This window comes from Thalassophryne amazonica, chromosome 6 (assembly GCF_902500255.1).
Source record: "Thalassophryne amazonica chromosome 6, fThaAma1.1, whole genome shotgun sequence".
NCBI classification, from domain to species: Eukaryota; Metazoa; Chordata; class Actinopteri; order Batrachoidiformes; family Batrachoididae; genus Thalassophryne; species Thalassophryne amazonica.
In genome coordinates, this window is record NC_047108.1 from 63373113 (window position 1) to 63445201 (window position 72089).

Genomic DNA, 72089 nt, shown 5'->3' on the forward strand with positions numbered 1-72089 from the left:
GGCACCTGTTGGAACTCGTTATCTGTATTAAAAACACCTACCCACAGCGTCAAACAGTCAGACTCCAAACTCAACCATGGCCAAGACCAAAGAGCTGTCGAAGGACACCAGGAAGAAAATTGTAGATGTGCATCAGGCTGGGAAGAGTGAATCTACAATAGTCAAGCAGGTTGGTGTGAATAAATCAACTGTGGGAGCATTTGTAAGAAAATGGAAGACATACAAGACCATTGACAATCTCCCATGATCTGGGGCTCCATGCAAGATGTCATCCCATGGGGTCAAAATGATCATGAAAACAGTTAACAACAATCCCAGAACTACACAGAGGAACCTGATGAATGACCTGCAGAGAGCTGGGACCAAAGTAACAAAGGCTACACACTATGCATAGAGGGACACAAATCCTGCAGTGCCAGGCGTGTCCCCCTGCTTAAGCCAGTACGTGTCCAGGCCCGTCTGAAGTTTGCCAGAGAGCATATGGATGATCCAGAAGAGGATTGGGGAGAATATCATGTGGTCAGATGAAACCAAAATAGAACATTTTGGTAAAAACTCAACTCATCGTGTTTGGAGGAAGACGAATGCTGAGTTGCATCCCAAGAACACCATACCTACTGTGAAGCACGGGGGTGGAAACATCATGCTTTGGGGCTGTTTTTCTGCAAAGAGAACAGGACAACTGATCTGTGTTAAAGGAAAAATGAACGTGGCCATGTATCATGAGATTTTAAGCCAAAACCTCCTTCCATCAGTGAGAGCATTGAAGATGCAACATGGCTGGGTCTTCCAGCATGACAATGATCCCAAGCACACCACTCAGGCAACGAAGGAGTGGCTCCGTAAAAAACATTTCAAGGTCCTGGAGTGGCCAAGCCAGTCTCCAGACATCAACCCATAGAAAATTTGTTGAGGGACTTGAAAGTCCATGTTGCCCAGCGACAGTCCCAAAACATTACTGCTCTAGAGGAGATCTGCATGGAGGAATGGGCCAAAATACCAGCTACAGTGTGTGCAAACCTGGTGAAAACGTACAGGAAACATTTGACCTCTGTCATTGCCAACAAAGATTATGTTACAAAGTACTGAGTTGAATTTTTGTTATTGACCAAATACTTATTTTCCACCATAATTTACAAATAAATTCTTTAAAAATCCTACAATGTGATTTCCTGGATTTTTTTTTCTTCTCATTTTGTCTCTCACAGTTGAAGTCTACCTATGTTGAAAATTACAGACCTCTCTCATCTTTCTAAGTTGGAGAACTTGCACATTCAGGGACTGACTAAATACTTTTTTGCCCCACTGTACTTGTGTGAGTCTGCCTTTTCACACATGAAAATCATTAAGTCAAAATACAGATCCGCCGTGACTGACCACCTTGCAACCTGCTTATGGCTGGCACTCAGCTCCTATTGTCCAGACTATGAGAGACTAGCTTCCTCCTCTCAGTGCCACAAGTCCCACTAAGGTAGGGAAAAGCTTTTCCAACTTAATTAGGTGTCATGATTCAAAGGAGCTGACAAAGCCTCACAAACTGGTGATGGAATAAGAAGACTTTATCGATAAATCAAGCAGTATATACAACAAATTGGCAGTCGGTGTGGTAGAGGTACAGGCAGGGGTTCAGGAAAGGCATCGTCAAATAACAGGCAGGGTTCAAGAGCACTGCAAACAGAGTTACACGGGCAGAGACAAAAAATGAGGTCCAGAAAAACAGGCAACATCGAGCACGTGAGGAACCAAGAAACTGTGACGAGAAAGCTGGGACGGAGATAACAATATAAACGAACTAGCAAAGAGGACCAAACGCACAGGGCTTAAATACACAGTGTGTAATTAGGCTGTGATATGAAACAGGTGTGGTGAGCAGGCAGGAGGAGGGCGTGGACAAACAAAGATGAGAAACAACTGGTGAAAAGAGAGCACAGTGGTGAGGGGATGACACACAAAACAGGGTGTGGACAACAGAGATGAGGAAGTACTGGTGATGGACAAGAGAATGCAGTGATAAAGGGTGTGACAGTGAAAAACATTAGGCAGGGTGTGAATACATGAGAACCAAGATGAGGAGGGACAGACGAGTGAATGCAATGACACCAGGGACATGACCAAAAACCATAAACTAACGATACTAAAACAATTAAACAGAGAAGAACTAAACAAACCAAAGGCAGCATGGAATCTCAACAAGCAAAGAATCATACTAGACAACAAATGGTGAAGACTGAAAAGAAAGCAACAAGAAAATCAAAGGTATAAACTAGAATGGAACTGATATGTGGCGAGAGTATAAAACACAAATAAAACAACCAAAGACTAATGTAGTACACATGACAAATAAAACCAGATACTTAAGATACTTTGATACTTAATCAAAAATCAAAGATAGTGGATTAAAACTAACCTAAAGAAGAATGGTACTCAACATGCGGCTACAGAAACTAAAACCATACAAAAGGAAACAGATGATCAAAAAACAGACAAAAAGAAATCACTGAAGAAAGACTGACAGAAACTCATAATCCAGACCCGAGCAAGGACAAACCTGACATTAGGCATTGTATTATTTGGGTTGTTTGTTGTTGTGTTGTTACAAGCCAGTCCTAAGCCTACTTGTGCTTAGCCTTGGCACCACGAACATTTACTACAATAATGAATTACTATTATTGCCTCCCTGCATCTTCGGGTGGCAGGGGGCAAAACTCTGACTGTTGTTTGTGTGTATGCACCGAACAGCATTTTGGAGTATTTGGCCTTCTTAGAGTCCCTGAATGGAGTCCTATATGGGGCTCCGGTGGGGGACTCCATTGTTCTGCTGGGGGACTTACTTTAACGCACACGTGGGCAATGACAGAGACACCTGAAGAGGTGTGATTGGGAGGAACGGCCTCCCTGATCTAAACCCGAATGGTCGTTTGTTATTGGACTTCTGTGCGAGTCACAGACTGTCCATAACGAACACCATGTTCGAACATAAGGATGCTCATAAGTGTACATGGTAGGCCGAAGATCGATGATCGATTTTGTGATTGTATCATCTGATTTGAGGCTGCATGTTCTGGACACTCGGGTGAAGAGAGGGGCAGAGCTGTCAACTGATCACCATCTGGTGATGAGTTGGATCAGAGGGTGAGGGACGACTTTGGACAGACCTGGTAAGCCCAAACGGATAGTGCAGGTGAACTGGGAACATCTGGAGGTGCCCACTGTCCGACAGATCTTCAACTCACACCTCCAATAGAGCTTCTCTAGCATCTCTGTGGAGGTTGGGGGCATTGAACCAGAATGGGCAATGTTCAAACCTTCCATTGCTGAAGCTGCAGTGGGGAGCCATGGCCTGAAGGTCTTAGGTGTCTCAAGGGGCGGCAACTCTCGAACACCATGGTGGACACCGGTGGTCAGGGAAGCCGTCCGACTGAAGAAGGAGTCCTTCGGGACATGTTATCTCAGAGGACTCCAGAGGCAGTTGCAAGGTACCGACAGGCTCAAAGGCCAGCAGCCTCTGCTGTGGGGGAGGCAAAGAAGCGGGTGTGGGAGGAGTTCGGAGCAACCATGGAGCAACCAAGGTGCTTCTGGTGGACCGCGAGGCACCTCAGGAGGGGAAAACGGGAAGCCATCCAAGCTGTCTACAGTAAGGATGGCGCTCTGTTAACCTCAACTGAGGATGTAATCCGGCACTGGAAGGAACACTTTGAGGAACTACTGCATCAGACTGGAGCACCCACTATAGTAGGGGCAGAGCTGGAAGCTGATGGAGGATTTTCATCAATTTCCATGGTGGAATTCACTGAGGTAGTCAAACAACTCCGCAGTGGCAAGCTCCAGGGGTTGATGAGAACCGTCCAGAAATGCTGAAGGCTCTGGGTGTGGAGAGATTGTCTTGGATGAGACGTCTCTTCAACATTGCCTTGAGGTCTGGGACAGTGCGTAAGGAGTGCAAAAATTTATAAAGGGGGACCAGAGAGTGTGTGCCAACTACAGGGCATCACACTACTCAGCCTCCCTGGTAAAGTCTACTCCAGGGTGCTGGAAAGGAGGTTTCAGCCGGTAGTCAAATGTCGGATTAAAGAGGAGCAATGCGGGTTCCATCCTGGTCGTGGAACAGCCGACCAGCTCTGGTTCCTGGAGGGTGCGTGGGAGTATGCCCACCCAGTCTACATGTGTTTTGTGGACTTGGAGAAAGCGTATGATAGGGTACCCCGGGAGATACTGTGGGAGGTCCTGCGGGAGTATGGAGTGAGGGGGTCCCTTCTCAGGGCCATCCAATCTCTGTACTCGTAAAGCGAGAGCTGTGTTCAGGTGCTCAGCAATAAGTCGGACTCGTTTCCGGTGGAGGTTGGCCTCCGCAAGGGCTACACCTTGTCCCCAATCCTGTTTGTGATATTCAAGGACAGGATATCGAGGTGTCGTCAGGGGGAGGAGGGTTTCTGGTTTGGTGGGCTCAGGGTCTCATCACTGCTTTTTGCAGATGATGTGGTCCTGTTGGATTCATCGGCCAGTGACCTCCGACACTCACTGGATCGGTTCGCAGCTGAGTGTGAAGCAGCTGGGATGAGGATCAGCACCTCTAAATCTGAGGCCATGGTTCTCAGCAGAAAACCAATGGATTGCCTACTCCAGGGAGGGAATACGGTCTTACCCCAAGTGAAGGACTTCAAGTACCTTGGGGTCTTGTTCACGAGTGAGGGAACGATGGAGCATGAGATTGGCTGGAGAATCGGCACAGCAGGGGCGGTATTGCATTCGCTCTACTGTACTGTTGTGACAAAAAAGGAGCTGACCCAAAAGGCAAAGCTCTCGATCTACTGGTCAATCTTCGTTCTTTTTCTCACCTATGGTCATGGGTGTTGGGTCATGACCGAAAGAACTAGATCACAGGTACAAGCAGCCGAAATGGGCTTCCTCAGGAGGGTGGCTGGTGTCTCCCTTAGAGATAGGGTGAGAAATTCGGTCACCCGTGGGGAGCTCGGAGTAGAGTTGCTGCTCCTTCGCATTGAAAGGAGCCAGCTGAGGTGGTACGGGCATCTGGTAAGGATGCCTCCTGGGCGCCTCCCAAGGGAGGTGTTTCAGGCAAGTCCATCTGGGAGGAGACACACACAAACAAACTTGGCAAAGCTGTGGGTACTGATGGTGTGAGTGGGGACACGAAAAGGGCTTCTAAATATTGTCTTTTGATATTGGTATTATAAATTCTTTACCAACTTCAAATTTAAATCTTTTGTGTAGAAATTTTTTAACAGGTCAATTTGAAGATCCTATTCTCAAATGTGTTTCTTTCACTTCATGCTCAACATTGCATGTTATTTGAAAGGAAAAGGACTTTCTCTTTAGAGAAAGAGAGACCTCTGTCCAATCATATCATGGACTGAAAGTGCCAAAATTTTAATGTTTGTAAAACATCAAACAGTATTAGTCTGTTATCACTTTCTTGTATAAAAATTCAGTTCCACCAACTTTAAGAAGGCCAGATAAACTGTGGATGCTGAAAAATGCAAACTATTTTTAACCAGTTAAAATTAAGGAGAAGGAATTGGTTTGCAGATTTTGTCATACTTTTTCTGGGAAAAGCATGATTGTAATTCATCATGTTGAAATATTCAAATGTCCACCTGGTGTCAATAAATCACATGCAAAGATTATCACATTGTTGTGTCAATCAGATTTGAATATGGACATTCTATTTATGGTTATAACACTGCTGTTCCCCATTAAAGAGTTGTGAGGTGAAAAATTGTGGGCAATCACCCCCCCCCCAAAAAAATGCAATATTTGTTTGTGGAAACCTGAAAATATCTACAGGGATTTTTGACACCTCAAAATTACATTTAACAAAAAGTCAGTCCCTTGAACTTTATTAAGTATTTTGTTGGGGATATGGTACCAGATTGAGAAATATTGAGGAATACGGTAATTGTGCTGTGGCTTGTAACTTTATAAACGAATTTAAAACAAATGTTTCACAGCATTCACTAGAATGGCACTTAAATTCTCAACAAATACGGCAGGTTTGTATGAGTCAAAATATATTAAACTGTGATGTGCAAACAAAAAAATGTTGATATGATTTAAAATAAATAAAAATATACAGGTCAATTTGGCGAAGGTATGCACTCAATGGCTGCCCATATTATTCAAGGACAGAGTCAGTCACATTTAATGGGCCGTGGACCTGCTTTAGTAATACTGAGCTAAACTAACTGTGAAGTGTAGTTTTATTCAAACTTTGAATAAAAGAAATAAATACAGAAAACTACGCTGTGAACCCGGAAAAGGAAGTCGGTGTGTAGAGGTCACGGTGAGCTCGCTGTGGCCGCCGGTGGACTGTGCGTGTCCCCAGTGTCCGCTCCGGTCGCCCGGTTAGGAATGCGCCTCACCGAGCCGTGTTTGTAATCTGGTGAAACGCCAGCAGGGATCGTGGTGTAAGAAGAGACATGGTTTGGCGTGGGTACAATTTGTATCTTAGCGTGCAGCGTTGATTCATTGAGCTAAATGACGTTATCCAGCCTCGTTGATTCATAGCACGCTAGCTGTGTGCCGTTACTGCTAGCCGGCTAAGTAGCTAATACGCTAGTTTGAGTGTGCTGCTGTGGCCGATCTGGTCCTTACCGGCAGAGGAGCGGACTGTCTGCTGAACCTAGCCGCTGATTCGGGGAGAGGAGGTGGAGGTGGTGGCAGGCGGGGGGCCGGGAGAAAGCGACGGGGTGGAAGTGAGTCAGGAGCGGCTGATGAGTTCAAACCAGAGAGGAGAGCCGCCGCTGCTGCAGGAGGAGGCCGATCCGGGACCGAAGACCGGTGGGAAGGACGAGGCTACGACGGGGAGCGAGGGAGGCTCAGGCGGCATGGTGAGTGCGGCCTTCTGGAGTTTACCGGCTAGCTGTCGGAGTTATGTTAGCCGCGTGCAGCGCTGTATTTACTAGCGAAAAAAGTTAAAATGCTCCTAAACTAAACGTATTTTAGTCTCTCACTTCTATCTTATCGTTGACTTAATGGTTATCTACTTAATCACTTCCAGATGGAGTTTTTTTTTTCTTGCTACGTGAGATTGGTTACCAGGTGAAAACAAGTTACTTCAACACATTGTTTACTCAACTAACTAAACAAACGCCAAACCAAGTGTTTTATTGTCGCTACGAACCAACCCATTCGGGCGGCTATTTTTGCCCACATGTGTCGTTAGCTGCTAGCTAACGCTAGCTTAGCCGTCCTCTGTAACAAGCAAGCTCATTAACTAGTTTGCTGAGTAATCATTAGCCCACCAGTTGTCTACGTTATGACACAACTGTGGATGTTTTGCAGTACTGGTGAGACCGTGGTGGCAATAACTGCGTTGTTATCTTGTATTTAAGAGGTCGATGCCTCGTGTTTTTGGTGAAAGATGGACGTTCGTTTTAAATGTTCACTGCTAGCTAACAGAGCTAGCGCTGTGACATGCTTTGAAAAATCCCTGGCCTGTGCTGCGCAGCGCAGTCACCTGACATTACCAGGCTCGGGCCTGTAACACAGAAAGCGTGCTTTCGGAGTGAGTAATGTCAAGTTTGCAGCGCGTATTAAATGATCGGGTTCATTGGAGGATACCGAGGTCTGAGTGCAGAGCAAATACGTTTTAGTGTGATTGCTAGAAAGAAACGTGTAAATGCATATTTAGGCTGGCAGCTGTTCTTGTCAGGCCAAGTACGTCTGCAGAGTGGGTGGACCACAAGCAGGTGGATTTTTGGATGGCAAGGATTTTTCCGGTGGAGTTTCACAGGAAGAACATGTGAAACTCCACCGGATACTGATGCTTCAAAAGTAGTTTTGTTTGAATAAAAGCACAACCCACAGTTAGTTCATATCAGGATCTTTTTATTGCTGCAGTATATGTGCTATTCTTGGCCCTGTTGCAGTCAGAATCCTTAAAGCAGGTCCACAGCCCATTCAATGTGACTGACAGACACTGTCCTTGAATAATATGGGCAGCCATAGAGCGCATAACTTTGCCAAACAGCAGGGGAAGACACCCGATGTTTGCCTGAATCTTAATGAAGATTGGGGGTAAGGTTGAATTTAATAAACTCTGAAATTTTCACATATTTTCTTCATTTTTACCATTCCTTCAGTAATTTCGTTTTTTGGGTACTTGCATATGGTATAATACCCATGTGTTGCGTATCAAAATCTTCAGGACAACGTCAGCTTCTTGAATGTGACATAGATTTGTCTGTAACAGTGTCAAGATGTAATTTTGCTATAAATTTGAAAATAATGCATTTTTTAGAAATTTGTTAGAAGTGGGTTTTCCAAAGTGTATGATCACAACAGCAGTGTAATATATAAACATGGAAATTACTGTGTGATAAATGTCCATAAAGAAAATATGTAACTTCACATGTTGAGTGAACATGCTGTCAATCACTGTGTATTATCAGTTATATTATATTGAGAGATTTAGATCAAATTACACTAAATGAGGACTGCATTCATCATATCAAGCTTTATGCATTCATTCATTTAATCGGGCTACTTTGAATTTCTTTGTGATGTCACCAGTAGCCAAAAGACACATTCTTTTCAGTCACTGTTGTTTCCTTTTATACCATAAATAATTAATGCAGAGGGATTTATCATCATTTTGAAATAGACTAATGTACAGTCAGTTTTGTCAAACATAGAAGCAAAGTTGAAAAAAAACAAACATTTTATTCCATGCAGTGTATGACTGGACCAAGTGTTCACATTATCCCTGATTGGGCTGTTTGTATGTATATGTAGGGGTGGTGGTTAGTGGGCTTGGTTTCAATGCGGAGGGCTGACCCCCACTCCTGCCACATTTCTCCATGTAATGTGGAGTTGTATCAGGAAGGGCATCCAGCATAAAACTTGTGCCAAAATCAACATGTAGATCAACCTTGAATCTGCTGTGGCAACCCTGAGTCAAAGTTAGTAAGTCAAAGGGTCTCTCTCTCTCTCTCTCTCTCTCTCTCTCTCTCTCTCTCTCTCTCTCTCTCTCTCTCTCTCTCTCTCTCTCTCTCTCTCTCTCTCTCTCTCTCTATGCGCATGCACACACATACACGTGTGCTGTCAAGCGATTAAAAGAAGTCATCAAATTAATTACAAGATTTTCGATTAATCAAAATCTGCAGTCAGATATTGATTAATCAAATAGGATTAATAAATGGAATAGTTTTGACAGTGTTGAATGCTTGGTCTCCAAAGTAAAGGTCAAACATGGTCTACGGCTATTGGATTCTATGACATGTGACATACGAGGTCTATTAGAAAAGTATCCGACCTTATTATTTTTTTCAAAAACCATATGGATTTGAATCACGTGCGATTACATCAGACATGCTTGAACCCTCGTTGGCATGCGAGAGTTTTTTCACGCCTGTCGGTTACGTCATTTTTTTTTTTTTTTCCATTGTTTAGGAATGGCTCAGAGCCTGTTGCTTTGTCTGATCAAAATTTTTTCAAAACTGTAAGGCACAACTGAGTGGACACCATTCGATAAATTCAGCTGGTTTTCGGTAAAAATTTTAACGGCTGATGAGAGATTTTGGTCCGGTAGTGTCGCTTTAAGGACCGCCCACGGCGCCTGACGGCGATCTGTGCTTCGAGGCAGCAGCGTCTCGCCGTTTCAAGTTGAAAACTTCCACATTTCAGGCTCTGTTGACCCAGTAAGTCGTCAGAGAACTTTCAGAAGAAGTCGGCATGAGGAGTTTATTCGGACATTCCATTGTTAACGGACATTTTGTAATGAAAGAACGTGCGGGCAGAGTCGCATGTCGGGCCAGACCCGACCGCGGGGGGTCGCGACAGGAAAAACACCTCCGTTGGAAACCTTAACGGGCAAGTTGGAACATGCCCAAGCTGTTAAACAATTTCTGTTACTCACTTGTTGAAAGCCATCAAAAGCCGCCTGAATTTTACAAATGGTTTTCAACACGGAGGTGTTTTTCCTGTCGCGGCGCGCACGTTTTTCATTAAAAAATGTCCTTAAACAGTGGAATGTCTGCATAAAGTCCTCATTCCGGCCTCTTCTGAATCTTTTCTGTTCTCTCACAATGTCCTGGGTGAATTAAGCCTTAAATTAGGATGTTTTCAGGTCGAAACAGGCCGACGACGGCGCCTGGAAGCGCTGCGCGACATCCCGCTCCGTGGGAAGTCCTTATAGCGACAGAAACACCCCATAATCTCTCATCAGCCGTTAAACTTTTCATCGAAAACCAGCTAAATTTCTCGGATAGTGTCCACTCAGATATTCCTCACAGGTCCAGAAAAAAGTTTGATGAAACAACGCGCACCGTCTCGAGCAGCGTGTGAAACAAAGGAATTCAGCCGAGAGGACTGGACCACATCTCACTCAAGGCCTGCCCACAGGGAAATTACGTCACCGACACGCGTGAAAAAACTCACGCATGCGCACGAGGGTTCAAGCATGATTGGTGTAATTGCACATCATTCAAATCCATATAGTTAAAAAAAATAAATAAGTGTCGGTTTCTTATCTAATAGACCTTGTATGTTACTCCGTAACGTGATAACTAAGGATGATACATGGTCCAAACTATTCCTTTTTAAAACCGTGTTAACGCAACTAGTAATTTGCATCACTTTTTACCAAAATTGGAGCAACTTTAACTTTTGACCCCTGTACAAACCGACAGTGACCTTTGTCACCATTCTTGCTGTTTTTATCCCATAACTCCATACAATTCAGTTACAGACCGTCCAAACTATACCTTTTAGGAATCTTTATGATCAATCAATCAATTCAATCAATTTTATTTATATAGCGCCAAATCACAACAAACAGTTGCCCCAAGGCGCTTTATATTGTAAGGCAAGGCCATACAATAATTACGTAAAAACCCCAATGGTCAAAACGACCCCCTGTGAGCAAGCACTTGGCGACAGTGGGAAGGAAAAACTCCCTTTTAACAGGAAGAAACCTCCAGCAGAACCAGGCTCAGGGAGGGGCAGTCTTCGGTTGGGACTGGTTGGGGCTGAGGGAGAGAACCAGGAAACAGACATGCTGTGGAGGGGAGCAGAGATCAATCACTAATGATTAAATGCAGAGTGGTACATACAGAGCAAAAAGAGAAAGAAACACTCAGTGCATTATGGGAACCCCCCAGCAGTCTAAGTCTATAGCAGCATAACTAAGGGATGGTTCAGGGTCACCTGATCCAGCCCTAACTATAAGCTTTAGCAAAAAGGAAAGTTTTAAGCCTAATCTTAAAAGTAGAGAGGGTGTCTGTCTCCCTGATCCGAATTGGGAGCTGGTCAGGCAAATAATGTGGCATAGGTTTCAATATGATTGGAGCTTCTTTTAATTTTGACTCCTGTGTAATTCTTCAATTGACCTCTGCACCAACTGAAAATTCAAGTGGCCAATCAGTTTTTTCAAAAGAGGATTGTCTGAGGAGTATTTCTGACTAATTTGATGTTTTTATCACCATTTGCAGGATTCCGCTCTAAATATTCTCTTATCTGCTGCACTTTCCACCTTGGTAGATTAAAACTTCTCCTTGTGAAAGTGTAAAATTACAAGCTATTTTAACCGTCTGGAGTCGCCTGACTGAATTCGGTCATGTGGAAGTCACATGACCGAATTAAGCAGTTGTCCCATTAAATTCACCAGACTCCAGTTCAGTGTATTTAAAAACTGCTCTTCAAGTTCTTTACGAGTTTTTAAATTATGTTAATAGGCCTACTATAACCTAAATTATGATTATCAATTACCACTTTTGAATTTTATGGCCATATTTGATCTGCATATTTGCAGAAAGCCGCAGTAAACTGTCACATTTCCTCATTCAGCTTACTGTTGTTAGAAGGAAAGGTGATGTAAGACAGTGGTAAACATACCACTGTCCCAGCTTTTTTTGAAACGTGTTGCAGGCATCCATTTCAAAATTACCAAATATTTAGACAAAAACAATAAAATAAAATAAAAAATAAATAAAATGCACCTGAGCTCAATTTTGACCTTCATGGCAAAGGTTGTGAATACTTGTGTACATGTGATTTATTAGTTTTTTGTTTGTTTTTTTAAATGTATTTGCAAAAATCTTAAAAAAAAAAAAAAAAAAAAAAAACTTTCAAGTTGTCATTATGAGATAGTGTGTAGACTTTTGAGGGGAAAAATTAATTTCTAGATGACAACAAAAGCTGCTGAAATGTGTGGCAAAGTCTGGACTGTTTATTCACTTGAGACATCAATTTTTTTTTTTTAAATAAGATGGACTGACAGGCAAAAAATCAACTTACTTGTCTCATCTTTTATTTAGGAATGTCTAAATTTTTGACTAGAGGTGCACCGATTGATCGGGCACCGATCATTATCGGCCAATCACGCCTTTATCGGTTTGATCGGTGATCGGCAAAATGCGCCAATCAAAAGGACCGATCACAACAGTGCAGGCAGTAGCGCAGGGAGCGCTTGGTCCTGTCATGACACGCCCAGCCAAGAGCATGTGTAGTTTCAAAATGGCTTTGCCGGTCTAGACTTTTTTTGCGGTGTCAAAAATAGACACGAAATTTGCTATTTGCAACACTTGCGACTAGGGATGGGTATCAATAACCGGTTCCTTTCGGGTATCGTTAAGAAATGATTCGATCCACCGACATCAATAAGCTTTGTGCTTAACGATTCTGTTATAGGTCCTTCAGAGTGGCCGTTGTTTGTCAGGAAAATGATCATTTCTCTACATTGATTACAGACCCTGCAGCGGGTCCGTGATCAACTTTTCTGCAGCACGGATTTGCTCTGAACCTTGAACCAATCGAAGCAGCGGTTCGCAGATTGAAGCAATGCTTCGATCTGTTGCTTTGTTTATACTTTCTTTCTTTCGCTTAATTTTCCCCAGCTAAAACCCTAAAGAGCATACGTCTGTGAGTATTATTTACCTTTTCTGTGTTAAACTGACCTGTTATGGTCTTCTGAAACAGTTGATAGATGTATTTTCTAACTTAAAAATGGAGAGATGCTAACACGTTAGCATGTCTATGGCATTTTCAATGTTAAAAGTTAGCATTACGCATTTGCAGCTGTCATCACGTTCGGGTGCATTTGTTTTCAAATTGTAATATTTCTTAAATTTATTTTTGTTTATATATTAATAATCTAATGCTTATATACAATTTTAGAGAAAGAGACAAAGAACCTGAATAGAAACACAACAGAAAATATAAAAGCAACTAACCTAATTAAGCAATTAATTAAAGGCCTTGCCCAAGGGCAAGGCCTTTAATCCCCTATGGCTCCCGATGTGTAGTGAGCGCTTTGTATGGCAGCACCCTGACATCGGGGTGAATGTGAGGCATAATTGTAAAGCACTTTGAGCATCTGATACAGATGGAAAAGCGCTATATAAATGCAGTCCATTTACATTTAATTAACAATGAACATACATAAATAAATACAACCCCTGGCAATAATTATGGAATCATCGGCCTCGGAGGATGTTCATTCAGTTGTTTAATTTTGTAGAAAAAAAGCAGATCACAGACATGACACAAAACTAAAGTCATTTCAAATGGCAACTTTCTGGCTTTAAGAAACACTATAAGAAATCAGGAAAAATAATTGTGGCTGTCAGTAACGGTTACTTTATTAGACCAAGCAGAGGGAAAAAAAAATATGGACTCACTCAATTCTGAGGAATAAATTATGGAATCACCCTGTAAATTTTCATCCCCAAAACTAACACCTGCATCAAATCAGATCTGCTTGTTAGTCTGCATCTAAAAAGGAGTGATCACACCTTGGAGAGCTGTTGCACCAAGTGGACTGACATGAATCATGGCTCCAACACGAGAGATGTCAGTTGAAACAAAGGAGAGGATTATCAAACTCTTAAGAGGGTAAATCATCACGCAATGTTGCAAAAAATGTTGGTTGTTCACAGTCAGCTGTGTCTAAACTCTGGACCAAATACAAACAACATGGGAAGTTTGTTAAAGGCAAACATACTGGTAGACCAAGGAAGACATCAAAGCATCAAGACAGAAAACTTAAAGCAATATGTCTCAAAAATCGAAAATGCACAACAAAACAAATGAGAAACGAATGGGAGGAAACTGGAGTCAACGACTGTGACTGAACTGTAAGAAACTGTCTAAAGGAAATGGGATTTACATACAGAAAAGCTAAACGAAAGCCATTAACACCTAAACAGAAAAAAACAAGGTTACAATGGGCTAAGGAAAAGCAATCGTGGACTGTGGGTGAGTGGATGAAAGTCATATTCAGTGATGAATCTCAAATCTGCATTGGGCAAGGTGATGATGCTGGAACTTTTGTTTGGTGCCGTTCCAATGAGATTTATAAAGATGACTGCCTGAAGAGAACATGTAAATTTCCACAGTCATTGATGATATGGGGCTGCATGTCAGGTAAAGGCACTGGGGAGATGGCTGTCATTACATCATCAATAAATGCACAAGTTTACGTTGATATTTTGGACACTTTTCTTATCCCATCAGTTGAAAGGATGTTTGGGGATGATGAAATCATTTTCCAAGATGATAATGCATCTTGCCATAGAGCAAAAACTGTGAAAACATTCCTTGCAAAAAGACACATAGGGTCAATGTCATGGCCTGAAAATAGTCCGGATCTTAATCCAATTGAAAATCTTTGGAAGTTGAAGAAAATGGTCCATGACAAGGCTCCAACCTGCAAAGCTGATCTGGCAACAGCAATCAGAGAAAGTTGGAGCCAGATTGATGAAGAGTACTGTTTGTCACTCATTAAGTCCATGCCTCAGAGACTGCAAGCTGTTATAAAAGCCAGAGGTGGTGCAACAAAATACTAGTGATGTGTTGGAGCGTTCTTTTGTTTTTCATGATTCCATAATTTTTTCCTCAGAATTGAGTGATTCCATATTTTTTTTTCCCTCTGCTTGGTCTAAAAAAGTAACCGTTACTGACTGCCACAATTTTTTTTTCCTGATTTCTTATAGTGTTTCTTAAAGCCAGAAAGTTGCCATTTGAAATGACTTTAGTTTTGTGTCATGTCTGTGATCTGCTTTTTTTCCTACAAAATTAAACAACTGAATGAACATCCTCCGAGGCCGGTGATTCCATAATTTTTGCCAGGGGTTGTACATACATACAGAAATAAATGTTTCCTGTGAACACCTAGTGACTCTTACACCTTCATTTCATCCCTGTCTTATTTAAGTTTAATGACAGTTTGTTTCGGTCAAACCATATTTTTAATTAGTTAATTTCTTCAGTGATTTCCTCCAGAACTATCTGCCAAACTAGAAAACTGCTGCATCCTAGTAAGAGCAGAATAGTACTGGGATGAATTTAAATAAGGAAAGTTGTTTGGTTTTTTCTCACTAAATGGATGCTGCACTCACTCCAGTTTATCGTCTGGAATAGTCCCAGATTGCATTTCAGAGCTTCTAGAATTCAAACATTTTCGTGCAGGTGGTGTTGGGGGGTAACTTTGGGTTTCAGCTTTTTTTTGTTTTTCACCACTTTCATCCCTGAATATGTCAATCGTGAGTCACGTTTTTTGCGGATTAAAGTTACTAACTGGGACTCCTGTCTTGTTGCGAGAAAGAAACGAGAATCGTCCTCCATTATGTTCACACAGCTCCAAACGCTGCGCAGCTCCCTGCTGAGTCAAGTTAGAATGATAGAGTCCAGTCTGAATTAATAACTTCAAAGTGAAACACAGTTTTGTTTTTGTTTTTGCTTTCCTCTGTGACGTAAACTCATTTTGACTTCTGATATGAGCTGGACGGAGAAGGAGAGCAGTCGCTATCATCTAATGTAGTCCATGTCCATCCAGCTCATGTCAGAAGTCAAAATGAGTCAAATGGCTCTGAGAGATCTAAATAGACTGCTGTGTAATGAATGGAACCACACTGCCATCTAGTGGATATCCAGTGTGCGTGAGTGTTTATTTGTGAATCAGTAGACATTTGTTTGTGGATCTGTGGATTTCGCGAAATGATTGTCTCAAAATTCCGTCACAGAGGAAAGCGATGAATGCATGTAATTGGTGAGCCACAAATGCTGAAATTTCCAGTTTTACAAATGTAATTTTTATTTTATTTTATTTACAAATTAAGTTTTATATTTGCAAATAACATTATTTGCAAAGACCAATTTACAAGTTACAAATATGACATTTGCATTTGTGGATATCTGAACACATTTGCAAATCAATGATTATTTGTAGATCACCCTGTGTGCATTTACAAATATTAGAGACAATTTTTACCCCATAGAATGAGGGCTGTATTTTACATTCTCAATGTTCTGTAGGCTGTAACCTGAGCAACATGAAACATGGAAAAAAAAAAAAAAAGCTTGCTGGTAGAACAAATTCAGTGTAATAAAACAAAAGTTGGCGGTTTATTCTAGTGTCTTCATTTGAATGCATGTTTTTTGTTTCATTATTAAGTTTTAATGCAAAAATAGTCCTATACATTAGACCTGTATTCTTATTTTGGGCATGATCCAAATATGTACTTGATCGGTATCGGCCTTGATTGGTATCGGCCGATCAAAATTTCAGTGATCAGCCTAAAAAATCCTGATCGGTGCACCTCTATTTTTGACCCTTCTCTTCCATCTTTGCATTATAGTAATGCATTTCCAGTTACACAACAAAGTATCTGAACCAAATATCCAATACTAACCTGCGTGCATCCCTACTTTTTCAGAATTTATGAAGTCTCTTATTTTTTTTTTTTTTTTTTTTAAGGTTGTTATTGGAAACACTTAGGTTGAAATTAGAGTAAATCTAAGTAGTTTATTAAACTTGATAAACGTATTTATTTGGCACACAACTCGTCAATAACAAAAACTGATACACAAGACAATTCCACAGTGACATGTGTGACCAAAAAGGGTGTGAGCAGAAGCAAAGCTTATAAATGCCCACCCCATATATACATAAATACATACATACATATGTACACATTACCTACCCCCAGAGCAAGCACACAGGCAACAGTGGTAAGGAAAAACTCCCTCTGATGTATTGAGGAAGAAACCTCAAGCAGAACAGACTCTAAGGGGTGACTCTCTCCTTTGGCCATGCTACAAACACATTTAACAACACAAACTCAAATCCCATTATCATAAACATATCAAGTGAACACCGTGTCTTCGTCTACATACGTATTTACATACATATACAGTATACATGTATATACACACCAAAATACATGTACACATACATACATGATTACACACACACACACACACATATATATATATATATAAATTTTTTATATTGATTTTTAAACTGATTGATATTTGGACATTGTTTGAATTCATCCGTCAGGTTATTCCATAATCTAGGGCCACACATGGAGACACAGAAACCTTTCCTGGTCGTCCGAGTGCCACCAATTTTAAAATGATACAAACCCCGTAAATTATATTTTCCTTCTCTCTCAGTAAAATATTCTTGAATTCTAAATGGCACTTGTTTATTTTTCACTTTGTGTATTAACTTACATTATTATGCATGATATTTGTGTACTTTGGTGCACTGTCGTATGTCAGAAGTCAAAATGGGTTCAGCTGTAGTGGGGGGGTGGGAGCTTGGAGCAACATTGTCAATTCATATTTCTTTTTTTTTCTTGTTTGCCAATCTTTGCACATGTAAGGTGTCTGAGCTTGCTGTTTCTGTTTGAAGGTCACCTCTAAGGGTGCTGGTTTGAATCCAAATGCCAAAGTGTGGCAGGAGATGCCAGTGGCCCCCAGCGAGGCTGTAACTCACAGTCCTCATTGGCCTCACTCGGACATCAGTGAGGGTGAGAGACACATCCATCACGTCAACCACATGGCCATTCCAGGAATTATTATTGATTGTTCCAACTTCCATATATTTAGCTGATAGTGATGTCATACTGTGGATTTTGGCTTTATTACAGAATTTTTCACAGAAGAGAAATTTCTCAGTCAACCATCATACCAGTGACCAGTTCCACAATCATGTTATTTTTTTTGTTGTTTGTTTTTTGTTTTTGTTTTACAGTTTTACCTGAAAATGATTGCAGAATCTACACTCAATACATTAGCGGTTGAGGCAGAGGAATGCTAATATTAAAATGGACATTGTAAGCAGCCCTGAAAAATCACACTGTTGTTAGTGCAGAACTAAACTCTTCCCCTTGTTCACAGGATATTCTGGGCCTTCATCTTCTGGGTGCAAGCAGTACACTGTGGGATTCACTGCTCTGGATAACAGCAGCTCCACAGCAACAGCTGAGATAGCAGTAAATGGAATGAACCCTCATGAGTTGGGCTTTTCCCCCACTGAGTCCACCACAGGGACCTCTGGTCAGTCAGACTGCATCATATGATTGGTGTTCACAAACCACACGTGACTGCAACTGTGTGTTCTGTTTTAATGACATACTGTATTTACTCAATTAAATGCCCAGAGGGCCTGCAATTTTTGTGAAGGGGCGTTTATTAACGATCGTTTGTGTGCGCGTGCTTTCATGCATGCTGTACACAGTATGGCCTTACAGTGCGTATGGACATGCGCGCTGCATGCAAGAGAAGCAGCACATATTCAAAACTAATATTTTTCTACATGCAGTAGCTGCTGCTCAGTTACATAAAATGGCTCCACGCCAGTTTCACCAAAAATTAAGAACTTCATCGATCGCTTATGTTTTGTTGTGCCAACAGGGAATAACCCTGTTGTGTCTGATGATTTGTGGACGTTAATGCTGGATTTTATGGTTGCGAGTAAGTAAAACTGAATTTGCGACCTTAAAATCCAGCATTAACATCCATAAATCATCAGACGCAAGGTGGTTATTCCCATTCTAATCCAGTCCCATCGTTTGCATGGTTTATTTTTCTGTAAGTAATTTGGTCTGCGAAGCTTACCGTAGCAACAGTGTCGTGCCAAACTGGAAATTCTGTGAGCAGATCCACAGATTTCTCCATCTAGTCAGCTGCATTGCGTATCCGCAGTAAATTCATCAGTCAATCTGGTTAAGTACACTTATTCCGGCATCATCGTCACTCCGCCAGTTTCTCTTGCCCTCAGCTGACAGCGCCATTATTGACACCTGTGTAGCAACGCAGGCACGGCGCGGAGTAATGCATCAAATGTGAAACTGTTGACTATTTGACCACAGTCAAGGTGATATCTTATCAGATTTGTGGAACAAATGTAATTGGATTAGAATTCATTTTCATTTTACTCTTTTCTCAGGAATTTACAATTTCACTGCATGTGATGTGCTGGAGGAAAAACCAGGGGGAGGGGCTTTAAAGGAGTAAATACGGCAATATGAAGCAACACATGCTGTAAATTTAACAGTGTGTCTGTGTAAATACTGTATTGAGAGTATTGCCTGTGCATTACCGTACATCTAGCTATGCAGTTATTACTAATGGTTGTCTGATTATTGCCATTTTTCCATAATCTGCATCAGTTGATTAAAGTGCTCACAAGGGTGATTAAACAAAAAAGTATGCAGATGGTTCAGAATAAAATGAATAGTGTGTAAAGTCCACCAGTATTCACTATCGGAGCACTGTGTGGACCCTAGCTTCATCACGGGAGTTTGACTGCATGTTTTTCCTGGCTGCATCCTGAGAATGTTTCAGTCAAACTCCAGCTTGTGGTGGTCAGAATATGATGTTCTCCACTTACACAAAACCTGACAAAAAACACACACACACACAAAAAACCCTGTTATTTTGTAATAGTTTTGCAGTGGTTAAGCTGGAACACATGGCAGCAAATGGTCTAGATGCAGCTTTGAGGGCTGCATCTAACTTTTTTTATTATTGATTAATCAATACACAAATTGCAATTAATCTGCGATTCACTTGTGTGCCAATAAACTGAGTGGCATCTATATAGCTCACAGATTAACAATGATCTTTATGCAACTAATTTCGGTATATGCTTCTGACAACTCCAAAAATACTAAGCGTAATAGGGAATTTTCCACTTTCAATTTAATATCTTTTTCATGGATATTCTGTATAATTGCATCGTTTATATATTTCATGATCACAGTATGTGTTGAAATTAAATGTAGCATTTTTCCGTCTAGCTGTGCTGCGCTGTTTCTGGGACAAGGTGGAACAGAATGGGTGCACAATATACCATTTTTGTTTTTATATTTTTCCTGTCACCAGTGCAAGCCCAAAATCCACATAAAGGTTGTCAGTTTTCTTGCAGTGACGCTTAGCTTTTGGTTTTCAGTAGATTCTAAAACGGAAGAACAACCAATCTCAGAGAATCTACGCGAATCCCTGAAGAAAGAGTTGGAGTTTTATTTCTCTCGGTAAGAACTGGACAACAGACACCTTCACTTTGTTGAATGTACACCCCCCCCCCTTTTTTTTTTTTTTTTTTAAAACACAGAAATAATAGATATGCTTTTGTCATTTTCTGTGTAGCGAGAACCTGTCTAAGGATTTATACCTGATGTCCCAGATGGACAGTGACCAATTTGTCCCCATATGGACTATAGCCAGTATGGAGGGCATCAAGGTCCTCACTACTGATATGGACCTCATCCTGGATATCTTAAGATGTAAGTGGAATGTTTACCATGTTGCCTTTTTTTTAAGATGAATGTTGTCTTATATGTCTTTATCTTGTTTTCCCATCAGCGTCCCCTATGGTACAGGTGGATGAGAAAGGGGAGAAAGTGCGTCCTAATCATAAGCGGTGCATTATCATACTGAGGGAGGTCCCTGAAACCACACCTGTTGAGGTGACTGACGTGTGACAAGAAAAATGTGTTTTTATGTTTAGAACCCCAAAAGTGTTGTTGATGCTTGCGATGGGTGTGACAACATTCCTCCTCTCTATTTTTCAGGAAGTGGAGTCACTATTCAAAAATGACAACTGTCCAAAGGTGATCAGTGTCGAGTTTGCACACAACAACAACTGGTACATCACATTCCAATCGGATACAGATGCTCAACAGGTAATGCTTGTTAAATTACACTCACTCTGCTTTTCTTTTCTTTGTTTTTTTTTACTTGGTACAGTTAATAGTCTTGTGATTCTCCTCTGTGCCCCTTTAGGCGTACAAATACTTGAGAGAAGAAGTTAAAACCTTTCAGGGAAAGCCCATCATGGTGAGTTGTACTTAAATCTTCTGTTTCATTTTTTTTTTTTTAAAGCTTGTTGGTGATATTTGTCATTTTGTCCTTCTTGCCACCCTTATTTATTTATTTTACACAAACAGGCTAGGATAAAAGCCATCAACACATTCTTTGCTAAGAATGGCTACCGTAGCATGGACAGCAGCCTGTATGCTCAGCAGTCCCAGAGCCAATCCCAGTACAGTTCTCCCCTCTACATGCAGCCGGTATATGCCCAGCAGCAGTACCCTGTTTATGGCATTGTACCGCCCGCCTGGACACCTTCACCCACACCTTATTTTGAAACTCCTCTGGTAAGACACTTTGGCAGGACTGGTAGATTAACAAAACCCTCATGATTTTTTTTTTTAAGCAGAATTACAGTGTATATGAATCTTGCTGATGAATCTGAAGTTAATCAAAGAGCAAGACATAAATGAATAAATCACTTACAAACAGAATGAAGGAATCAAAATAGGATCCGTTACATTGTCCAGACTCCTCCACATGAACTGTTACTTTCAAGAAACTGATATGTATGGCGGGTGAAGAGACTGGAGTGGATGGAACCTTCTGCAATCCTTTAACCATGTGATGCAGTGTGCTATAACTTGCACTTTAGACTTATTAATTAATGTGGAGCCAATAAGCAAATCAAAATCAGTGGGTTTAAAATAAATAATCTAGCATGTTCTAGACTGAAGTGATTTTGCAATCAGTTCAAGTAAATTCATCAAGGCAAATTTTCTACTGAAAGGAATAATTTTATTTGCATCTTTTGCACACTAGTACCACAAGTCTATAGAAATTATATGCTTGAAAATGTATTAAAAGGCTATCAAAATGTTGTTGGAGCCTTTTTAAAACTGCTCATTTAACATAATCCTTTGTTAAATGCATTTTTGCTCACATTAAATGAATAACCTAATGTTCAGTGTCAACAGAAGTCATAATTGTTTCTCCAGTCAAATGGTTGCCAGCTGAAATAACCAAATATAGCTCATTATTGTCAGTGGAATAGGTAACAAAACTGAATACAGAACAGTAAGATGTTGATGGCAACATAAAGAAGCAGTGCGTGCACAGTTTGATGATGCTAGGTGATTATTTTTTTATTTTGGGGCTGGGTGGCTGGGGAGTAGTTCAGTATTGACAAAGCAGCTGAAGAGGTGCAGATAGCTCAGTTTGGGAAATTGTATTATTTAGACTTTTTAATACCCATTTACTGTCCTCTCTTGATAGAATGTCAACATGCAAATATAAATTGGATGGGTTGTCGCAACCCAAAGTGAAAAGGGGAAAAGCTGAAAGAACTTACTTAGTGTTGGTAGAACATAGAATATTGAGTGAATAAAAAGCCAACGATGCACTTTAACTAATTATAAGTTGATGAGGACTTGTTTGGTTTGGAGAAGTCCGCACTTTTTTACAACCTTTATAACAGCAAGGACAAGGTTTCAGAGTTTGACATTGATCTAGGAATTGTTGATCTTACTTGTTTACAGTGGCGGTCACGAGGACTGTTTGTCTTCTGCGTGCTGCACTGATGATGAGCTCCAGGTTCTGCAGAGTGCTATTGAAATTACTATAATTAATCAGCTCTACCTCTTTACTGCATATTGGAATCTTCAAATTCTTGTAAATTTCATCAGTAGATTACCTCATTTTGAAAATATTCAAATGTAGCTGTAATTGAATGAATTGAGCCTTTGTCATTGTACATATACATACATGTAAAGAAATTCGTCCCCTGCATTTAACCCATCCTTCTTACAGTTAAACGCAATCCAACCACTAGGAGCCACACTCCGTCGCATCATAAGTATTCTCGATGTGGCATTTTTATGCAAATAATTAATCTTGAAAAGCACAGTTTACGCACCTTCAAAAGTTGCAGTCACAATATGGAAATATATGGTTTGTGTTCACTCATGGCCAGTGAGAGAAACCGGGGGAGTAAGACATTGTTCCCTCTCTTTTTCAGAATTTAAATTGTCAGTGAATAGTAGGGCTGCAGCTATCAGTTGTTTTAGTAATCGAGTATTCTGTCAATTTATTCTGACGAGTAATCGGATAAAAAGTATTTTTGCGTCTTTAAACAACATCAATAATCCAGGCCTCTCTAAGCAATGGCACAATGTCACCGCGCTATCACACAGATTGTCAAATTTAGTGTATCCCTTTCTGTTTTCCTGGGTAATTATTTTTTCACGTCTTTACAAGTTTTGGATCTTTCCCAGTGCCAGGGGGCTCTCCTGTTGATGCTCAGAAATGATGCATGCGCAGTAAAAGGGGCAGTGAAGGCAGGGAGTGCTGAGACCGGGGATGGCTGAGCTCCTGACACCGGACCGTAAGCGCAGGTGGTCGGTGTAAGCCTCAATTAGTCAGGCTGCATGTGAACGTGAGCACAGCCTGTGAAAAACTGGGCTCTGGAGTGCAGCTTTTCCACAAAAGCCACACCGATAAATCTGCTCTGCACCTGGTCGACGAAAACTTGACTTAAAGTGCACGTAGAGCAGAGCGCAGCCAGCGGACCAAACCGTGTGTTTTTTAAAAACAGACAAACACACTGCTTCACTTTAAATGCGCAGTAAGTCTGTTTCAGATGGTCAGCATGGACCCTTGTTCTTAAAGGCTTTATTTTACTGTGTGTCATGTTGGAAAGCTGTAGCTTTTGGTGCTACATTGATAAGCTCTTACCCAGCTTACGCGCATGCCCTAGTCTTCTTCGTTTTTTTTTTCTGGGGATGTTACAGCACCACATACAGGTCTGGCATATGTACTACAACGTTAAACGGAACTTCGAGGCACAGAATTTGCCTCAAACATTTTTTTGTAATCGAATTATTTGAATTACTCGACTAATCGTTTCCGCCATAGTGAACAGTCACATAGTTTTTCAGTAGCAATGAGTAAGCAGTTTTACATCTACACTAAAGAAATATAGCAAAGTCATTTCAGGTCTTGGTGGTAGGAAGTGCATGAATAGCCATTTCTACATCTGTTTACATTAATGAAGGACTTCCTTTTATATGCAGGCTCCATTTCCCAACAGTAGCTTTGTGAATGGCTTTGGCTCTGCTGGGCACTACAAAGCTGGATCCACTTCTCTTAACATTGCTCGCCCATTCAACAGAAACCGGTAAGTTCCCACCTGATATAGTGTGCATGGAACATTTAACTACTTTCATCACTGTTGATATTATGTAAAAGATTAAACTTAAAATCGTTTGCTGTTACTTTGTTTTTTTTTTAAGATGATTTAACCTCACCGGGGAATGCATTTTCACCCCCTGTCTTCTTACTGTCCCCACAGTGTCCCCCTCTATTCAAGAAAGAATGTAATAAATACCTTCAGGTACCACTGCTACTATACAATAAGCTTCATCGCTATCCTCATCTCTTATCATACCCAAACAGCCAAAAGGATAAATCATAGTAGAGGCTGTGCCTTGTGGCATTAAATTCGTTTTTGGCTATAATACTTTTCACCACTGTCAGAAATGTTTTCAGATCATGAAGTTTCTAAGAAAGAAAAATTTGTGTGATTTGGTAACTTAAGGCTTTCCTTCTACATGTCAGCAGCTGCTACCCAATTCTGTGGCTTCTCCCCTCTGATATCATTTCATCCTAACAAGTCATACTTTTTTGTTTTGTATGCCATATATTAGGGATGTCCTGATCATATTTTTTTTTGGTCTTAAAGATAATGTTTTAATATTGATTATCTGCTGAAAGAAACTACAATCTGAGATTGTTTAAAAAAAAAAAAGTATCTTTTTAACCCCCACATCATACTCATAATCAGCCATTAAAGTCACTGAACAAGAACATCACCTATTTAAAAGTGTGTTATGGGTGAATACATGTTATTTGAATGTTCCCAAAACACAAATTTTCTAGCCCACTCCCCAGAAGGAATTGATGTAATGAAATCTGCGTTGATGTTATGGCTCTATTTATGAAAATGCATAAATCAAATGGTTTAAAACATTTCCGTATTCATGAGTAAGGATGGTGGCGAAGAGGTTGGTGCTCTTGTTTCAAAAGCAGAACGTTCCTGGTTTGAGACCACCCTTTCACATTCCCCATGAAAAAGCGTGTGCCAAATCAACTTGTAAATCCACCTTTCATCTGCTGTGGAGACCCCAAGTGAAATAAGGGAGAAGCTGAAGGAGCTTTTACTCTGTGGATAACCCTTTTAAAAGGGCATTCATTCGTTGATTGTTTTAATCCACACAGCAAGTCAAGTCTGGGAGCATGCACTGGTGTCACACTTCACCACATCTGTGACATCACAGAACTGCCTTGTTTCCTGGATGGCAACCACCCAGGCCAAAAACCAGTCCATCCCCACATCTCTAAAATAATCATCTACCTGCCGCAGCCAGGTGAAGGTCCTCAACACTCTTGCATCTATGTGTTGGATAAGGCACAGAGAAACACAACACATTGCTAAAATGACGACACTGACGCTTCCTCACAATGCAAGTGATATTCCTCATCTTAGACTCCGTAATTATATTGTTCCAGCAGTAACTGCAGATGAGACCTACTACCAAAGAGATCCGATCACCTTAGGTCACTGGTTAATGCCCAAGTCTCAAAACCATACAGGCTGCACCAGGAATTGAAAGGTTCAAGTCTTTCTTTCTCTTGTAAAGATACTGGCTTCACTAAATATGTCTAGTGACCTCATGCCTCCCTAAGCTCTAACTAGCATCTCTCAATCTCAGAAGCCAAGGACCCAAAGACACGGCTGCCACTAGCAAGACAAGTGAATGTCTCTGCAACACTTTGACCACATACAGATACATTTCTGATGGCCAGCTCAAGGAAGTCATTAAAGGCCTGTATCTTGGGCAGCCTCTGATTCCTCACTCAGCTTCTCAAGTGCTGCAATCAAGGTATCATTGATTCTGCGAAGATCACAACATCGTCCTTGAAGTCGAGATCGGTAAACCTTTTCTTACAAACAAAAGCGACTGTCACTGGCTTCCACAACTCCACCCAATACCCAGTCTACGTCAGCATTGAACAGTATAGGAGCCACAACATATCCCTGATGAACACCAGTTTTCACTGGGAAAAACTCGGCCTTCACTCCATAAAGCACTCAGTGGCTATGATGTACAGTAACTTCTTGAGGGTTCTGTGGATTCTCACAATGTCCTATCAACTAAATAGAACACTTTACGAAAATCAACATAGGCTGCAAAGAGACACCGCCAATATTCACGCTTGGGTTCTGTGACTACACGGTGATTAATTGCAGTTAAGGTTGACTGCTTGACCGTAAAGCTAGATTGTTCTGTTCGCTGAGCAGCAAGTAGCTGAAACTGCATCCTATTAAGAATAATCCTCTCAAGTACCTTCCCCAGCTCAGAGAGCAGCGTAGCACCCCTATAGTTGTTGCAATCCATGCAGTCGCCCCTTTCCTTTCTAGATTGGGAGGAGAAGTCGTTTCTTCCCTTCAGTGGGGATGGTACCAGTCTCGCACATGGAAGCAGATTGTTTTAAATGTCAGGAGAACCGCATTTTCAACCTGCCCGAAGAAGCTCTGCTCCGTGTGTGTGTGTGTGTGTGTGTTGGGGGGGGTGGCTGAGAAGCTGCGTATTAATTCGAGGAGGCAAAAATTGCACGTTGGCATTGATTATATTGTAAATGAGTATCTAATCCAATGCTAGTTTTGAGTATCAAGTTGTCTTGAGTTTTTGATTTATTTATTTTGTGTGGGTAGGGATTTGCCCCAACATTTTGAAAATGCTCCTGGAGGATTACTGATCTAATCTATTAATGACAGCTGAAGCTTCCAAAGTGAATTAAGAATTAACTAGTTACTAGTCTTGTTATAAAATGCTCCGATCTGCTTTAGCAGTCTTGGCGTGTGTGTTCTGGACATCCCTGCCATATATGTCATAACAAAGAAATATTAATAGTTTGAATTTGACTCAACCAATTATTCTGTAAAAAATGTTTCAGTCTTGCGTAGACTTGATCGCTTTGAGATCTCGTCACTTCATAAGCAAATGTCTCCCTTGGCACCAAATTAGACCTGGTGATGAGATCATGATGCGCACAGAGGAAAGTCAGGTTTTGATGTACTGGCTTTGGTTTTCTATTTCTCTTCTTTTCTCTGTTTTCTTTGCTCTCTAATCTCTCCAAAGTCAGCTTCATTCCTGTTCCAGTGAGCGTTCAGATTATGAGATCTGATGGTCCCAAACAACTAAAAGTTAACTTAATTATGGTGCCAGTCCACAAACAATACCAACCTGTAAATGATATTTATAGTGCATCAAGAAGTTGATAGTGCAGTGCACTCTTGTACAGGTGTTTTCAGCTGTTTTATTTTGTGGGGATTGAGAGCCATACCTTCTTTAAATCAGTTATTCACTACTTGAACCAATCATGAGAACAAATGTAGGCCTTGCATGTCTGTGACATTTAATTTACAATAACACGGCACGCTTTCTTATCCCTTCATTAACTGGGCAGCACACTCTCGTTTGAGGGCAGGCGCTAAAGGGTTAAATATGACGCAATAATCCTACATCCGGGGACAGCCCTCTTGACTTTTTGGGCAAACTACACAGCAAACAAAGTGAAAATGCAAAGAAAAAGTGACGATGCGGCCTTAGTATACTAAGGTAGATCTAAAAAGGAATGTCCACTTTACACCGGTTTGCTTGTGACCCAGAGCTCAAACATGTCGAGACGATTGTGCAGGCAAGAGAACGTAGCTACTCTGGCTAGCTGTGCAGGCTAACACTTATCGACATGACCTCTCACATTTGCTTAATCTTCCCTTCTCCACTGGGAACCGAAAAAAAACTACACTTTTTGTGACTGCTTCAGTGATTTCAGCCAAAAACAAAACAGTACATCATGCTGTTTTAGAATTGTGCAACAGGAGGCTGTCCCCAGAAGTGGTCAAATCCCACAATATCACGCAGGGGTTCAAACGAGACTGCGCTACCCTGTTGATGTTTTGGTTAGTGCCACTGGTGTTTTCATTGAACTTAAGCTTTGTTATTCATGACTATACATGATGATTGTTATTGATCAGTTTCTCAGAAACCCTGAGATGACTGTAGTCATGAATGTCATTGGTTTGATTTACATGTGGAAGGTCCACGCAGTGGTTTTTATGCATTGTAGCCTACTAATGACACACTACTTACATGTTATGTTCACGTTCCCAATACTAAAACATTTTGTTTTTCATATCAGTTTTTGGTGTAGCCAAGATCAGAAAATGTCTGTGAGCTTTACATTGTCCAACACATTTGAATTAATCATGGAGTGATGTGAATACAGGTCCATTTTGAAGAATATTGTGACCAAAATGAGGAGCAAGGTTGGAGCAAGTCAAGTTATGAAACTCCAAGTTTCATTTCAAGTCCTAAATCAGCTGTGACAAATGACTTTAGAACTTGGAGTTTCATGATTGAGAATGATTTGTCGTTGTCTAAAACTGGTCTCCCATTGCCAATTTTTGGCACTCGATTCATTACTATAGCGACGGAAAAAATGAATAAATAAATAAAACAGTCTGATACCTATTTGGAGCATGTGATATTATGCAACAGGTGCTCATAGTGGTATTGTAGAATTTTGCTACCACTTGCAAAAAATTTGAAGCATGTTCCCAATTATTTCAACACTGATCCTTCACGATCCAAAAAATGAACAATCTGATTGGAATTTGTGCATCTGTGGGGCTATAATGCTTTTTTTTTTTTTTTTACTGATATTCCAGATGGCTTTAGTTTTTATTTCCTTACTGTATCTTGGATGGATTACATTTATATAGCACTTTTCCATCTGAATCAGTAGCTTAAAGTGCTTTACAATGATGCCTCACATTCACACACACACACACCGATGTCAGGGTGCTGCCATGCAAGATGCTCACTACACACCGGGAGCAACTTCTGAATTAAGGACCTTGCCCAAGGGTCCTTTGTGATTTTTCTGGTCAGGCTGGGGTTTGAACTGAGGATTTCCTGGTCTTAAACCCAGCGCTTTACCATTAGACCGTCACCTCCCCATATTTTCAAATAAATCCTTTCTTCTTGGGTGTGGATTGGGCAGCTCAGTTATTTTGTTGATGACTGACTACAATCCAAACTAAAATTAGAATAAAGAGATTATTTGTGAAGTGAGCATAGCAGTCGGTGTGTGTGCACTTTGGAGACTCACCATTCACTGATCTCTTTTCTAACGCTCCCTGTTCCACTCTGAGGCAATTAACTCTATCAAGTGTGCTCAGCCAATGAAAAGCTGGATAACACTGCTTTTAAAACATCAGGTGTGACTGGAGTAGGTAGACATGGAAAACATGCAGGACAGGTGCCCTCTAGGAACAGGGTTGATGACTCCTGATCTACATCCATCATCCCATGTAAGGCATGCCGCATTCTTCAGCAGGACATGTTTTTTCATGTGTTAACAGGTACATTTTAGTTCTGTAAAGTGTTGTAACCAGAGACATTGACCTTATGTGCACACAATACTTTTTATGAGTCACATGGTGCTGCATTCAGTTCCAATTGTAATTGGCAGTGATCTGTCGATGATAATGTGACACACAACTTTAGACTGCTGCTATGGACAAATGGTCCTGATTACCTCACATTTTGAATTGGGATGTCAATTCAGGGTAAAAATTGTCATTGGGACACTGGGCTTACTCCCACTTCTATAAAACTCAAAATCTAAACTCAGAATCAGCCTTTGAGGCTGCCAGTTTTTCATCAGTGCAGTATGCACTGAGGATTCCTTTTCAAATCAGAGCATCTAGTTGCGTTATTGTTTTTCCCATTTTTTTTTTCCCTCTTGTAGTATTGCACATGAGAAGGTATTGCACAGTTACTGTGTACCATTCAACAGTCCCCAGTCAAACACTTAAAAAAAAAAAAAAAAAAAAAAAACAGATGGGGTCACAAAATTTATATTCAAATAGGCTTCTTCTCCTTTGTAACTGCATTTCTACAAGTCACATGGCATTACCACAACATAAAGCACTGAAATACAGGGAGCCCCATGTTCACTGATCAGTTCACTTTGATGGAAGTTTAAACCTTGTAATTGAAAACAATTTTCTGACCAATGAATGTAGGAATTAACCTAAACTGTTTTTGCGGACTGGTTGGTACTAATGTAAAGACAAAACATTTTCTAATAAATGGGCTAGCATGTAAAACCACTGGTGTAGTTGGTGTAAAGGTAAAAATGATCTCAGCATGTGAGAAGTTCAAAGGAAACACTGGTTGTTGTTGTTGTCCCAAATATATCTTGAACATGTTGCTTATTACCTGTTCCCCACCGTGACAGGAACCACGTGAAGTCTCAGGTGAGAACAAGTGAGGTGACACCAGGCTCCATCACTCCAGTCCCTTTGGAGAGTCTAACTGGCCTGCGCAGTCCGCAGCCTCCCATGCCTGTTGCTGCCGCCATCATCGCTAACCCAGCCCAGGCGGTCACAGAGCTCACCTCAGCATTCTCACATCTCTCATCATCGTCTTCCTCTGACCCCAGTGATGACAGCAACATGGCTGGACGTGGAAGGTACACCCCAAGTCTAGTTTTTGTGCCAGTCAGTGAACTGTCACTGACTTTGATAGTCTGCTCACAAGACATAAATTATTGAATGATGTGTCACCACAGAGAGTTTATTTGCTTTTCAGGAGGAGCACAACTTACAGAGGGACACGGAGAAGGCGAGAAGATGAACGGATTGCGGTAAGTTTATTTATTCAGCTGTATTCAAGGGTAAACCATTGTGATTTTTGTTGATTTTCGTTCCTCTCTTTCAGAGGCCTGTACCATTAGCAGATATCAAAGTTTCTCCTCCCAAGTTTGACTTGGCTGCTACTAATTTCCCTCCTCTTCCTGGCTGTGTGGTCAGTACGCAGGGAGAACCAATGCTAGAAAACAGAATGTCAGATGTTGTACGCGGTTTGTACAGAGACAAGGTAAGATGAGCTGCCTGCAGCATGTTTGAAATGGGTTGTACTGCAAAGATTTCAGCAGGAAACAATGTCTTATTTATTTTAATAGAATGAGCAAACGAATAAAGACGCCGCTGTAAGTCCAGGTTCAGCTCAAGGCCCAGTTACAGAGGAGGCTGTGACTGTCTCGGCTCATCTCCTGGTATCCACAAAATCTGCTCCTCCACTACTTGGGAACTTAGGCTCAGGGTATGATATTAGTTTTTTTTTTTGTTTTTGTTTTTTAAGCATTGCATTTTATATATAGGATCATTAGTGCTTGACTCACGGTATCCATATGAAATGGCAAATTCTTGTTCCAACAGTATTGCTCGTCCAGAAAAGAGGGTTGAAAAGGTGGAGATCCCAGTCCCAAAAGTGACGCCACATACGATTGTTTCACCTCCAGTTAACCCAGTCCCCTCTACACAGCCTGCACCCAGCTCCAGACCTCAACCGTGCACTGCATCCACACCAGTGACTCCAACCACAACAGGCCCTACCACAGCAGCTGTTCCCATCCCTGCGCAGGTGAGACGGCGGTGTCTTTCTAAAAAGCGGTGTGTAGTGTGTAACCAGACCCGTTGATGAGATCTTTTGCGCATAGAGGGGAATCCAGGTAGTGGAAGGACTGGCTTTGGTTCAATCCTTTCTCTCTTTCTCCTTCAGTATTTCAGTCTTTGCTCTCTACTCTTTCCCACCAAAGTCCAGAACTGTCACTCCTACCCAATGAGCGTTCAGATTATGAGATCTGAGGGTTTGACAGGTCATAAAAACAGTGTATTGAATGCCAGTTTGTCATAGTTTAAAAATGTTGCATGTTAAACAAATGCCTTCTCTCCAACTTGGTTTAGGAGCCTCGAAAACTCAGCTATGCTGAGGTTTGCCAACGGCCACCCAAAGACCCCCCTCCTCCTGCACCCGCCTCCACCAGCAGTGCATCAAACCAACCACTGCGTGAGTTGCGTGTGAATAAGGCAGAGGAGCCGGTTTCCAGCAATAGTCCTGGAGACAAGCAAGAAAAATGTCATGACCGGGAAGGAGGATGGGAGTGCAAGGAGAGCCGACCCCCGCGTGAACGTGACTCTCAAAGCTATTATCGCAACAACGGACCCCGAGGCACTGGAGGCCTGAAGTTCAGAGACCAGAGACGTCCACCTCCAGCTCGACGCAACTCCCCCCAGGGGGGCTACAGACACATTGGCAAAGAGCAGAATATTCCACCGTTATCGCCAAAGTAAAAACTTTGATATGAATAGAAAACAAAAGATGTATGAATATATATAACTATATAAAAAAAATTAATAACATAAAAGCAACAACATTATGGTAGCTGCCTTTCCCCTGGAACTTGTCCAAAGAAAAGCTTTTAAAATGGTGATAAGACATGGACATCCAGGACTTGTGAGCAAAAGTGGCATCAAAAGAAGTTGGAACATTTTGAGGGGTGACATGAAAAGGAAACAAAAATCTTGTTTTGGGCTCCAGCACATGCTGAAAAAGAATATGTAGGTTTTATGAGGATGCCACTTCATTTATGCTCTGCTAGGGAGAGGTGGGACGCTGGGCCACCTGATGGCCCTCTACCTGTTTGATATAAAAGAATCAATGTTGGTTTGCAAAGAACATATGCACTAAGAAGAAAAGAACATGCATATATGTCATGTACATATACAGTTATCACTAACACGCAATGAGACATCAGTTTTCTTGTGTGCTTAGGTTTGCGAGAATAACTGAAGGGTTGATGTCTGTTTGCGTTCTGATTGTTAAAGTGCTGCAGTGGGCTGTTGCACTGTGGAAGAAATGGGTTATTTTGGCTTTTACAGCAGAGATTTTGAATGATGGTCCTAAAATTGGACAGCTTGATCCTCAAATGTATATTACTGAAATGTGTTCTATGGTGGTATTTTAATCCTGGTTTATGATTGGCTTAAATTGTATCAGTCCGATTATCAGAAATTGATGTTGCCAGTCAGATGTGTGGTTTTTTTTGTTTGTTTGAACTCCACTTCGAGGTGCTCACTGGCCTCAGCTGCAGTGAACCTGCTAGTCCAAAGTTTTTCATGTTAAGTTTGATCTCAGTTGTCTGAGACATTTTCAGTATATCAGTCTGAATTCAGATCATGTTAATAATCAGGTTCTCTGTTTACATGTTTGAGTTGTAGTGTTTTGCTTTTTTTTCCCCCTTCCCAAAAAAGAGAGGAGGTAAATGATCAGATCAGTGCACCTGATTGTTTTAGTTATGATTCGGCTTTTCTAAATCAATATGGGATATCCAGGTTAAGCTTATGTCTGAAGTAAAAGTGGCATAGTGTCACAGGATGGACTGAGGAGTGCTGTTAGCAGAGGATGATCGCTGTGTTTTGTTTGGCAGACAACCTGTGGCTGTAAGAAAATTGGGAGCCATCGCTTACTACATGCCAGCTGCCTGCGATCATAGTTTTTGATAGGTTTTGGTTTTTAATCAGGTCTGCGAAGCCTTTTGTTTTTTGGGGTCCCCCCCCTTCCATCGGGCCCTCCCCCAACTAGACTTTGAAGAGACTGTAGCAGTGTAGTTTCTGATGGTATATTCTAATCATTCTTTACTAGAAATGTGTGTGGGAGAATGTAATTGTTCTAGCATTGGCTTAACAGAGGGAGGCTTCTTGACAGCAGGTATCAGTTAATTTTGTGCTTTTAGGGTGCATTTGCATTTTTTTTTTTTTTTTTTTTTTTGTAGGGAGAGACAGAGAATTCGCATTTTCTCTCACTGTATGTATTGTTTTTCAAATTTATTTTAATTTTAATGCGTGATGCTTTTCTCTCAATCTTGGTAGGCTGGTTTCCCCAAAGTTGTGTGAAATCGAACTGTCAAAGTGAAATCACGCATGTGGCATTTATATCCCGTCAGATGTCAGCTGAGAGTACTTGATTTGACTTTGGGTTTAGTAATATAGCAAATATGTAAACTAATCACTGGGCCTGTTTTTTTGTTTGGTTTTTTCCCCCCCTTCAATAAGTATGAGCAGCTAGTGATTAAGGTATAATAAAATGCACTAACTTTTTTTTTAATCTTATGAGTAATGTGAAATCATTTAGAAACCTGTTAGATGTTGACAGAATTGCAAATACCTACTGGAATTGCTTCCCCACCCCCTTCCATGTTATTTTCTGTTCCTTTAGGTTGGGGTGGCAAAAGGAAATAGTAATGGATCAACCAGGTGTTTGAGACACAATCCTAGAACTGTATGAAATGTCACCAAAATAAATTATTTTGATTTGGCTTTTCTTTTTCCTGTTTCTTTTTTTGTAAATACAAAAAACTTACTATTTACCAAGACTGAGACCTTTTTTACAAGCATGGGAGCTTGTGGACTATTAATGGTAATCAGGTGTGTGTTTACAACATGTCTGCTGACACATTCTGCCTCCAGTCACAAGATGTCAGTAAAATTGTTATGAGAATAATTTTTACTTAACTATTGCTACACCAAATAGTTTTACCTTTGGTGTAACACATGCACAGGTGTCTTTTTTTTTTAATGCTGACAGTAGATGGAGGTGCATTTGAAATGTGCTCTTGGTGTTCCTCATAATGGAGGGTTTTGCAGACAAATGAGTGATGTCCATGGCCTGTGTGAATGTGTAAATCCCTCCACGACTGGTCTACATGAGCAGGCCTGTAGCGGATGCACAACCACACTGTCAACTCCAACTGCTGTGTGCACGCTTTGCAAAAGCTTTATGCAGTAGAAGCAGGTTCATCTGGGAAAAGATTCAATTTTTCAGCAAGACTGCTCGTCCACAAACTTGATGCATTGCTGTTACTCAGATAGCTGTCATACAACTCAATTTCTGTGCCCTCAGATGCTGAAAGAATGCCTGAAGGGACACAGTTGCACAAATGATGCAGTGTTGAGATGAGACCCGGTTTTGGGATACAAAAACTTGTCCAGCATTGGTGTAAATGTGTGGAAAGAGCGGGTGACTGCATGGAAGAGTAATGATTACTGGATAGAGAATGTTACAAGATTTCAGCAAATGAATGAGTCATGTGTCTTGCTGTTTAGTGAAATAATGTAGAAGAGAAAACTTTTCAACCGACCCTCAGTTCTACTGAAAATCTCACTCAGACTTTGGGTGGGGTGGGTGGATAGCGTGTCCAACTGTGTACAGAAGCTAACTCAGAAATGCATCAGCAACTGAATACCAAATTCTGGTATTCAGTCACTACTGAATGCTTGATGTTGAAATTTGATTTCGTTGAAATATCTGACTTTGAACTGAAATTTTCAATCGTTTCAATATGTATAATGACAAGTTTATTTTCAGTCTTGGTTTTTAGGGTTAACTTCAGTTGACATCCCAGCTTATCAGAATTTTAGTATCTGAACTTAACCCAGTCAGTAATGAGTCATTCCACATTCATCAACCTTGCTCCCCCCAGAACAGGCCCCATATCAGAAAGTGGGTTTAATCAAAACTCAAGAGTGGAAGGAAACTGGGTTGTTTTGGTTTCACAAAGCAGCGTCAGTAATGATGGTTGTGTACTTGACAAAGCTAACCTGCTCACTGGCACGTCATCTTTAAGGGCCCCATCACACTAATACCCCTATAACACATACGCTGACTGAGGCAGAACGGTGTCAGAATGATGCATCCGGCCACAGTCGGGAAGTATTTGGTTGCGGTCTGAAGACAGGTGGCAGTCTACATACGAGGTCTGTTAGAAAAGTATCGGACCTTTTTATTTTTTTCAAAAACTATATGGATTTGAATCACGTGCGATTACATCACAGCAGCTTGAACCCTCATGGGCATGCAAGAGTTTTTTTTCACGCCTGTCGGTTACATCATTCGCCTGTGGGCTGGCTTTAACTGACAAGTGGTCCACCCCTCCCGTCAGAATCTCTTTGTTTGAGAACTTCCTGAGAGACTGACGCTTTGCTTGATCAAAATTTTTTCAAAAACTGTGAGGCACATCATTCGAGAAATTCAGCTGGTTTTCTGTGAAAATTTTAACGGCTGAGATATTATGGACTGTTGCTGTTGCTTTAAGGACTGCCCACGGAGCGGGACATCGCGACGCGCCGTGAGCCGCCGCTCTCTGCCTGTTTCGAGTTGAAAGCTTCCAAATTTAAGCCTCTGTTGACCCAGGACGTCGTGACAGAACGGAGAACTTTCAGAAGAGGTCGGGATCAGCAGTTTATCCGGACATTCCACTGTTAAAGGAGATTTTGTAATGAAAGAAAGTGCAGACGGGTCCGTGCGTCGGGACGCAGCTGTTAAACAATTTCTCAGATACTCACTCAAAGCCATCAAAACCCGCCTGGTTTTTACAAATGGTTATCAACACGGAGGTGTTTTTCCTGTGCCGCCACACCGCGCCGGCTGCATCCCGTCCGCACGTCTTTCATTAATAAAATCTCCTTTAACAGTGGAATCTCCGGATAAACTGCTGATCCCGACCTCTTCTGAAAGTTCTCTGTTCTGTCACGACGTCCTGGGTCAACAGAGGCTTAAATTTGGAAGCTTTCAGCTCGAAACAGGCAGACAGCGGCGGCTTGGGGCGCGTCGCGACGTCCCGCTCCGTGGGCAGTCCTTAAAGCGACAGCAACAGTCCATAATCTCTCATCAGCCATTAAAATTTTCACAAAAAAACAGCTGAATTTCTCAAATAGTGTCCACTTTGATGTGCCTCACAGTTTTTGAAAAAATTTTGATCAAGCAAAGCGCCAGTCTCTCAGGAAGTTGTCAAAGAGATTCCGACGGGAGGGGTAGACCACTCCTCACTCAAAGCCAGCCCACAGGCAAATGACGTAACCGACAGGTGTGAAAAAACTCACGCATGCGCACGAGGGTTCAAGGTTGTCTGATGTAATCTCACGTGATTCCAATCCATATAGTTTTTGAAAAAAATAAAAAGGTCCGTTAGTTTTATCACAGACCTTGTATTTAGTCCCATTTGCTCGGCTGTCCCGAGTGTGTTGCACAGGTCAAAACACTCTTGGCGCTGTTTAGGTGGGACACACATCTGTGTGCATTTTCTGCACCATCAGATAGCAATCTACATATTCTGACGGCATCATAACAGCATTTGAAACAATATGATCGTGGTTGATTGAGCTCTGAGATGGACCGTCACAGCAAAGCCTGCTGGCATGTTGTACCACAGATATCTACCTCCACTGGACCCCGGCCAGGGAGGGCAAAGGAAATGTTGATATCTAATAACGTATGCGGCACACATTCATCATGTGAGGTGGATGTGAACAGTGCACAATCAAACAGAAAGCACTGTGTGCCGCGGTACACACCGCTGCAGATCTGAACAGGCTGTAATATCCATAATAGACCTTACAGTAGATACATTTCCATTTCTTCCACAGGCAACATAAATAATGTGAAATATTGTGCCCATCATGTCTGACACCACAGGCAGCTGAGCCTCTCTGTGGCTTTATGCGCAGTAATCCGTCATTGTACGCATCAGAGGCTCGGAGCTAAACGGATCTCACTGCTGTAATATACATATTATTACTTGATCACCTAACTCTGTAGGAGGGATGATGTGGAACTGTGTCGCCAGCATATGACAACATTATTAATCATGAATCGCACCTCTGGCACAGAACCAGTAGTGTTTCACAACGCAGGGTGGACAGGAGCCAGGTTCACAGCCTGTGGTGAAAAGCCTCTCATTTGGCTGCTGTGTGCTGCAAACAACTATGGCATAAATAAATCCCATGTGATAAACTCTGTACATCTCGGTATACAGAGTTGCGTTGTGCTGCTGAAGTGAGCAAAAGCACAAAAAAAGAAATTAAAGTTTCTGGAAAGGCTGCGTCTAACAAATTAAGCGTGCATGGGAAAGCTTGGCCCACTGCCAGCAGCAAAAGGTGTCCGGTGAATGACAGTGGTGCACACGTGCACGTACACGTACACACAGCAAAGTCTCAGGAGCAAACTGTCCACTTGCTGACAACAGCGCGCACACATGTAGCAGCTCATTCAACTGTTATGAACATGGACACACACACACACACACAGTGATCATTTCAGCACCAGGGTTCGACGTAGTGGAAACATGCCAAACATGATGTGAATGTCATGAACTCTGTCTTCATTTGTTCGATTGTTTAGAATGCAATTAGAAGGCACTTCGACTGCTGTTCGATATTTTCCACTTCCACTGCGCAGACTGTTTTGAACATGAGCAGAACATTCGGAGCAGCTGCATGACTGTGCCAACTGTTCAGACTGCACTCAGACGACAGCAAATGCAGATCAACACCTCCCAAATGTGGGTTGAATTATTCAGCCTCTAGTGTGATGGGGGTATACAGTAGTGTTCAGAATAATAGTAGTGCTATGTGACTAAAAAGATGTGTTCTTTGGCAAATTGTACCCTCTTCTGCACGTCTTTTATTTAACAGAGGGACTTTGCGGGGGATTCTTGCAAATAAATTAACTTCACACAGGTGTCTTCTGTCACAGCACTTACAGGTAACTCCAGACTGTCTTTGATCATCCTGGAGTTGATCAATGGGTGAGCCTTTGCCATTCTGGTTATTCTTCTATCCATTTTGATGGTTGTTTTCCATTTTCTTCCACGCGTCTGTTTTTTTTTTGTCCATTTTAAAGCATTGGAGATCATTGTAGATGAACAGCCTATAATTTTTTGCACCTCCGTATAAGTTTTCCTCTCTCCAATCAACTTTTTAATCAAACTACGCTGTTCTTCTGAACAATGTCTTGAACATCCCATTTTCCTCAGGCTCTCAAAGAGAAAAGCATGTTCAACAGGTGCTGGCTTCATCCTTACATAGGGGACACCTGATTCACACCTGTTTGTTCCACAAAACTGAAACTCACTGACTGAATGCCACACTACTATTATTGTGAACACCCCCTTTTCTACTTTTTTTTTTTTTTACTAATAGCCCAATTTCATAGCCTTAAGAGTGTGCATATCATGAATGCTTGGTCTTGTTGGATTTGTGAGAATCTAATGAATCTACTGGTACCTTGTATCCCATGTAACAATAAGAAATATACTCAAAACCTGGATTAATCTTTTTTGTCACATAGCACTACTATTATTCTGAACACTTCTGTATGAGGCACCTCTGTACTGAGCATACCCAGAAAAACATGCTGATGTTCCCCCACAATGCAAGTTATACTTATCTTCTATACATCTCTCCGGGATGAAAGCGGTGAGAAAAAAAAAGAAGGCAAAACCCAAAATTTAGGGGGGGGGGGTTGAATTCTAGAAGCTCTGAAATGCAAACTGGGGCTATTTCAGACAATAAACTGTAGTGAGGGCAGCGCCCATTTTGGTGAGGGGAAAAAAAAACTTGAAGTTGAAAAAGATTGAAAGGGTTAATGAAAATAAATTTCTTGGCGCAATAGTAGATGAGATTGGTTGGAAACCACACATCAAATATATACAAACCAAATTCTCAAGAAGCATTTCACTGTAAAACAAAGCAAAACATATTCTGGATTATAAATCACTCTGCATCCTATACTGTTCCATTGTTTTACCGGATTTCAACTACGGTATAGAGATCTGGGTCAATAACTATACTCGGGGAGGTACAACCATTACCTCTGCACCCCCCCCAACCCCCAGGACTGTTTTAGGTTCCTTAGATGACCCCAAAGCACAATCGGGATGTTCCCAAAAATAAAAACTGGCCTCAAGCCAGTTATTCAAGATGGCCACCAAAATAGGGTTTTTCACTAAAACACCTTTACACAACATATAAACAACTTAAATATCACAGAGATTCAATGGGAAGACCATTGCAGGTCACAGCAAACTCATTTGTGCCTAAAGTCATTCATGGTTTAAGATTCAAAATGGCCACCAAAAGACCCTTATCATTAAACATTATACATAGTATAAACAAACAATAGATTTAATAATGACAGAAATCATCGGTGATTAAGCGCATGTTCACCAAGCTGGGCATCAAAATGTAACAGCAACAGTGGAAAAAAAAATTATTCTAAACAAGTGGAACATATTTAAGTATGGACCACTAGGGTCTTGAGAATGTAGTTTTTTTTTTTTTTTTTAAACAATCTTTATTCTCTGAATAAAATCCTGGTCGCTCTTTTGCATGAAAAGGCCCAAAAACTGGAATATTTTGCCAAAACAATGATCCCTGCCCCACAGAAGTGTCTTTATTCAGAGATGGTCAAGACACATTTCCAAATAGGTATGGAACTACACTAACTTCCTGCACAGTTTCATTGATGCCAGTTGTTGCACCATGCAGCAGTGTGGGAAACAATGTGTTAAGTTTTAATTTTTTGAAACAGGTCCATTATTTCACTTGCTGTAAAAACAAAACCAGAAGAAAAAAGAAAAAAACTGTTTGAAACATGCCTTCTGTAGTGCCCAAGCCTCATGCAAGAGGTTTTGCTGGAAGGGGTATAGTTTTATGTAGAGAATGTGTTGAAATATCTGTGATAGATGGACACAATGTGCATGTGGCGGACAGACACTGTGGGCCATACAGACCATCAAAAATGATCAGTGAAATTATAGACCACATATTTTACAGTAATAACTTTATTAAGGGTAAATTGCCAACAAACTTTAAGGATTTACGGGTGATTCTTAGACTACGGGCACTTATGTCCTTTGATCATATTTTATGAAAAACAGAATAAAGGGGAAATTTCACACTTTTATAGTTATCTTTACAATGAAAGTGTGTTAAGAAATTTGTTCTAGTAGTCTATGATGACTTTTTCACCTTTTTTCAGCATCATTATATGCAAATATTGCCGTTTTGTGCTTGTCCCACACCCAGACTTTTGATCGTCAATGATAAAAATGAATGGTAAAGAAACATTTTTCTAATGTTTTAAAATATCTCTGAATAAAATATCAGTAAAATAAAACATAATTGGGGTATTCAATGTCATACAACTGTTGTGATTTTTTTTAAACAAAATGTAGTTGTCCCACACTATTGCCGTAATTTCCACCACAACACTGTAATGTCCCTTTAAGCAGTTTGTATGAAAGATTGTTTGGGTAGTTTCTATGGAGATAAACAGTGACATCAGAGCACATGTATACAGCGCCAAATCACAACAGTTGCCCCAAGACGCTTTATATTGTAAGGCAATGGTGTGGTGGAAATTACATTTACAAGGCCAATAGTGCCCGTAGTTAATGAATCACCCTTACATGCAATTGAAAAGGCTGTATTAAACACCCAAACATACCTTGAAATGAAAAATTGACAAGATATTAAAGAGTTATTTAGTGGAAACCAAAATCAAGATAGCTGCCATGGGAGCATCTTGATTATTGGAGCATGCCACAAATTTATATGAAACATCCTTACCACCCTAACATACATTTAGTACCCTGAGAAAATGAAAACAAAAGGCAGAAAATAAAATCAATATGGCTGCCATGCATGTAGCAGCCATCTTGATTTATCAGAGTGGGATGTGAATTTAAAGGGAAATCGTAGCAGGATGTGTATAAAAAGGAAACATCCTAAAACCAACCTCAGCACACCGCAGAATAATTGACACATGCATTTTTTTTTTTTTTTTTACTTATCAAAAGTTGAATTTGACAAACAGCTTTTGAAAGAATGTGAATTGACAGAAAATCAGGAAACTCATGGTGACCCACCTTCAGAAAGCTTTATAGAGTGGGCTATATCTGTACAGTTCAAGATTTCCAGTCCAAATGAGGATTCTGAAGCCACCGATCAAAATAAACATGTTTACAACTTGCACCCTGTGACACTGATTGCACTTAGCATGCACTCATTGAACTGCACTTGGTGCCTCTGCGCTTGCATTGCTGCTTCATTCTAAAGTGATATATTGCAAGTAATTAATCTGAGGGGCCCTAAATTCAATAAAGCATAAACATGTAATCAGTACTTGACCAATTTCATCTTTAAAAGGCAGGTTATTTATAATATACAAATAATGAATGGTTTTTCGGAGTTCAATCGTATGAATATTTAATTTGGTGAAAGCTGGAACATACCATTCAACGAGGCAAAGTTGAATGGTATGTTCAGCTTTCACTGAATTAAATATTTGTTCCATTGAAAAAATGTAAAAACATTCATTATTTGTTTTATATAATGGCTAAAATAGATCCTTTTTATTTGATATTTTATTAATTTATAAACAACAGAAAAGGAACTTACATTTTGGTGTTCCACTGTAACATGTGGTCCAGTGATGCTGTGCACTGACTTCGGACTTCAATTAAAAAAAAAAAAAGACTGTGTAGTTCCTCAGTCCAGCCAAAAATCACATCAGCGTTTCATCTGAACAGCTCTTCATGCATCCAGACGGCTTACAGTGGAGTGGATCGTGTGTGTATAGCAGCGTTAGTTAGCTCAATCAAATCATCGCGTCGTCGTCCCCCGCGCACGCGTGCACACACAACCGGCTCAGTCGACTGTGTATGTCCTCAGTGCAGCGAAAAAAAAAAAAAATCACGTCAGAAATGAGTCCAGCTTTTTTTCCTCTCTCTTCCTCCTGTGTGGATTTGTCTCCCCGACCCCCGCACACATACACGCAACCTGATCGGTGCTTGTGCGTATGTGTACGTCCTCAGTGCAGCGAAGAAAAAAAAAAAATCATGTCAGAAATTAGTCCAGCTTTTCTTCTCTCTTCCTGCTAACAGCCTCCAGGCAGCACAGTGGATTTGTCTTGTGTGTGAGTGCACGAGCATGTGTGGGCGCACGTGTACTCGCATGATCACGTGCGCGTGCGTGCAATGGTACCAAATGTATGGAACCAAATTTGCACTCGAAATGGAACCAAGCTGCACCCTAAATGCAATGCAACACAAATGGGATGAATTAATCCATGTCATGTGACATACAAAGCACCATCAAATGACAAGGATCCACTCAGCTGTTATATGACTAATAATATTAGACTGAGCTCCCGACTGTACATGTGACGAATGGACACTGTGGGACAAAAATGATGATCTCCATCTCTGAAACCTTCATATCTCAAAGTTAAATATGTGTGAATAATAAATCTTCACTAATTCTGATTTGAGTAAAAAATGTCACCATCTATGTAAATTGGCAATGAATGAAGAAAAATGATCTCCAATATCATAAAAAGAACAAAATCAATGAGCCTTAAGAGATCATGCAAAAGTAAGTGTAATTTGTGAAAAATGCACAAAATATCTGTTGTAAACACTGTAACTATGCAAAAATTATACATACAAACGATAACTTTTCCATACAAATACTGTACAGTACAAAAGGAAAAATGTCCCACAACATGTTACGGAAATGGACAGACTTGGCCACTTGAATTTTTTTCATGGATGTCATTATAGAGTATGCTTGTGGGTAGGTGTTCATCACAGTTGGGTCAACGTTTTTTTTTATTTTCCCCACAGTGAGGAGCAACATGTTGCGTTATAGACGTACACAGTGGGACGGAAAAAAAATATGCCCAAAATAAAAGGACTACAGTATCAAATTCCAAAAAATCTAATGAAAAGTTATTTTTGTCAACACTTCTGATCAACCAATAGGTGTTTTGGGTACTTCCACAAGTTTGAACGTGTTTTTTTATCCACTAAATGCAAGGTGACCTGTGTGTACGGTAAATTTTGGTATTTTTGCATTATGCTTCATTGAAGAAAAACAGGATGGACCAGCTGCAATTGCCCTGAAAGTACCACGTCATATCAATGGAAACTAGAAACAATAAGGATGCTGTAAATATGATCTTTCCTAATGTTTAATAGGTGTAAATCTTATTTCTGTCTAGCTGAATTTACATTATATCAAAGATGTTACATTATTTTGGAAAAACCATCGTATTTTTGGGTCATTTAATGCTCACTGTGGGACTATTAAACACACCAGCCACCTGAATTTGTCTTGACAGATTCCTAGGAGCAGTGGCAAAACAATATAGCCAATAACTTCTTTGAAAAATGAGTTTTGTCTGTTTCTGAAACTTGAAATGAAGGATGCCCAGCATTGTGAACACGCTCTGAAGTGAAAAACCCTATTTTGGTGGCCATCTTGGATAACTGGCTTGAGGCCAGTTTTTATTTTTGGGAACATCCTGATTGTGTTTTGGGGTCATCTAAGGAACCTAAAAAAGTTGGTTTGGTTTAGTCCTGGTGGGGGGGGGGGTGCAAAGGTAGTGGTCGTAGCTCCCCTAGCACTCCACGAGTTCAATAAAATCACTAACTATTCTTCAAAAACAGGCAATACGGGTCATTCATAATGTCGCTATCAAGACCATACTCACTCACTCATGCTTCTTAAAGTCAAAAATATTATAATTAACAGATAAAGTAAAATTCCAAAAGCACAGATCTTGTACAAAGCAAAAAATAACCTTTTACCAAAAAACAGAAATTGTTCAGGGCTCAAAAGGAGGGATATCAATTAAGAGGGAAAAACAACTTTAAAATTAATAAAATCTGAACAAGAAAAGATTCTGCATTTCATTTTGTGGGGTGAGACTGTGGAATGGTGTGGGAGAGGAGTTAAAGCGGCATCCAAACATTCAACAGTTTAAAACCAAATATAAAGAATGTCTTTTCACAGGATACAGGGATGAAGTGGAGGTGTCACAGTCACTAAGTGTTCACAGGAAACCATTATTGATTATTTCTATATTTATTTTTGTTCACTGTAGGGGAGGTGATGGTCTAGTGGTTAAAGTTTTGGGCTTGAGACCAGAGGATCCTCGGTTCAAATCCCAGCCTGACTGGACAATCACGATGGGCCCTTGGGCAAGGTCCTTAATCCCCTAGTTGCTCCTGGTGTGCAGTGAGTACCTTGTATGGCAGCACCCTGACAGCAGAGTGAATGTGAGGCATTATTGTAAAGCGCTTTGAGCATCTGATGCAAATGGAAAAGCGCTATATAAATGCAGTCCATCTATTGTTAGTTGGTTTTATGTTTTCTGTTGTGTTTTGTTTTATCAGGTTCCTTTAGTCTACATCTATCAACTGTTTCAGAAGACCACAACAGGTCAGTTTAACATAAAAAGGTAAGTATTACTCACAGACATATGCTCTTTAAGGTTTAGCAGGGGAAAAAAAATAGAATTGTTCAGTGACCTCATGACTCCATAAGCTCTTCCCATACATCTCTTAATCTCAAAAAGGTAGCCTTATATATATATATATATATATATATATATATAAATACTATTTCATGAATATAACCAATATAAAAATTTATTATGCTGACTGTAAAATACTATTTAGTAAGACATCATTTCTAAAGCAGACAAAAAGTTTCTAGTTTTACTTCAAACAGTGAAAATAAAGGTACAAGCATTCTGGTAACAGAGGTTTTAAACATCTATTTTCCACATGAACATAGCTTGATTACTGTCATAAAACATTGTTTCTAATTGATGTGCGTCTACATAACTGACAAACGTGCCTGTGGGAGAAGGAAATGCATTATTCAACAGGACTCTCCTTCAAAGGTCAGATGATTCAATTGGGACAAACATCTGAAAAACAAGAGGAAAATAAGACTTACATCAAACAGCTTCATGTGTATACAGTGCATCTGCAAAGTATTCAGAGTGCTTCATTTTTTCCACATTTTGTTGTTACAGCCTTATTATAAAATGGAGTAAATTCAACCCCCCCCGCAGAATTCTATTCACAACACCCCATAATGATGTTCATTCGGCTGCTCCCGCTTTTGTTCGGGGTCGCCACAGCGGATAGAGCCAGATCCGCATTGGTAATCGGCACAGGTTTTACGCCGGATGCCTTTCCTGACGCAACTCCAGTTTTACCCGGAGAAACACACACAGCTGCTGGAGTTCCAAAGAGGTCTCCCATCCAACTACTAACCAGATCCTGCTCTGCTTAGCTTCTGAGATCTGATAGGATCAGGCTGACACAGACCAGGTGCAGACCAGGTGCCACAACAACCCATAATAACAACATGAAAAAAAAATTAGTTTTTTTTTCTCTTGCAAAGTTATTAAAAATAACAAACTAAGAAACCACATGTACAAAAGTATTCACACCCTTTGCTCAATACTTTGTTGATGCACTTTTGGCAGCAATTACAGCCTCAAGTCTTCTTTAATATGATGCCACAAGCTTGGTGCACCGATCTTTGGGCAGTTTTGCACATTCCTCTTTGCAGCATCTCTCAAGCTCCTAGGAAAAGTCCAGGTAGATCTGAACTTCTTCCATTTACAAATGATGGAGGCCACTGTGCTCATTGGGACCTTTAAAGCAGCAGAAATGTTTCTGTACTCTTCCCTAGACTTGTGCCTCAAGACAATCCTGTCTTTGAGGTCTACAGAAAAAAATACCAATATCGTTCACTGTGATTCAAAGTGTGCTTCATCTGGGACTGTAAGACATCCATGAGAAATCGAATTTAAAGCTTGCTCTATCCTGATTGGGCCTTAACAAGGCTTGGATAAGCTTTAATCATTGCTTCCCTGTAGGGGAGATATCCAGGGTGGAGATATATATATATATATATATATATATATATATATATATATATATATACACACACACACACACACACTCAACAAAAATATAAACGCAACACTTTTGGTTTTGCTCCCATTTTGTATGAGATGAACTCAAAGATCTAAAACTTTTTCCACATACACAATATCACCATTTCCCTCAAATATTGTTCACAAACCAGTCTATATCTGTGATAGTGAGCACTTCTCCTTTGCTGAGATAATCCATCCCACCTCACAGGTGTGCCATATCAAGATGCTGATTAGACACCATGATTAGTGCACAGGTGTGCCTTAGACTGTCCACAATAAAAGGCCACTCTGAAAGGTGCAGTTTTGTTTTACTGGGGGGGGATACTAGTCAGTATCTGGTGTGACCACCATTTGCCTCATGCAGTGCAACACATCTCCTTCGCATAGAGTTAATCAGGTTGTCAGTTGTGGCCTGTGGAATGTTGGTCCACTCCTCTTCAATGGCTGTGCGAAGTTGCTGGATATTGGTAGGAACTGGTACACGCTGTCGTATATGTCGGTCCAGAGCATCCCAAACATGCTCAATGGGTGATATGTCCGGTGAGTATGCCGGCCATGCAAGAACTGGGACATTTTCAGCTTCCAAGAATTGTGTACAGATCCTTGCAACATGGGGCCGTGCATTATCCTGCTGCAACATGAGGTGATGTTCTTGGATGTATGGCACAACAATGGGCCTCAGGATCTCGTCACGGTATCTCTGTGCATTCAAAATGCCATCAATAAAATGCACGTGTGTTCTTCGTCCATAACAGACGCCTGCCCATACCATAACCCCACCACCACCATGGGCCACTCGATCCACAACATTGACATCAGAAAACCGCTCACCCACACAACGCCACACACGCTGTCTGCCATCTGCCCTGGACAGTGTGAACCGGGATTCATCCGTGAAGAGAACACCTCTCCAACGTGCCAAACACCAGCAAATGTGAGCATTTGCCCACTCAAGTCGGTTACGACGACGAACTGGAGTCAGGTCGAGACCCCGATGAGGACGACGAGCATGCAAATGAGCTTCCCTGAGACGGTTTCTGACAGTTTGTGCAGAAATTCTTTGGTTATGCAAACCGATTGTTTCAGCAGCTGTCCGAGTGGCTGGTCTCAGACGATCTTGGAGGTGAACATGCTGGATGTGGGGGTCCTGGGCTGGTGTGGTTACACGTGGTCTGCGGTTGTGAGGCTGGTTGGATGTACTGCCAAATTCTCTGAAACGCCTTTGGAGACAGCTTATGGTAGAGAAATGAACATTCAATACACGAGCAACAGCTCTGGTTGACATTCCTGCTGTCAGCATGCCAATTGCACGCTCCCTCAAATCTTGTGACATCTGTGGCATTGTGCTGTGTGATAAAACTGCACCTTTCAGAGTGGCCTTTTACTGTGGGCAGTCTAAGGCACACCTGTGCTGTTAAGGATTTTATATATATATATATATATGTTATCACTGTTAAACATTTGTACCTTTGTCTTCTTTCTCATGAGAACGGTGTTGTGCTGTTTTGCACCTAACCCTGAGACTGTACGTGTTATTCAACCTTGTTTTAGCATGCTGGGGTCAATCTGAACTGGGAATGAAGAGCTGGATGTACTTATTATTATTATTATACAACTTGTTTTCGTAGCCGCTAACAACTGGGAGTGAAGCATGACGGGGTCAGGCTGAACTGGGAGTAAAAGAACTGAAGGTTGTTTTGACTGTTGTGATGTGATGCTTAGTGTGAAGACCAGGACACTCCAGGCAGATGCACAACAGCTGATAACTGCAACAGACGAACGGGATGTGCTGACCTTCGACGATAAGAGTAAAAGAAAGAAACTGTTTTTCCTTACAGCTGCACTTATTGACGTATGTGTTTAGGTTACGGGAAGAAACTTGTCTTGCATCATCCTTCCCCCACCCTTAGGACAAGTTTTATGATGTAATGAGGGCTTCTCTAATAAAAAGAGCGGGAGCACAGGCCAGACTTTAGTGTAGCCTTGGTGTACAGCCTGGCCGCACTCCGCGCGTGATTAATTTGACTTTCTGTCTCACTGGTGTTTCTTGACTCTGTTTGTCTTATCAAAGGTTTTAAGAATGTTTGGAGGAGAAAATACCCAACATTGACTGGGGGCTACGTCCGGGATCTCAACAACACCGGAGGTGTCCGGCGGGGGTCGCCAAGTCCAGACACCAAGGTCCGATCGATTGATCGTGTCTGCAATTGTCGACCACCGTTGGCATCGTCTGGTTGACGAGATTTTCCCGAAGAAGACAGACAGGAGGTCGAGTCAGTGAGTAGAATTTCTTTGTAACAGTACTGAGTGAGTGGTGATCAGATCACATAAAACAGTTAAACTCCGTAAGCGATGGCGTGGAATCGTCTGTTAATGTAAAGCAGTTAAAATCCGCGAGGAGGGCGGACTCCTCTACGGTTGCGAGGGACGCCCGTAGTTAAATTCCGGAAGGAGGGTACGGACTCCTCTGTTTTAATACGTAAAGGAAATCCCGGGTAGAAATACGTGCACTGTAAAAAAGCAGTTAAATCTGGCAGGGATGGCGGAGTCCCCTAATGCAGGACATTAGTTAAATTTCACGGGAGGGCGAGCTCCCCTGGCATAAGAATACGCGTACGATTATTAAAAGTGTTTCTATGTGTAAATAGTGTTTTGTGTAAGTGTAAATAACTGTGTGAAAGTGTAATACTTTGGACAACGTTAGTGACAACCGTGTGTGCGGATGCAGAGGCAAGTGATTCCGCTTCCTACGGGGAGGTGAAAGGAATCAACCACACGACGGCAAATTAATTGTCACGTCCAAAGAAAGTGAAAACTTCAGATTTAGAACACCCTAGGTGTGCCCCCGTCTGAAGTCCAAATTATAACAAGGGATAATAAAAATGGGGGGTAAGACGTCTAAAAATAAGGAAAATTTATCAACTGACGACTGGAAATTTATGGAAGCAAAAAATCCAAAAGCAACAAAGAAATTGGAGACCTGGATAAATAAACATGACTTTGACGGACGACTGAACCTGATCAGTATACAGAAGCTAAAGAAGGAGTTAGAACAGGAACATAAAGGTGATGAGAAAAAGATGCAGAAAGTAGGGGCAGATTTAGTGGCATTTTGGGAGGAGGAAGCAGAGAACAGACGGAAGGGAGCAGAGAAGCGACGATTAGAGAAAGCAAGGAAAAAGAAAGCTGTAGGTAAGGCAGAAGAAGATGTGATAATTCAGCACAGAGAACCAGAACAGCCTCAACAACCACCGCCGGCTGGATCGTCGGTGACAACAACACCTTTATCTCCTCTACCAGAGGATGACGATGTACCGCCACCACAGTATGATTTGGCAGTAAAACCTAAGGTAAAAAGTGAAAAACCAGAAAAACCACAAACACGCAGTCAAGCGAAAGTGCCCACAGCCCCTCCCATGGTGGAACACAGTGACCAGGGAGGTGCCTATCCTATGATAGAAGTACCAAATCCTCGTGCAGGAACAGCAGGACAGCGATCAACCATGCTCGTATATCGAACATGGAATGCTGATGATATCAAAGCAGCAGTCGACATGATACCATCGCCACATGTCGACATTGAGGGATTTATGCAGGATATAGAAAACATTAGAAATTCTTACCACCTTAGTGGACCTGAAGTCCAACAGGTGTGGATGAAAGCATGTGGCCCTAAATGGAGTCAGATATGCGGAGACTGGAATCCTGCAGACCAACAAGGCGTACCACTGACACATGATGATCTAGTCTTGAAAACAAGAGTGGAAGCTATGATTACACGAGCAAAAGGTGTGTTAGGGCCAAAAATAAATTACACAGAAATTACCAGGACAACACAGAAAGAAGGAGAACCATGGACAGAGTTTAGATGCAGATTTGAGAGTGTATTTATGGTCCACAGTGGCATATTGCCAGGAACACCTGTGTATGAAAACAAATTGAAAGACATTTCACCTGTGAAGCTGACAATGACCAATTTGATTCATGATGGCAACTCAACAGCTGTCATAACAGTGACAGGTGCCACTGAAGATGTTTTAAAATTGAGATTCACAGGTATGCCATTACATGTGTCACTTTGTAAACCATATTTGACAGAATGGCAAGAATTGGGACTGACAGTCATAACAGCTTTGTCAGCCACTGATTGGAGCAGAGTTGGACCACGAACGGAGTTCAGTCCATCAACTAAATTGTACAAAGTGCCAGTTAATGTCTCATTGGTGCTGACAGCTGGAACACACATTGATGTGTCCACTTCACAATCCTGAGTGTTTCAGTTGAGTCCTGAAGAAGATGATTTTCTCTCTTCGGTACCATCAGGATTGTGGACAACAGGTCCTTCAGACGTAGGACTGATAAAAAATGCACAACCTGTAGTTATAAGACCAAAAACAGAATACAGACCATGTGTAAGACAGTATCCATTGAAACCTGATGCAATTGAAGGAATCAGGCCAGTAGTAGAGAATTTATTAACAGCAGGAGTAATAGTGCCATGTCCAGATTCACCATGTAACACACCCATATTTCCTGTAAAAAAAGGCTCCGCCCTCAGTGGGGTGGAGAATGATTCAAGATCTGCAGGCAGTAAATGCTGCTGTGATTAAAAGAGCACCATGCGTTCCAGATCCACACACCTTGTTAAATTCGCTGAGACCAAATTCTAATAGTTTCTCAGTAATTGACATAAGTAATGCATTTTTCTCTGTGCCAGTACACCCAGATAGTCAATTCTGGTTTGCTTTTACCTTTAAGGGACAACGATATACATTCACCAGATTACCGCAGGGTTACGCAGAGAGTCCAACTATTTATTCTCAAGTCATGTCAGCATGTTTAGCCAATTTTGTTCCACCGGCAGATAGCCAACTATTGGTGTATGTTGATGACATCTTGATTGCCTCTGACACACGAGAAAACTGCATAACTGACACAGTAGCATTATTATGTTTCTTATTTGATAATGGCCACAAAGTGAGTAAAAACAAAGTTCAGTTGTGTAGGGATAAAGTAAAATATTTAGGACATCAATTATCAGCCACAGGGCGCACGATCCTGTCTGACAGGAAGGAAGCAATTTTGCACGCTCCAAAACCACAAACCAAAAAGCAGATGATGTCATTTCTTGGACTGACTAATTATTGCAGGGCATGGATTCCCTGCTATGCAGAATTGACTAGTCCACTTTCTGATTTGATGTACAAGGATGATATTTCAATGTCAACCGTGTTGGAATGGAACAAAGATGCTGAGGAAGCTTTTGTAAAAGTAAAACAAACATTAGTGTCATCCACAGTTTTGGCACTACCAGATTATAGTAAACCATTCATTCAAACAGTTGATTGTAAGAATAAGTTCATGACTAGTGTTTTGGTTCAAGTGTATGGCTCAAAATTAAGGCCAGTTGCCTACTACTCATCTAAATTGGATGCAGTGGCAAGTGCTCTACCACCATGCGTACAAGCTGTTATTGCAGCCTCTATGGCTGTTCAAAGTAGCAGTAATGTTGTTCTATTCCATCAGTTGACACTGAAAGTTCCACATGCAGTTTCTGCACTTCTGTTGCAGACAAACATGAGCCTTTTGTCCCCAGCAAGACATCTTTCGTGCATGTGCTTGCTATTATCACAACCACACCTTACGGTAGAGCGCTGTACAACATTGAATCCATCCACATTGATACCCTTACCTGAGGATGGTGAGCCGCACAATTGTCTTGATGTAGCTACAGTCTGTACGAAAGCACGCCCAGACCTCCAGGACACACCCATCCCAAACAGTACAATTGTGTATGTGGATGGTTCTTCCACTAAAAACGCTTATGGACAAACACAATCTGGATATGCTGTTGTCACAAATTCAGAAGTATTGGATTCTGCTTCATTGCCATCGTCATTTTCAGCACAAGCAGCTGAATTAGTTGCTTTAACTGCAGCTTGCTATCTGTTTAAAGGTACGGCTGTAACAATTTATACAGACAGCCAGTACGCTTTCAGCACAGTGCATGTGTTTGCAAAACTGTGGGAAGAGCGTGGAATGGTGACATCATCTGGAAAGCCAGTGACTCATGCCACTCTCCTAACTGCACTACTGAAGGCTGTGAGATTGCCTAACCAAATTGCTATATGCAAATGTGCGGCTCACACCAAAGGCTCTGACAGTATTTCAAAAGGAAATGATTTTGCTGACAGAGCAGCAAAAGAGGCAGCAGCGGCTTCTTCTATTTTTGTTGTACAGGACACCACTCCAGATTTGCATTTAGGTCATACACTGCTTGCTGACATGCAACAGCAGGCAACTGAAAGAGAAAAACAGATGTGGATAAATAAAGGAGCTACGCATGCAAATGATTTGTACGTATGCCCACAAAAGAAACCCATATTGCCAAAAAATATGTTTAAATGGGCAGCTATTATGAGCCATGGCGTGACGCATGTCTCATCAGGGGTATGATATCGCAATTGCAATCTATTTTTTGTCTTTATGGGTTCGATGCATATGCAAAACAGCATTGTAGAGCATGCATGATATGTGCAAAACACAACTCACAAGGCAATTTGAGACCCCAAAGAGGCAAATTTCCAACACCACAATATCCCTTTCAAGTGATTCACATGGATTATATACAGCTGAGTAAACATGAAGGGAAGGAATTTTGTTTAGTCGTAATTGATGCCTTCTCAAAATGGGTAGAATTGTTCCCTACAAAACATGCAGATGCACTTACAGTGGCTAAGGCATTGTGCAAAGACATCATTCCACGATTTGGAATACCAGAAACAGTTTATTCAGATAATGGAGCGCATTTTGTTAATACAATAATGCAATACGTAGGAGAAGCGCTACAGGTCAATCTCAAAAATCATTGTGCTTATCATCCACACAGTGCAGGATTAGTGGAAAGGACAAAGGGCACAATAAAATAAGATTAAGGAAATGTATAGAAGAGACAAAACGAACCTGGATTGAATGTTTGGACCTAGTAAAATTGTATATGAGAATAACACCACACCATCAGGGTTAACACCATTTGAGATACTTTATGGACGACCATATCGTCTACCAATTTTGACATGGATACTAAAACAGCAGATGAGGAACAAACATTAGCAAATTTTATGAAAAAGACATTAACACAGAAAGAGATAACTTAAACACATTTACTGCCGAATAATTTTGATCTTCCACAGGATGGCCTTCCAGTAGTCCAGCCAGGAGACTGGGTGTTCATCAGAGTGATTAAGAGGAAGAACTGGTCCAGTCCTCGTTGGGAAGGTCTATACCAAGTGCTGTTAACAACACCAACTGCAGTAAAGATAGCGGAGAGATCAACGTGGATACATCACTGTAAGATACAGCGTGTGTTGGCTGCCTCCACAGTGTAAGGGGAAGTCTGGCTACAAAGGGAGTCTATTTAATTAGCAATGGATTGTCTCAATGCCAGTGAAGCAGGGAGATCCTTGCACTATTAGGTGAGGTGGTTAACAACACTGTATCCTAGCAATCATGACTGAACTACAGCAGACCCCGGAGCGGCGTGCTCAGCGCCGCCGCTGCCGGACTGTTGGTAGGGCAGCCGGTTGCGTTGTGATCTTAGTGTGTTTCGTGCTCCTCGGATTCCTGGCCTGGTGGTTGACCCAAGAATTGCAGCTCACTGTGGACCGAGCCAGAGAACAACGCAAGCAACGTCAGAAGAGGTTTATTCATAATGTGAATGAGACAGATGGACACCCTCATATATACCATACTAATATGTGGTACAGATATGTTCATTTATTGGCTATGGAATTACGTTACTAATTGTTATGTTTGTTCGCAAATACCTATATCCTCAACACACCCAGCTCTGACGGCTAAACCGTACCCTGCTAGGGTGACAGAATGTCTTATCATACGGATGCATAATCAAACTGTATTTCGGGGGCAGTTCTAACACCACTTGCCTCAGTGCAACCACTTATATGATAGGGATTTCAACAGAGGACGTACAAGCGTGCCCAAGTGCTGCTCCATTGACTAGACTGAAGGGAAACGCAAAAATATCATCACGTTAAATTGTCATCACAACGGCCATTCCCAATTTGCTTTTACGGGACAGGGAATAAAACTGTAGGTAAAATTAAGAAACGTCTGTGTACCCAAACGTATGTTTTATCAAATAATTTAAGCCTAACCAAAACATAATATGTGGATGGTACTTATCTTCATCACATTGGACGGGGATGTAATTATACAGGCTCCTGTCCATGGGGAACGGATGAATCATGTGCTTATGTTAGTAAGTTTTGCTACCACCTGTAAATGGTACTCCGGTGTATGATGACATCTATTGGCTTTGTGGTTCCAGACTGTACATGAGTCTCCCACCAAATTGGGGTGGTGTGTGTGCACCTACCCAGGTGACTGACCATACATATGTGGTAGTGCCAAGGACCTCCGCAGAGAAGAATGGCAGCACCAGACGGAGGAGATTGATATACCCAGATGTGTTACCACATAATCACATGTGGGGCTCGGATGTACCAAAGGACCAAAATTGTGGTCTGTAGGAGATAAAATAGCACATTCATTGTTCCCCTGGACAGGAGTGGGAAAAAATTCATTAATGATTGAAACTCTGAATTATCGATTGGGTCTGTTCATGAATGTAACTAAAAAAATAGTAGCAGCTCAAAACACTGAAATAGATGCTTTACGTACCATGATGAACCTCTTAGTGAAAATCTCAAGAAAGAAGTGCTAAGCTAGGTGATAACTACTACTATATGTTTAACAGGCGATAAACAGGTGGGAAATGTTAAGGATTTTATATATATATATATATGTTATCACTGTTAAACATTTGCACCTTTGTCTTCTTTCTCATGAGAACGGTGTTGTGCTGTTTTGCACCTAACCCTGAGACTGTACGTGTTATTCAACCTTGTTTTAGCATGCTGGGGTCAATCTGAACTGGGAATGAAGAGCTGGATGTACTTATTATTATTATTATACAACTTGTTTTCGTAGCCGCTAACAACTGGGAGTGAAGCATGACGGGGTCAGGCTGAACTGGGAGTAAAAGAACTGAAGGTTGTTTTGACTGTTGTGATGTGATGCTTAGTGTGAAGACCAGGACACTCCAGGCAGATGCACAACAGCTGATAACTGCAACAGACGAACGGGATGTGCTGACCTTTGACGATAAGAGTAAAAGAAAGAAACTGTTTTTCCTTACAGCTGCACTTATTGACGTATGTGTTTAGGTTACGGGAAGAAACTTGTCTTGCGTCATCCTTCCCCCACCCTTAGGACAAGTTTTATGATGTAATGAGGGCTTCTCTAATAAAAAGAGCGGGAGCACAGGCCAGACTTTAGTGTAGCCTTGGTGTACAGCCTGGCCGCACTCCGCGCGTGATTAATTTGACTTTCTGTCTCACTGGTGTTTCTTGACTCTGTTTGTCTTATCAAAGGTTTTAAGAATGTTTGGAGGAGAAAATACCCAACATGTGCACTAATCATGGTGTCTAATCAGCATCTTGATATGGCACACCTGTGAGGTGGGATGGATTATCTCAGCAAAGGAGAAGTGCTCACTATCACAGATTTAGACTGGTTTGTGAACAATATTTGAGGGAAATGGTGATATTGTGTATGTGGAAAAGTTTTAGATCTTTGAGTTCATCTCATACAAAATGGGAGCAAAACCAAAAGTGTTGCATTTATATTTTTGTTGAATGTATATATGTGTCGGAGTCAGGATATCTTACCCCCCACCCCATCCTTACGTAGGATAAACTGGGTATTCTCGTACAAATGTTTTCAATCTAGCAGCGCTGGATGTGGGAAGCAGTAAGTCCACATTTTTGTGTGGCAGCTCTGAGTCACACAAGTTGGGAAAAAAAACAGCAGCACACTCACAATGAATTCTGAAAACATTTGCTGTTTGGTATGCTGATGTATTTTGGGTCAAGAATGAACACCGCCAAAACGGAACACTGACAATACTGACAGAGTGGTTTTGGAAAAGCTACAAATATCAGCTAACATCGTTAATTACATTTTGGACTCACGCCTTTCCAGCAGGGGGCAGTAAATCATATTTATATTAAAAGCGTGAGTGTAAGTGCATATAACTGTAAATAGGTTAAAAATACATGGATGACACAAGAAAGTGAAAACACTTATTTCCATTGTGGTCCATAAAAAAAAACCAAATGACAAAATAGAAGTAACAATAAAATAAATAACAACAAAAACAACAACAAAAACAATAATAATAATATGTGCATATGATAACAACAACCTAAACAACTTATAAATACATTAAGACATTAAATTAACATTAAAAATGACATATTTAATAGAAAATAAGAGGGTTGAGTTCCTCTTCTAAAAATTGCTGAGGTCGAAGGTTATAAAAACATTCTGGACTGACAGGCCATTCCAACTCATTGCTTAATTTATTACCACCCTTGAAAAATGTCAGCTACCTATTTTAGAAATACTACCCAATCTAGAGCCTGTGGATCCCCACGGGCAACACGTTAGTTATTACATATTTCCATAACTAACAGCATTAAATCAAAACAGGCTTCTTTATGTAATAAAATATTAAAACTATAGTGTGCGCAAGAATCCTAAAAGTGAAATTAAATGTCTACAATATTATATAAATTTAATAAAATACAAAACTACACTCACTCATCTTCAACCGCTTTATCCCGGATCGGGTCATGGGGGCAACAGCTCCAGCAGGGGACCCCAGACTTCCCTTTCCCGGGTCACACTGACCACCTCTGGCTGGGGGATACTGAGGTGTTCCCATGCCAGTGTGGACATATACTCTCTCCACCTAGTCCTGGGTCTTCCCTGGGGTCTCCTCCCAGATGGACATACTTGGAACACCTCCCGAGGGAGGTGCCCAGTGGTCATCCGTACCAGATGCCCGAACCACCTCAGCTGTCTCCTTTCAGCGTGAAGGAACAGCAGCTCTACAATGAGCTCCCCACGGATGACCAAACTTCTCACCCTATCTCTCTATCTGTACCCGTGATCTAGTTCTTTTGGTCATGACCCAACCCTCATGACCACAGGTGAGAGTAGGAACTAAGACTGACCAGTAGATCGAGAGCTTTGCCTTTTGGCTAAGCTCCCTTTTCGTCACAAAAGTAGAGTGAATGCTGCGCCGATTCTCCAGAAGCTTCATCGTACCCTCACTCATGAACAAGACCCCAAAGTACGTGTACCCCTTCACTTGATGCAAGACCACATTCCCTTCGTGTAGTAGGCAATCCATCGGTTTCCTGCTGAGAACCATGGCCTCAGATTTAGAGGTGCTGATCCTCATCCCAGCTGCTTCACACTCTGTTGCGAACTGATCCAGTGAGTGCTGGAGGTCACAGGCTGATGAAGCCAACAAGACCACATCATCTGCAAAAAGCAGTGATCAGACCCTGAGCCCACCAAACTGGAAACCCTCCTCCCCACGACTATGCCTTGATATCCTGTCCATGAATATCACAAACAGGATTGGTGACAAGGCACAGCCCTGGGGGAGGCCAACCCCCACCAGAAACGAGTCCGACTTACTGCTGAGCACCTGAACACAGCTCTCGCTTTGTGAGTACAGAGATTGGATGGCCCTGAGAAAGGACCCCTACAGTATCTCTCCAGGAACCATCACCTTATCATGGTGGAGAGGTTTGGGTGCCGCTATGAACCTGAGAGCTGTGTTGTCTCGAGCCTTTGTGCTCCTGGTAGGGTCTCCCATGGCAAACTGGTTTCAAAAGGAGCGGCCAGACAAAGAATGGCTCACAAGACACCATGAAAAATATGGTAGAGGAAATGTGATCTGGCCTGGAGGAAACCAGGGGCTTGGGCTTGCCACAGAGCCTGGTCAGACACAGCACGAAAAGGTGACTTGGACCTTCCATCTCCACCCTGTGGGCTCACCATCCACAGGGAGAACCGCTGATGTCAGGTGCGCTGTCCCATGGTTAGCAGTGAAAATTGGTGACCTCGGCGGCTATCTCTGTGGGTGCGGAACGTCACCTTGCTGTGGGGCAAGGAGCCAGAGCTTGTGCGGGAGGTGGAGCGACACCAGTTAGATCTGGTGGATCTCGCCTCCATGCACAGCCTCGGCTCTGGAACCACTCTCCTTGATAGGGGTTTGACCTAAAATACTAATCTATGTCAATGCGATTTGTTGTTGGCTGATTTAACTGAAGCCCAAAATGTAGTGAGTTCAAGATGTTCTTGTTCTCCTGCATCGATATACTCACACTGGACTCTTTAAAGAGCAGGATGGAGGCCAGTGGATTTCCACACCGAGGCTGTGTGGGGAGAAACCCAAGTGTCGTTGAGACAGACACGGCAGTGTAGGTGGCCACTTCTTCATCCATCCTCAGCTCCTCGAGAGGAGGAAAACGCAGACGTAACATCGCCGCTACAGGGCTCAGCCCACAAGTTTTTTGAACACCTGGGTCTGTAAAAAAAAAAAAAAAAAAAGATAAATAAAATATCACAACCCCTGAATGGTCTAAGAGACACTTGATAAAGGTAAAATGAATGAAAGAAACCAACAAAGGCAGAACCAGTGGCTTTTGCCATCCTAGATAAGGAGCATACGAGGTCTGTTAGAAAAGTATCTGACCTATTTATTTTTTGCAAAAACCATATGGATTTGAATCACGTGTGATTGCATCAGCCAAGCTTGAACCTTCGTGCGCATGCGTGAGTTTTTTCACGCCTGTCGGTTGCGTCATTCGCCTGTGAGCAAGCTTTGTGTGAGCAGTGGTCCACCCCTCTCATCGGATTTTTACTGCGAATAAATGTCTGAACGATTTGGAGCTTTGCTGCATCAAATTTTTCCAGAAACTGTGAGAGACGTCCAGGTGGACACCATTCGGAAAATTCATATGGCTTTCAGCGACGATTTTACGGGGATTACACAGATTAAGGAGTGCTCCGGCCGGTTTAAAGACCGCCCACAGCGTACTCTGAGCGCCGATTGACAGGCTGACACCCCGCTGAAACAACCAGATAATTTCCAACGTGAAGGCTTTGTTGATCCGGGACGTCGTCTGACTTCCACAAAAAAGGCAGAAGGCGTGGACATCAGCACTTTTTTGGCACATTCCACTGTTACAGGAGTTTTTTTCATGGAAAGAGGAGCGGAGGGATGCGCCACCGTGCTGCTCATGGCGCGGCACAAAACCACCTCCGTGTTGGTCTCACAGGACGGCTTTCAGATGGCTCAGACGGTTTTCGGTGGCTTTTCAGTCGTGTGACTATCCGAGAAATTGTGCATGAGCTGGACATGCCCCAACATGTCCTGTGAGGCTTCATCACGGTGTTGATTTGCGCCATGCGGCTCTGCCGCGACGTGCGGAATTCCTCTGCTCCTCTTTCCATGACAAAAACTCCTGTAACAGTGGAATGTGCCGTTCGTTTCTAAACTGGACGCTGTGTTGATCCGGGACGTCGTCTGACTAGCACAGAAATTGCGGAAGACGTGGACATCAGCACTTTTTCGCCACATTGAGACAGACGTGCGGAGGAATTCCGCGCATCAGGACGTTTCCGTAAAATCGTCGCTGAAAGCCATATGAATTTTCCGAATGGTGTCCACCTGGAGGTCTCTCACAGTTTCTGGAAAAATTTGATGCAGCAAAGCTCCAAATCATTCAGACATTTATTCGCAATAAAAATCCGACGAGAGGGGTGGACCACTGCTCACAGGTGAATGATGCAACCGACAGGCGTGAAAAAACTCACGCATGCGCATGAAGGTTCAAGCTTGGCTGATGCAATCACACATGATTCAAATCAATATGGTTTTTGCAAAAAATAAAAAGGTCGGATACTTTACTAACAGACCTCGTATGTGGATTCTAGGAATTCTGGTTAAATTCTGACTGCTTACTGGGTCAAGGTCAAACTGGGAATGAAATGTGTTAATGTCCAGGTTTGAGCTACAATGAATGTACACACAGAAGTTTATAAGACCACCCAATAGCCACAGAGAACAAGCCAGATATCGCCTTTGTATCACCAGATCACCACAACACTTCCCCAACACATCTGGGTGAAAGGAGGAAAAAAAAAAATCTGACTTCCCCAAGTGTCCTAGTTGTGACACAAATAAATGTTCCTGAAAAGATCTACTGTATGAAAAGATTTATATTATTATTTTGGAGATGTGATTAGTGTGGAGAACGACAGATACCCGTCTTACCTCTGTGTAGGCTTTGAACAGATGACCTGATTTGCAGCACTGACCCAGACAGTATCTCTTTATGTCTCTGTTGCTGCTCTGAGTTCTCCTGCTTCTCACACTGTGGGACTCTAAACAGCTTTTTGCTTGATGAGAAAAAAATGACAGATTCTCTTTCGGGAGCCTGGAAGAACGGCTGTTGGCTGGCAGTCATCTCCTCCTCATCCTCACTGGTCCTGCCAACTTTGTTACAGCAAGCTTTAATCTGTAGTGGTGAAAATGGAAATAAAATATGCAATAAAATTATCTAGCGAATAATAATAATACCAGCAACAATGTTTTTAGCACAACAGAGTCTACATGGTTTTGGACATTATACCGTGGAGGCTTGAAGTGGAAGCTGCTCTGCATTTGTCCCAGCTTTTTTATCGCTCACATCCACACTCTTCTCTTCTTCTTGATCTTTGAATAATCTCTGGACAACCTCCTGCCAAAGACAAGGAAAACAAAATGGCATTAAAAAAATGAAATTAAAATTCAAAGAATAATCAATTTTATTTATTTATTTTTGACTGAGCACCACCAGTTTATTTTTCAAACAGTGTTTAAAAGATTTGTTTGTAGTATTGTATCAGAAACTACAGTACTTTCAAAGGACACCGTTTATGTTGTGGCCCCACAGTCAATAAATCATAAAATGGACAAAAATGTCAATTTTTAAAAGCCAATTTTCAGCCCAGTGTCTTAACAAAATAATTAAATGTGTATTTTGTATGCACATATGTGTATGGCGACATTGAAGGAAATTTGAAACTGCTGGCTAAGGCTAAGCGTAAATTCGGTAAGATTGTAATTCATGTTGGCAGTAATGACACCCGGTTACGCCAATTGGAGGTCACTAAAATTAACATTGAATCGGTGTGTAACTTTGCAAAAACAATGTCGGACTCTGTTGTTTTCTCTGGGCCCCCTCCCCAATCGGACTGGGAGTGACATGTTTAGCCGCATGTTCTCCTTGAATTGCTGGCTGTCTGAGTGGTGTCCAAAAAATGAGGTGGGCTTCATAGATAATTGGCAAAGCTTCTGGGGAAAACCTGGTCTTGTTAGGAGAGACGGCATCCATCCCACTTTGGATGGAGCAGCTCACATTTCTAGAAATCTGGCCAATTTTATTAAACCCTCCAAACCGTGACTATCCAGGGGTTGGGACCAGGAAGCAGAGTTGTAGTCTTACACACCTCTCTGCAGCTTCTCCCCCCTGCCATCCCCCAATACCCCATCCCCGTAGAGACGGTGCCTGCTCCCAGACCACCAATAACCAGTAAAAATCTATTAAGCATGAAATTCAAAAAGAAAAAATAATATAGCACCTTCAACTGAACCACAGACTAAAACAGTTAATGTGGTCTATTAAACATTAGGTCTCTCTCGTCTAAGTCCCTGTTAGTAAATGATATAATAATTGATCAACATATTGATTTATTCTGCCTTACAGAACCTGGTTACAGCAGGATGAATATGTTAGTTTAAATGAGTCAACACCCCCGAGTCACACTGTCAGAATGCTCGTAGCACAGGCCGAGGGGGAGGATTAGCAGCAATCTTCCACTCCAGCTTATTAATTAATCAAAAACCCAGACAGAGCTTTAATTCATTTGAAAGCTTGACTCTTAGTCTTGTCCATCCAAATTGGAAGTCCCAAAAAACAGTTTTATTTGTTGTTATCTATCGTCCACCTGGTCATTACTGTGAGTTTCTCTGTGAATTTTCAGACCTTTAGTCTGACTTAGTGCTTAGCTCAGATAAGATAATTATAGTGGGCGTTTTTAACATCCACATAGATGCTGAGAATGACAGCCTCAACACTGCATTTAATCTACTGTCCAAACGTGTCTTCTGACACGCTGAAACGGAGGTGTTTCTGTGTCTCGCTTCCAAAGCAAATCGGTCGTGACACGCGAAGCCTCCGCGCAGCTTTCCATGACAAAATCTCTTGTTAAAAGTGAAATCTGCGGGGAAATGGCTGATGTCCAGCTCTTGTGATAACCAGAGAAAGAGCACACGACGGTCTCGTATCCACAGAGCCATCAGCTCAGAAATGGTCCGGTGGCTTGTGCCGTGTCGTCGCAGCTTGGAGCGCGGCGCACTGAGCGTCTTTAAAGGGGTCCTTAAAGCTGTACTAACAGACCTTATTCTCTGTGAAGCCCGTAAAATTTTCACCGAAAGCCAGATAAATTTTTTGAATAGTTTCCAGGTGCCAGTCTCTAACAGCTTCTGAAAAAATTCTGATGGAAAAAAAAACCCAAATCATTCCGCCATTTCCAGACAATGTCTGACGTGAAAACATATGAATCAAATCCATATAGTAAAAAAATAAAATAAAAAGGTACGATACTTTATGGACAGACCTCGTAACTCACAAACTCGCAGCTTAAAGCAGATAACCCATACGTTGGAGAGGAAATGGCGTCTCACTAATTTAGAAGATCTTCACTTAGCCTGGAAAAAGAGTCTGTTGCTCTATAAAAAAGCCCTCCGTAAAGCTAGGACATCTTACTACTCATCACTAATTGAAGAAAATAAGAACAACCCCAGGTTTCTTTTCAGCACTGTAGCCAGGCTGACAAAGAGTCAGAGCTCTATTGAGCCGAGTATTCCTTTAACTTTAACTAGTAATGACTTCATGACTTTCTTTGTTAATAAAATTCTAACTATTAGAGAAAAAATTACTCATAACCATCCCAAAGACATATCGTTATCTTTGGCTGCTTTCAGTAATGCTGGTATTTGGTTAGACTCTTTCTCTCTGATTGTTCTGTCTGAGTTATTTTCATTAGTCACTTCCTCCAAACCATCAACATGTCTATTAGGCCCCATTCCTACCAGGCTGCTCAAGGAAGCCCTACCATTAATTAATGCTTCGATCTTAAATATGATCAATCTATCTTTATTAGTTGGCTATGTACCACAGGCTTTTAAGGTGGAAGTAATTAAACCATTACTTAAAAAGCCATCACTTGACCCAGCTATCTTAGCTAATTATAGGCCAATCTCCAACCTTCCTTTTCTCTCAAAAATTCTTGAAAGGGTAGTTGTAAAACAGCTAACTAATCATCTACAGAGGAATGGTCTATTTGAAGAGTTTCAGTCAGGTTTCAGAATTCATCATAGTACAGAAACAGCATTAGTGAAGGTTACAAATGATCTTATGGCCTCAGACAGTGGACTCATCTCTGTGCTTGTCGTGTTAGACCTCAGTGCTGCTTTTGATACTGTTGAACATAAAATTTTATTACAGAGATTAGAGCATGCCATAGGTATTAAAGGCACTGCGCTGCGGTGGTTTGAATCATAATTATCTAATAGATTACAATTTGTTCATGTAAATGGGGAGTCTTCTTCACAGACTAAGGTTAATTATGGAGTTCCACAAGGTTCTGTGCTAGGACCAATTTTATTCACGTTATACATGCTTCCCTTAGGCAGTATTATTAGAAAGCATTGCTTAAATTTTCATTGTTACGCAGATGATACCCAGCTTTATCTATCCATGAAGCCAGAGGACACACACCAATTAGTTAAACTGCAGGAATGTCTTACAGACATAAAGACATGGATGACCTCTAATTTCCTTCTTTTAAATTCAGATAAAACTGAAGTTATTGTACTTGGCCCCACTAATCTTAGAAACATGGTGTCTAACCAGATCCTTACTCTGGATGGCATTACCCTGACCTCTAGTAATACTGTGAAAAATGTTGGAGTCATTTTTGATCAGGATATGTCCTTCAATGCGCATATTAAGCAAATATGTAGGACTGCTTTTTTACATTTGCGCAATATCTCTAAAAGTAGAAAGGTCTTGTCTCAGAGTGATGCTGAAAAACTAATTCATGCATTTATTTCCTCTAGGCTGGACTATTGTAATTCATTATTATCAGGTTGTCCTAAAAGTTCCCTGAAAAGCCTTCAGTTAATTCAAAATGCTGCAGCTAGAGTACTAACAGGGACTAGAAGGAGAGAGCATATCTCACCCATATTGGCCTCTCTTCATTGGCTTCCTGGTAATTCTAGAATAGAATTTAAAATTATTCTTCTTACTTATAAGCCTTTGAATAATCAGGTCCCATCTTATCTTAGGGACCTCATAGTACCATATCACCCCAATAGAGCGCTTCGCTCTCAGACTGCAGGCTTACTTGTAGTTCCTAGGGTTTGTAAGAGTAGAATGGGAGGCAGAGCCTTCAGCTTTCAGGCTCCTCTCCTGTGGAACCAGCTCCCAATTCAGATCAGGGAGAAAGACACCCTCTCTACTTTTAAGATTAGGCTTAAAACTTTCCTTTTTGCTAAAGCTTATAGTTAGGGCTGGATCAGGTGACCCTGAACCATGCCTTAGTTATGCTGCTATAGACTTAGACTGCTGGGGGGTTCCCATGATTCACTGAGTGTTTCTTTCTCTTTTTGCTCTGTATGCACCACTCTGCATTTAATCATTAGTGATTGAGTCTTTTTCCTGATTCTCTCCCTCAGCCCCAACCAGTCCCAGCAGAAGACTACCCCTCCCTGAGCCTGGTTCTGCTGGAGGTTTCTTCCTGTTAAAAGGGAGTTTTTCCTTCCCACTGTCGCCAAGTGCTTGCTCCTTCTGACCGTTGGGATTTTTCTGTGATTATTGTATGGCTTTTGCCTTGCAATATAAAGCGCCTTGGGGCAACTGTTGTTGTGATTTGGTGCTATATAAATAAAATTGATTTGATATTTTATTTAAATGCCCAGTCAGCTGTAAACAATACACACACACACACATATATATATGTATATATATCTCCAAGATTTCTATCAGGACAATAAACGATACTTTCAAAATTAAAATCATTTTTCTTCAGAAAAAAAAAAAAGATGTCAGCTGGCACATGGGTGACTCGAGCTGAAATTTTATGTTTTCTTGAATTAGAAATCTATGGTGGCCTGAAGTGCAAAACAGAACAGCAAATCGCATAGCACAACAGCAAAAGAGAAACAACAACATTAACCTAAACGGAAAAGGTAGGTACCTTCGGGCAACACGAATCGTCGCTGATTGGACGGTGGTCCGTCCTGTCCTGTGAGCCGGAAGACCGTATACTCAGGCGCCAGATGAACAGAAACAAATAAACATGCCGCGATGTATTGCCAAAACTGTGGCAAAGAGTTCAAGGAAAAACCAAACTTCTGCAGTGATTGTGGGGAAAAGGCTAAAAGAAGATGGTGACGACACTCACGCACGACCTTCAAGTTTAAGAGCACGCACGTTTTCACTAGTGGCGCTCATATTTTGAAAACATGTAAACCTTCCGGTTCACAAGACAGGATGGCCCACCGTCCAATCAGCAATGATTCGTGTCACCCAAAGGTACCTACCTTTTCGGTTTTGGTTAATGTTGTTGTCGTTTCTCTTTTGCTGTTGTGCCGTGCGATTCGCTGTTGTGCCGTGCGATTTGCTGTTGTGTTTTTTTGATTTGCTGTTGTGTTTTTTTGATTTGCTGTTGTGCTTTTTTGATTTGCTGTTGTGTTTTTTTGATTTGCTGTTGTGCTGTGCGATTTGCTGTTGTGTTTTTTTGATTTGCTGTTGTGCTGTGCGATTTGCTGTTGTGTTTTTTTTGATTTGCTGTTGTGCTGTGCGTTTTGCTGTTGTGTTTTTTTGATTTGCTGTTGTGCTGTGCGATTTGCTGTTGTGTTTTTTTGATTTGCTGTTGTGCTGTGCGATTTGCTGTTGTGTTTTTTTGATTTGCTGTTGTGCTGTGCAATTTGCTGTTGTGTTTTTTTTTATTTGCTGTTGTGCTGTGCAATTTGCTGTTGTGTTTTGCACTTCAGGGCCACCGTACTAATTTTCATCATCGGTACACTTCAACTATGAGAGACAAAATGAGAAAAAAAAAATCCAGGAAATCACATTGTAGGATTTTTAAATAATTTATTTGTAAATTGTGGTGGAAAATAAGTATTTGGTCACCCACAAAAAAAGCAAGATTTCTGGCTCTCACAGACCTGTAACTTCTTCTTTAAGCTCTTCTGTCCTCCATCTGTTACCTGTATTCATGGGATCTGTTGGAACTCGTTATCTGTATAAGAGACACCTGTCCACAGTCTCAAACAGTCAGACTCCAAACTCAACCATGGCCAAGACCAAAGAGCTGTCGAAGGACACCAGGAAGAAAATTGCAGATGTGCACCAGGCTGGGAAGAGTGAATCTACAATAGTCAAGCAGGTTGGTGTGAATAAATCAACTGTGGGAGCAATTGTAAGAAAATGGAAGACATACAAGACCATTGACAATCTCCCTCGATCTGGGGCTCCACGCAAGATCTCATCCCGTGGGGTCAAAATGATCATGAGAACGGTGAACAAAAATCCCAGAACTACACAGAGGGACCTGATGAATGACCTGCAGAGAGCCGGGACCAAAGTAACAAAGGCTACACACTACGCAGAGAGGGACTCAAATCCTACAGTGCCAGGCGTGTCCCCCTGCTTAAGCCAGTACGTGTCCAGGCCCGTCTGAAGTTTGCCAGAGAGCATATGGATGATCCAGAAGAGGATTGGGAGAATATCATGTGGTCAGATGAAACCAAAATAGAACACTTTGGTAAAAACTCAACTCACTGTGTTTGGAGGAAGAAGAATGCTGAGTTGCATTCCAAGAACACCATATCTACTGTGAAGCATGTGGGTGGAAACATCATGCTTTGGGACTGTTTTTCTGCAAAGGGGACAGGACGACTGACCATGTTAAGGGAAGAATGAATGTGGCCATGTATCATGAGATTTTAAGCCAAAATCTCCTTCCTCCAGTGACAGCATTGAAGATGCAACGTGGCTGGGTCTTCCAGCATGACAACGATCCCAAACACACCACTCGGGCAATGAAGGAGTGGCTCCGTAAAAAGCATTTCAAGGTCCTGGAGTGGCCAAGCCAGTCTCCAGACGTCAACCCCATAGAAAATTTGTGGAGGGAGTTGAAAGTCCATGTTGCCCAGCAACAGCCCCAAAACATCACTGCTCTAGAGGAGATCTGCATGGAGAAATGGGCCAAAATACCAGCAACAGTGTGTAAAAACCTGGAGAAGACTTACAGGAAATGTTTGATCCCTATCATTGCCAACAAAGATTATGTTACAAACTATTGAGTTGAATTTTAGTTACTGACCAAATACTTATTTTCCACCACAATTTACAAATAAATTCTTTAAAAATCCTACAATGTGATTTCCTGGATTTTTTTTTTCCTCATTTGTCTCTCATAGTTGAAGTGTACCTATGATGAAAATTATAGACCTCTCTCATCTTTCTAAGTGGGAGAACTTGCACAATCAGGGACTGACTAAATACTTTTTTACCCCACTCCACATGCTGTGCAGTGAGAGTGCAGCTCAAACCAAAGTCAAATTCCTTGTATTCTTGAGGATACTTGGCAAATAAAGGCTGTTTTGATCTCAGCATTATTTTATTTTTATTTATTTATTTATACACAAAAAAGCTGCCTTTCCCCATATTTAAGGATTCCGCCTTTAAAAATGTATGTGAACCTATTTCTCTCAATGGGTGATTGTTCCCCCCCCCCCCCCCCTTTTTTTGTCTGCCTGTTGCCTTGTTGTTAGTTATAAAATTGTTTTCTCTCCATCACCTCCTTGTGCAGTTGAAGATTTGTTCTGAAGCTTCTCAGCCCAGATGTGCTGATAAAGGGCGTCTTTTGTGTGGACAGATTCCATTTCTAAAAAACATCAGAGTCATGAGACAAAAACAACATAACGTGTAGACAAGAAGTGTGGAACAAGGACAGCGTGGACACAATACTCACCATGGAGGACATAGGCTGATGTCTGGTGTTTGGGACTCTCTGTGGAGTCCATTTCTGTGACGGCGTATGTTTGAGTGCTACTGCTGAGAACAAAACAGCCATCAGCATAAATGTGCAATGAAGTAACACAATATGTTTTAGGAGATAAGAACATGCCTGTAGGATCTTACCAACGGCCCCTTCGCTCGGGTTTACAGGATTTTTTCTAACAGGTACTCTTTGAGCCTGAGAAAAGAAGTAACAGTAAACAAACCCACGAGACACGCAACAACACAATATAAGTATAAACGGATTTCACATGTACCACTTTGCAGACTGAAGTACTTCTGCCTGATGGACAGACTGATGTTCGAGGTGTGGCACCCAGTTGCCCTTCAGTCTTCACCCCCTCATTCTGAAGAATGCTGTGCAGTGCGGCAGAGTCTGGAGAAAACTGTACCGACTTCACTGACCCTTTTGGGGTAAATAAATAAACACACATCCATATATACACACACATCCAAAAAATGAGTAGCAACAGTAGAGAATTGAAGGGCCAATAAGGAAAGTCCACAGACGGACGACAGAGAAGTCTTTCATCACAACCTTAGCTATTTGTTTGTTCACTGAATATACTGACTGAACTAATACAGTGCATCTGGAAAGTATTCACAGTGCTTCACTTTTCAACATTTTGTCATTTACAGCCTGATTCCAAAATGAATGTAATTCATTTTTCCCTCAAAATTCTACACACAATACCCCATAATGACGATCTTTTGCAAATCTCAGTGCTTTATGCAATCTCAGGGTGCATGGTAACCCCTGTCAGTTCCCGGTTTAATTGGGCAGCGCAGTTGATTAGTAGTTAGCACTGTTGCCTCACACATCAAGAAAGTCCCAGGTTCGCATCCCACCTGGTCCTTTCTGCATAAAGTTTGTTTGTTTGCCCCGAGTTTGCATGGGTTCCCTCTGAGTGCTCTGGCTTCCTAGTGTAGCAGATAAGAGAATATTTAGAGCGGAATCCTGCAAATGGTGACACAAGCATCAAATTCAGCACAAATACTCCGTAGACACTCCTCTTTTGAAAAAAACGATTGGCCACTTGAATTTTCAATCGGTGGTCAGGTAGGGGTCAATTGAAGAATTACACAGGGGTCAAAATGCTCCAATCATATTGAAAGCTACACCACATTATATGCCAGATCATAAAGATTCCAAAAAGGTATAGTTTGGACAATCTGTGACTGAATTCTACAGAGTTATGAGAACACCAGGAAGAATGGTGTCAAAGGTCAGTTTCAGTTTGTACAGGGGTCAAAAGTTAAAGGTGCTCCAATTTTGGTAAAAAAGTGATGTAAATTATTAATTGAGTTAATAGGGTTTTAAAAAGGAGAAGTTTGGACCATGTATCATGCTTAGTTAATCACTTTACAGGGTAACATATTCCACATGTCATAGAATGAGCTTCAAGGCTGTGAAGGTTGGAGGAAGACGTTGCATCAGAATTTTGGCTCTCTGTTGGAACTGTTTACACAGAGACTGCTACCTGCTGCTTTGGACTTTGAACCAACAGTCTTTTTCAAGACTTTTTTACTTTTTTTTTTTTTTTTTTACTTTTTCACCGTGCTCCAACGCCTAAAGAAGACCTCTAACGGTCGAAACATCGCGACGGAGCACTTTTATCAGCTAACTTTCATCAGCGTTGGCAAGCTAACTAGCTTGCTGACGCTTTCGTTTTTATTTTTTTTAGCACTGTTGTCGTGCGTTACCTGTGCTGCTCCACAGCGTGTCTAGTGGATTTTTATTTTATTTTAGCACCGTTGTCGTGCGTTCGCTGTTGCCGTGCGTTACCTGTGCTGCTTCATGGCCTGTCTGGTGCCTTAACTAAGGCACTCCTTCTGCTGAATCACCTCTAAATTATTTACACATTATTCACTTTGTGTGTTTTTAGGAATCCGCTAGGTTGCGTAGCTACTAGCTCTTAGCCGATTTAGCATGGCGGCTTCTCCCGTCTCTCCCGCACTTTTCTGCTCTGGGTGTGAAATGTTTAGTTATTCCTCGGCCTCCTTTAGCAGTAACGGTACTTGTAATAAGTGCAGCTTATTCGTAGCTTTGGAGGCCAGGCTGGGCGAATTGGAGACTCGGCTCCGCACCGTGGAAAATTCTACAGCTAGCCAGGCCCCTGTAGTCGGTGCGGACCAAGGTAGCTTAGCCGCCGTTAGTTCCCCCCTGGCAGATCCCGGGCAGTCGGGAAAGCAGGCCGACTGGGTGACTGTGAGGAGGAAGCGTAGCCCTAAACAGAAGCCCCGTGTACACCGCCAACCCGTTCACATCTCTAACCGTTTTTCCCCACTCGAGGACACACCGCCGAGGATCAAACTCTGGTTATTGGCGACTCTGTTTTGAGAAATGTGAAGCTAGCGACACCAGCAACCATTGTCAATTGTCTTCCGGGGGCCAGAGCAGGCGACATTGAAGGACATTTGAAATTGCTGGCTAAGGCTAAGCGTAAATTTGGTAAGATTGTAATTCACGTCAGCAGTAATGACACTCGGTTACGCCAATCGGAGGTCACTAAAATTAACATTAAATCGGTGTGTAACTTTGCAAAAACAATGTCGGACTCTGTTGTTTTCTCTGGGCCCCTCCCCAATCAGACCGGGAGTGACATGTTTAGCCGCATGTTCTCCTTGAATTGCTGGTTGTCTGAGTGGTGTCCAAAAAATGAGGTGGGCTTCATAGATAATTGGCAAAGCTTCTGGGGAAAACCTGGTCTTGTTAGGAGAGACGGCATCCATCCTACTTTGGATGGAGCAGCTCTCATTTCTAGAAATCTGGCCAATTTTCTTGGATCCTCCAAACTGTGACTGTCCAGCGTTGGGACCAGGAGGCAGAGCTGTGGTCTTATACACCTCTCTGCAGCTTCTCTCCCCCTGCCATCCCCTCATTACCCCATCCCCGTAGAGACGGTGCCTGCTCCCAGACCACCAATAACCAGCAAAAATCTATTTAAGCATAAAAATTCAAAAAGAAAAATAATATAGCACCTTCAACTGCACCACAGACTAAAACAGTTAAATGTGGTCTATTAAACATTAGGTCTCTCTCTTCTAAGTCCCTGTTGGTAAATGATATAATAATTGATCAACGTATTGATTTATTCTGCCTAACAGAAACCTGGTTACAGCAGGATGAATATGTTAGTTTAAATGAGTCAACACCCCCGAGTCACACTAACTGTCAGAATGCTCGTAGCACGGGCCGGGGTGGAGGATTAGCAGCAATCTTCCATTCCAGCTTATTAATTAATCAAAAACCCAGACAGAGCTTTAATAAATTTGAAAGCTTGTCTCTTAGTCTTGTCCATCCAAATTGGAAGTCCCAAAAACCAGTTTTATTTGTTATTATCTATCGTCCACCTGGTCGTTACTGTGAGTTTCTCTGTGAATTTTCAGACCT

General features: G+C 41.5%; 2 protein-coding genes across 4 annotated transcripts in view; one reads left to right on the forward strand and one right to left on the reverse strand.

Annotated features, from left to right (window-relative positions):
* Window positions 1–6279: 6279 nt before the first annotated feature.
* On the forward strand, window positions 6280–34348 carry LOC117512294 (la-related protein 4). Of its 3 annotated transcripts, none has more exons than XM_034172308.1 (17): window positions 6280–6845; window positions 17654–17771; window positions 18142–18300; window positions 20198–20279; window positions 20395–20531; window positions 20611–20714; window positions 20820–20930; window positions 21031–21084; window positions 21195–21404; window positions 24129–24232; window positions 24407–24448; window positions 30427–30660; window positions 30780–30834; window positions 30909–31067; window positions 31153–31292; window positions 31409–31613; window positions 31937–34348. In XM_034172308.1, exons 1-17 carry the CDS (start codon window positions 6729–6731, stop codon window positions 32321–32323), a joined length of 2418 nt encoding a protein of 805 aa, XP_034028199.1. In that variant the 5' UTR covers window positions 6280–6728; the 3' UTR covers window positions 32324–34348. The 3 variants fall into 3 exon arrangements, with proteins under 3 accessions (XP_034028199.1, XP_034028198.1, XP_034028200.1); XM_034172307.1 differs by having other exon boundaries at window positions 20201–20279; window positions 31153–31293; window positions 31407–31613; XM_034172309.1 differs by lacking the exon at window positions 24407–24448 and having other exon boundaries at window positions 31153–31293; window positions 31407–31613.
* A 10939-nt stretch (window positions 34349–45287) lies between these two features.
* Window positions 45288–72089, reverse strand: part of LOC117512297 — a 35275-nt gene continuing 8473 nt past the window's right edge. Inside the window, exons 3-10 of the mRNA XM_034172312.1 lie at window positions 68956–69101; window positions 68819–68873; window positions 68649–68731; window positions 68475–68561; window positions 61193–61300; window positions 60835–61078; window positions 58880–59082; window positions 45288–45587 (exon numbers count right to left, since the gene is read on the reverse strand). Coding sequence (XP_034028203.1) covers window positions 45555–45587; window positions 58880–59082; window positions 60835–61078; window positions 61193–61300; window positions 68475–68561; window positions 68649–68660 — 687 coding nt within the window. The 5' untranslated portion in view covers window positions 68661–68731; window positions 68819–68873; window positions 68956–69101 and the 3' untranslated portion in view covers window positions 45288–45554. The remainder of the gene's footprint in view (window positions 45588–58879; window positions 59083–60834; window positions 61079–61192; window positions 61301–68474; window positions 68562–68648; window positions 68732–68818; window positions 68874–68955; window positions 69102–72089) is intronic.

Coding starts and splice junctions, on each gene's coding strand:
- LOC117512294 (XM_034172308.1), top strand. CDS start 6,729: ATGAGTTCAAACCAGAGAGGAGAGCCGCCGCTGCTGCAGGAGGAGGCC. Junction 20,931..21,030: donor CGGATACAGATGCTCAACAG/GTAATGCTTGTT, acceptor GTGCCCCTTTAG/GCGTACAAATACTTGAGAGA. Junction 21,085..21,194: donor TTCAGGGAAAGCCCATCATG/GTGAGTTGTACT, acceptor TTACACAAACAG/GCTAGGATAAAAGCCATCAA.